The sequence below is a fragment of the Musca vetustissima genome, unplaced genomic scaffold (assembly GCF_032173495.1).
Source record: "Musca vetustissima isolate MV318-11 ecotype Yass unplaced genomic scaffold, APGP_CSIRO_Mvet_v1 utg1757, whole genome shotgun sequence".
In the NCBI taxonomy this organism is placed as follows: Eukaryota; Metazoa; Arthropoda; class Insecta; order Diptera; family Muscidae; genus Musca; species Musca vetustissima.
In genome coordinates this window covers 206-72,294 of record NW_026874182.1, presented here as the reverse complement: position 1 = coordinate 72,294, position 72,089 = coordinate 206, and the positions used below count along the sequence as shown (strand labels likewise).

General features: G+C 34.3%; 2 protein-coding genes across 2 annotated transcripts; one reads left to right on the top strand and one right to left on the bottom strand.

Moving 5' to 3' along the window:
- The first annotated feature begins 36,895 nt into the window (after positions 1–36,895).
- Positions 36,896–44,135, top strand: LOC133331477 (mucin-2). The gene is made up of 4 exons (XM_061539872.1): positions 36,896–36,970; positions 41,973–42,061; positions 42,129–42,879; positions 42,951–44,135. Exons 2-4 carry the CDS (start codon positions 41,973–41,975, stop codon positions 44,133–44,135), a joined length of 2,025 nt encoding a protein of 674 aa, XP_061395856.1. The 5' UTR covers positions 36,896–36,970.
- Positions 44,136–50,699: 6,564 nt separating this feature from the next.
- LOC133331466 (uncharacterized) lies at positions 50,700–51,216 on the bottom strand. The gene is made up of 3 exons (XM_061539862.1): positions 51,207–51,216; positions 50,907–51,131; positions 50,700–50,833 (listed from the first exon to the last, which is right to left on the bottom strand). The coding sequence occupies exons 1-3, from the start codon at positions 51,214–51,216 to the stop codon at positions 50,700–50,702; spliced, it is 369 nt and encodes a 122-aa protein (XP_061395846.1).
- Positions 51,217–72,089: the final 20,873 nt, after the last annotated feature.

The following is a 72,089-nucleotide window of genomic DNA, read 5'->3' as shown; positions in this document are numbered from 1 at the left end:
AGCTGTTGACCTTTAGTCCGTCAAGAATGCATAAATATCGCGAAATATTGCCTAGGCTCAGAATATAGACCCGCAAAAAGTTGGATTTTCGTGGTAGTTGTTTGGGGTATCATATAATCGACCCCGTCCGACAGCTCCGCTCACTGTTTATACCCTACACAACTATGTTGTCAGGGTATTATAGCTTTGCGCAGCCCCAAGAGTTTGTAACGCCGCGAAATATTGGTCCTAGGCCCACCTTTAAGTATACCGATCGTCATATCTCGACTAGCTGAGTCGATCTAGACATGTGTGCCGTCTGTCCATTATAATTTGTAAACACGATACAGGCCACAGTTATGGACCAATCTGCACGAAATTTTGCATGTAGGAAGGGTTCGGCTCAATGAAGACCCCTATTGTTTTTGGTAGAGATCGGTTAATAATTAGGGGATGAAATGGACCAAATACTTAATTTTTGTCGGTTTTTCTGGTCGCTCCAGAGGACGCAATTATGACCCAAACATCTCGAATTGTTACATGAAGAAGGGGATTGGGCCAAAGAATAAGCATGCCTGTTTTGAAAAAGATCGGTCAATATTTAGCGGGTCAAATGGACCCTGACTTTTTTGTGAAAAATTACAAAATTTGTATTCTACAGCGTATATATTTACTCCTGAAGGACATAGAGCCGAGAAGTTAATAGTTTACACAAGAGGAGTGATTGGTCTTTAAATTGATACCAATTATATTGTCGTATGTACACGGATATGGGAGCTATACGTAAATATTTAGAGGTACTTATTATATTATTTAATTATTAATTATATTATATTATTTAATAAACCATTACCACACTAGAGGGCGGAAATATAGCGCGGATCGCTTTGAAATGTTCCATGAGGTTCCAGTTATGGTCAAGAACAACGCCTATAATTTTCGTTGATGATCAGATACCCAGGCTCGGAATAAAAATCCGCAAAAAATAAAGTTCTCTGGTAGTTGTGTAGGGTATCATATGATCGGTCTGACCGACTATACTGCGCCGCTCACTGTTTTTATTTTATTGTTTGTGTTTTTAGGTCCCTCTAATAAAATGCTACTAAAATCCTCTAGGTTGGTCTGTTACCCACGTATTTTTCTTCACATTGTTTGTTTACACATTCGTAATTATTGGGAGGAAGAAGAAACAAAAATAAAACTCATATATTTCTGTGGTGTGTGCTTTATGCACGTGCATAATGCTCTACAACTACAACCATCACAATTCACAATGTGTCATGTGTATGAGTAATTTTCTTGGTTTTTTCTTCAAACTTGTTTTCGTTATATTTTTGATTTTTCTTTTATATTCTTTCATTCGTCTATTGTTTGCCTTATATTGCAGCAGCTACATATATCGTTACATAGATTGTATATCTTTCTATTTTTTTTGTTTGCATAGAACGCACTTTTCATTATGAGTGCAGTATGAGTGGCAAAACTATGCAAGTGTGTATGAAAATGTATATATGTGTGTCGTACTGCGTATCGATCCAAATAAACGTGGGGTCTATATAAAAATGAAAATGTTAATATAAATGAAGACTATTTTGCATATATAAAACAAAACTTGACATTTTATTGAATAGGCAGCAGAAGTGTGCGAATTATAGACCAAATTTACATAGCCACCTTTATACCCACATTTAATATTAATGATAGATTTTGGACAAAAAAAAAACTTCAATAATACCCCACTTTAAAATGCAATATGTGTTTGTACATATCCACGCAGACACACAAAAATATTGTTGGTGCATATTTATATGTTGTCTTAACAAATATACCTACATACGTTCGTTGAACTTTATTCATAGATGCAAACTTATACATACATATGGGCAATATTGCCAATTTTTTAATATTCCATTTTCAAAAAATCAGCGTTTTTGTTTTTGTGGCACATCAATTATTTTTGGTACACATATAGAGAAAAATTTTCTGACTCCGAAACCGTTCGCGATCAAATTTTTGGTTGATGCGCGCAAAAGTTATCGAGGTTTTAATTTTGGGTATAAGAAAAAAATCTTAAAATTACGCCGATTATTATATTGACCAAAAACGTTGATATATATCTTCCTCCATAAAATAAGAATATGAATATATTATAATAATCACGATAAAGTTGCACATATTCGCGAAATATGAGAAAAATAAAAAAAGATTTAGCAGATTACATCAATATTTTCATTATATTAATGACATACACACACCTAAAAATTAATTTAAAAATATCTACATAATCTAAACACCATGATGAATCAAATGATATCAAAATCACACAAGTCCATGTAGCGGTTTCTAAATCACAGCGACAACAAAACAAGATATTGAGGAAAAATATTTGTTTTAGGTTCGAAAAAATAATGTCATCATATTTATTTTTTTAAATGTATACAAGAAATTTCAGAAAAAAATGTTGGTGTTATTTTGCTATTTTACCCGAATTTCGCCGAAAAATTGGCATATATAATAATAATCACTTTTTGTGTATAAGTATACGCCTTGCGGATTATATCAAGACCCTTCCGATAAATCTTAGAATTCTATAAATAGGAATAAATCTTAAAATAAAATAATATTTTGAAATATACATTTTAAATTGCGTGTAAATCGCGTAATTCTCAAAATCATTTGATGCGCATGCGGTTTCCGGGAAGTACTGAAGTTTATCTTTCAATCCAAATATATTTTGCGAAATTTCATTTGACGGCTAAGATGTGCCGCACGTTACATTGAAGTACCCAAAAAATCGTAAAACGCGAATAATTTCCGAAATCTCCATATGCCATTAACGCGCATCCGATTTCGGTGTGCACCCTAAAAAAATACATCGATCTATACCGATTTCAATGTGGTCCATTAAGAACCATGGATGTGCCATCACGATCTATTTTTGAGATAAATTGCGTACATCTCTCTTTCGGCTGAAGTTTTTAAAGTTCTCTTTTCGAAAAAGATCAAAATCCGTATGAGGTCATTCATTGAAGCGGAAATGATCCACAGAAAACTCAAATAAATCCGCGATATTTTCAAAAACATTTTTTGCCAAATTTCGTGTTTTTGGAAGGCCAGTTCCCGCCGTTCTAGTAGATGGATTTTCACGAAGAAGATTTTATATCATCCGAAACGTAAAAAACTTTATTGATCGCGGGTACCCATATCATTCAGTTAACAGATCTAAAAATTTGGCCCGAAAAAAAGGTTTTTTAGAAATTTGATCGCACAAAATTCGCACCTTCGGATGAGTATTACTCTGAAGCTGTGCATACTACATACACAAAGTACATATCAAATTACGCAGATTCGCGACTACATTAATCTTATAATCGATTTTTAGAAATTCATGTTTGCGTATTAAAGCTAGAAGTAAAATTAAAAAAACACTCAAAATCGAGCTTCAAAATGTCAGCATCATTTAAAGGTAGATACAGTTAAAATTTTGAAAAATGATACAAAAAGGGCGTAGTCCACAGTTTGTTGGCTTTTAGTTTTACTTTGACACGAAGACCGTGCAATGAGTGGCTTAGTCACAAATCGATAGAGAACATAAAAAAACTGGTTCGCCTCAACCTGTTTTTACACATTTTTTTACATTAATGTAGACACAGCTTCCACCAAAATAAAGTTTGGAGTTCAATATCATGAACAGTTTGCAACGACAGATCAATTAACCAAAAACTATTCACTTTTTTTCATATACTTAAGTAGTTCCCGAGTTATAAGGGGGTGAACCTCCGCTTCAGCTATGTTAAAAAATTGGCAATATTGCCCATATATAAAATAATGTGTTAACAACAAGCATTCAAATATACACATGCATACGTATGTATGCAAATTCTGATCTAACTTAAATATTTTATGGTTAATTTACATGTCAAATTGTTGTTGTTATTATTTTTTTATTTTCTCATTTGTGTTTTTTTTTTATTTTATCATCTATACAATGGCTGTCATTTTAATAAACAATATGATATGACATTAACACCAGAATATTGTATTTTTTGTATGTGTGTTTTTTTTTTGCGAATAACAAAACAAAGTCCAATGGAAAAAAATAAATATTGCAAACAAAAATATGTTTTGTGTCTGGGTCTATGGATCTTGATAAACCGAAATATAAAAACACACGCTCATATATTTATTGGGTTTTCAATGAAAGGTATTTCGGAAATTTATCAATTGCCTAACATAAAATATACAACTCAATGTATATTGCAAACAAAGAGAAGAAACAAACCAAGAGGTATTTTTAAACTCTGAGAACCCGATAATTGGTAAATTAAAAATGCATAGCAAAAGTTTATGTTTAGACAGCAGTCGATTTTTACGAGTGCCCTTTTAAGTTTAGGATTAATGACAACTCAAGTACCGCCATCTACTTTCCAGATCGAGGAGTTTTCTATTGTCCTGTTACATCTATTTCTTACAATTATATTCATTAAAAATCATACAAAAACCAGTGAGCGGAGCAGTATAGTCGGACGGGGCCGACCATACGATACCCTACACAACTACCACGGAACTCAAATTTTCTGCGGATGTTTATTCCGAGCCTGGGCAATATTTCGTGATATTTGCACCCTCTTTCCCGATTAGAGGTAAACAGCACATCTTCCTCACACTGACATATTTTCCGAATATTACGAGTATTCAGTAGAGCTATTGTCCAGATTCCCTTCACAGTAAGTTGTGTTGTGATGTTCGGCTTTCGACTCGAAAATAACACAAAAAATTAAGTTTTCGGTCCACTTCATTCCAAAATTATTATCTGATCATCACCGAAAATTATTGGCGTTGTCCTTGACCATAACCGGAACCTCATGGAACATTTCAAAGCGATCAACGCTATAGTTCCGCTCTCGAGAGTGATAATGAGTTACTAAATAATATACGAATACGGAGATACCTGTAAATATTTAGGTGTAACTCCCACATTCGAGCACATACAACAATATAATTGGTCTTAATTTAAAGGTCAACCACTCCTCTTGGATATAATATCAACTTCTCGGGCATATGTCCTTCAGGGGTAAACATATACGCCATAGAATAAAAATTTTGTCATTTTTCACACAAAAGTCAGGGTCCATTTGACCCGCTAAATATTGACCGATCTCTATAAAAACAGACATGCTTATTCTTTGGCCCGATCCCCTTCTCCATGGAAAATTTCACGATGTTCGGGCCATTATTGCGGCCTCTGGAGCGACCAGAAAAACCGACAAAAATTTAGTATTTGGTCCATTTCATCCCCTAAATATTAACCGATCTTTTCCAAAAACAATAGGGGTCTTCATTGGCCAGAACCCAACCTACATGCAAAATTTCGTGAAGATTGGTCCATAACTGTGGCCTGTATCGTGTTTACAAATTATAATGGACAGACGGACGGACGGACGGACGGACGGACACACATGTCTAGATCGACTCAGCTAGTCGAGATATGACGATCGGTATACTTAAAGGTGGGTCTAGGACCAATATTTCGCGTCGTTACAAACTTTTGGGGCTGCACAAAGCTATAATACCCTGACAACATAGTTGTGTAGGGTATAAAAATCTTGTTCTGGCCTTGGTTAAGATTTTCTTTAGTCTGGAATATCAAACAACAAAATAGGTGCATACATACATAATGAAAGAAAAACAAATTACAAAACAATACACTTTACACATACATACTGTTTTTTTTTTTTTTTTTTTTTTTTTTTGGCCTGCTGACTGTCTGACTGGTTGCTCTTCCAAAGTACATTGTACCTTAATAACCACCACATTCGGTTAGGTGTTGTCTGTGGCGGCTGCCTCTTATACAGCTTTGTTGCATTGGCTGAAAAACAAGTTTTTCCCCAAAAGCAAAATAAAAGGAAAAAAGAAAAACAGTAAAACTACACACACATAACTTCAAATTGTATGCAAATATGTGCAAGTTGCTAAGAATGAAAAAAGGAAAGAAAATTTGGAAGATGTGTTGGGGTAAAATGGAAAGAAAACATATGTAAAAAAACACAAAAGAAAAAGGATTTATATTATAAAATTTAAATATATAAGTGTTTGTATATGTGTCCTATATTGCAGGGAATTTTCAAGGTGCTGTTAAATGATCTTTCTAGAAAATCTTAAACCTGGAAATCTTAAAAGAGGAATTACAGCCAACTTCTTTAAAGCAAATACGAGCCCGGTATAAATTATTTAAAAATCTACGCCCTGTGTAGAGACAAAAAATATATATTTAAAGAAACCTACAGAAAAAAATTATTTAAAAAATATACAACAACTTCCACGAAACTATAACTTTCTGTGGTTCTATATTCTGAGCTTGGGCAATATTTCGCGATATTTGCACCCTCATGACCGACTAGAGGTCAACAAATTTTACAAATATTAAGTACAGCCCTTCTAATCACTTGTTGAGATTCCCTTCACCGTGGGTTGTGTTGTGATGTTCGGCTTTCAATTTTGGCCTATAGATCGACTCGAAAAAAACACAAAAAATAAGTTTTCGGTCCACTTCACCCCATGGTACAATTATAAAAGGTAATAGCAAATCCCAGCTGATTTGATTCCAACGTAATACTAGTGTCAATATGAATTTGACAAATTATGTTCTTAAAAATCACCCAACAGGAAAATTGGGAACGCATACAATTTGAAATTGCTCTTTATTAATGTGCTCCCGTATTCAATTTACTCAATCTGCCTGCTGGGAAAGTTTGTGGAAGCAAATCTTTCTTGAAGGAATTACTCGCTATGCCAAGCATTGTCATATGTGTTACACATATATATGGCAATGGCTCAATTAAAGGAAAGATGTGGAAGCGATAGAAATATAAATTTGATAGATTTTCATTCATGTTTTTTCAATTTTTATTTTGAGGGTTCGAAAATATTCCATTTTCAAAATAAAAATAATTCGATGATAATTTGTTTGTTTTTTTACATTTTTCTGTCAAATGAGTTGACACTAGTAGAACTTACAACAACAAATTTCCCTGTGGTTGTTGTATCGTTTTTTGTACAACAACACTTGCTGTTACCTTTTATTATTATACCATGACTTCACCCCAAAATTATTATCTGATCATCACCGAAAATTATAGGCGTTGTCGGTGACCATAACTTGAGCCTCATGGAAAATTTCAAAGCGGTCAGCGTTATATTTACACCCTCTAGGGTGGTAATGGGTTACTAAATAATATATGAATACGTAAGCACCTGTAAATATTTATGTGTAAGTCCCGCATCCGAGTACATATGACAATATAATTGGTATCAATTTAAAGGTCAACCACTCCTCACGGATATACTATCAACTTCTCGGGTATATGTCCTTCAGTAGTAAATATATACGCTATAGACTACAAATTTTGTCATTTTTCACACAAAAATCAGGGTCAATTTGACCCGCTAAATATTGACCGATCTTTATTAAAACAGGCGTGCTAATTCTTTGGCCCAATCCCCTTCACCATGTAAAATTTCGCGATGTTTGGGCCATAATTGCGGTCTCTGCAGCGAACAGAAAAACGGACAGAAATTAAATATTTAGTCCATTTCATCCCCTAAATATTAACAGATCTTTACTAAAAACAATAGGGGTCTTCATTGGGCAGAACCCATCCTACCTGCAAAATTGCGTGAAGATTGGTCCATAACTGTGGCCTGTATCGTGTTTACAAATTATAATGGACAGACGGACGGACGGCACACATGTCTAGATCGACTCAGCTAGTCGAGATATGACGATCGGTATGCTTAAAGGTGGTTAGGTTATAAATATTTAAAAAATGTACGTCATATTTAGGCAAAAAAAAAAAAAAAAAAAACAAGTAAAAAATATTTAAAAAATTGTGTGGATCCCGAAAACAATTATTTGAAAAGTATGCGCCATGTAGAGTTATTTAAAAAATCTAAGCCTTTTGTAGAGTCCAAAAAAATTATTGGCAAAATGTATGCCTTATGTTGAGCCCGAAAAAATTATTTGCAAAATGTATGCCTTATGTTGAGCCCGAAAAAATTGTATGGCTTATGTAGAGCCCGAAAAAAAAATATTTAAAAATCTACCCCGAAAAATATTTATTTAAAAAATGTACGCCTTATGCAGAGCCGGAAAAAATTAATTGAAAAATCTGCGGCTTATATTAAGCCTGATAAAAATAAATTGAAAAATCTATGTCTTAAATAGAGCATCGAAAAAATATTTTAAAATCTATTATTTAAAAAAAAATCTAATTCTTATGTAGAACCCAAAAAACCCTATATGGAACAAAAAATAAATAAATAAAAAAATATTTAAGAAAACCACGCCCTATATGGAACTCAAAAAAAAAATATTTAAGAAAACCACGCCCTATATGGAACTCAAAATAATATTTAAGAAAACCACGCCCTATATGGAACTTAGAAAAATATTTAAGAAAACCATGCCCTATATTGAACTCAAAAAGAATATTTAAAAAACACCTTATATAGAGGCCGGAGTTCAGAAAAAAATATTTAAAAAAACCAAGCTTTTTTATATGGAGCTCGAAAAAAAAATATTTAAAAATCCACACACCCTGTACAGATCCCAGAAAGAAAACCATGCCCTATATGGAACTCAAAGAAAAATATTTCAGAAAACCACGCCCTATATGGAACTCAAAAAAAAATATTTAAGAAAACCACGCCCTATATGGAACTGAGAAAAATATTTAAGAACACCACGCCTTATATTGAACTCAAAAAGAAAGAATTTAAGAAACACGCCTTAATAGAGACCGGAGTTCTGAAAAATATATTAAAAAAAATATAAAAAAAAATAAAAAAATATGGAACTCAAAAAAAATATTTAAGAAAACCACGCCCTATATGGAACTGAGAAAAATATTTAAGAACACCACGCCTTATATTGAACTCAGAAAGAATATTTAAGAAACACGCCTTAATAGAGACCGGAGTTCTGAAAAAAATATTTAAAAAAAATCAACTTTTTTTATATGGAGCTCGAAAAAAATATTTAAAAATCCACACCCTGTACAGATGCCAGAAAGAAATTCTTTATATAGAGTCCAGAAAAAATATGTAAAAAATCGTAGGTTGTATGAGGACACCAGAAATAAATCTATATGCTTTTTTAATTTTTAAAGGTACTAAACAATTACAATTATTATTCTGTAATGAGTTTTTATCCTTCAACAAATTAAATTAGAGAAATTGATGTTGGAAAATGCGTAAGGACCTTTCAAAAAAGGGAAATGGGTAAGGGACTATATGAAAAAACAGGCACATAATTTACAGAATAATAGTGTCATTAGTTACGAAATCATTATCTTTATGTCACTCTCAAAATATATTTTAATTCAAGAATTATCTTCTGTTTATACCGATATCAAAAATCTAATATAAAAATATTTTTTTTTTTATATTTTTAAATTATTTAATCATGTCTCATCGTCTGTTAGATATCTTTTACAAATTGTGTCGTACCCATAAAGAGTCATGTGTTCGTGTACCGGCAACAGATCAATGGGGCTGTTACGTGCTGCATTTGAAGTTGTTCATAATAATGAAAACTATTAAAGCCACCCACTACTATCAATGGTAGTTAGAAATAGATATTGCCAAAAACAAATATTTGAAAAAATGTTATTTTACAACAACAAACTAATACAGTCATAGTGATTTTATTTTTGTTATCAAATTAGCTTTCTTTTCTTTTTCTTTTTCTGTTTCTTTTTTTTTTTTTTTTTGCAGACATCACGTTCAAGATCAAAGTCCATATATATGTAGAAAGTAACACGAGCAGAGTTTTATCTTTGCTGGTTATAAAGACTGAACTTCTCTCTATTTAGAAAACACGGGGTGTTTTATTGCTTTGTGAAATCTTAACTAAATAAGTTAAAAAAAAAAAACAGTGGCGGCGACCTGGTGGGATTTTCGGTTATTCATTTTAGATGTCTTATGAAATTTGCATAATGTTAGCCGCATTTTTTTTTTAAATCAGTTGTCTATAATGAATCCACCTTTGAAAGTGAGGCTTGTTGTTAAATTTTTTGATCGCAAATCTATTTATAGTTTGACCACTTGAAAAAACATAAAAACATACATATTTGTATATTATACAACGGTCTATCGCATATTCAATTTTTCGTCTCTTTTTTCTACCTCCAACCCATCAGTCATCAAAGGAAAATATCCATTCTTGTGATGATGCTGCTTCTGATGATTTGATTGTAGTTTTCCACTGTCTGGTTTCTTTCCTGTTGAAACATCAAAAGATGAAACACTGATGGTTATTTGTTTTTTCTTGAGGAATAATTCATGAATTGTTGATGGATTTGAGAATGACTAATGTTGGTAACAACAATTTCTGGTTATACCCTACACAACATAGCAAAATGAAAAAAAAAAACTAGTAAAAAGCTATGTTTGGTTTGGTCGGTTCCAAAATAATGACACCTAGGTTGAAAACTTGGGTAGAAAGATTCTCTACACAATGATAATATATATAGTTTATGGGGTATCCGGTGTATACTTCCGTGTATACTATTGCAAAAGGATTGACAAATTTAAAATACACTCGATGTTATGGAGTGGCATCTATCCATGTTTGTAAACCAAATTGCTTCACCAGCTACGCAACCACTCTCGGACATATACCAAATTCAGTGGATACTAACGGATTGAGTTTTGACATGATAAACTTAAAATTACGGTGTGTGCTATAATTGTAAACAACATTTTGCAGTGGTCTAATGCGCCCAACAAAATATTTGGTATGAATCATACAAGAACCACTTCCGCCTTATGTTTACCAAGAAATAACGCAATTCTGAACTACTGACCCAATTTTGGGGCTCTGCTGCTTTCAGTCAGACTGTGTGCGCGCGTGTGTGTATGTGTATTTTATGTCCTCATGTCGAATGTTGTTGTTATTATTGTCGGCAACCATAGACATAAGGAGACAATCGTATTTTATTGACTCTCTTCTATGTGTGTGTGTACATAATGGCTCTCTGAAATTTATTGAACCAAAAACCACAGCAACAACAACAAACAAACCGAAAGAGGGTCTCATAAATATTTGATACAAACGAATGAATACGAAAAAAACAGCTTTAAATAGAACTTCAGCAACCACCAAATGTGACTGTCTGCCAATGTGAACCAACATACATGCACACATACATATGTTTATAGGTAGGTAGGTGTATTTGACTGTCCTAACCACTCCTGAATGCTAATAGAAAACAAACAGCACACCAAAAAATTTGAGCACAAAATTACTTTGGAGAGCCGCCACAAGAAGGAGCACAAATTCATTTAATATGTTCTTCTTTGTTGTATGTTACGGTATTTCCTTGAACAACTCAATGGAATGTGCGAACAAAAGCTTTTGCTCAATAAAGGACTCTTCTTGAAAATACAAGACAAAACAGAGTGGCAAGAGAGTGGAACAAACACACAAAAACAAGTGGCCAAAATAATTTTATTGCTCTCTTATATATATATTGTGTGAGTGTGTGTGTAAATATTCTAATTTCTAAATGGAACACCTTCACAAAACCTTTGCACTTCCACTTATTTACTTGGGGAAAAATATCCTCGAAAACGTCAATGGCGTCCTCGAGAAAACAACAACAAAATAAATTTTGCTGATATTTGGGCCACTTAGGCCATGTATTAGACATTTTTATTTGGTAATAAAAGCACGGATATATAGACGCCAGACCGGAAGCAAAAAAGCTCCCATTCATACGCAAGAATGTATTTCTGGAGTTGCGTAAGCATAACAACGTTTATAGATGAAATTTCGCAATACAATTTAAAAATGAATAATTAGAATGCAAAGCTACGTAAATAAATTTTAGATATTTACAAAATAAATAGGTGTATATATATTAGAAAATGTTAGAAATTCGGATTTAATAGTTGACAATTAAATATCAGTTTGGGATGATAATGCCAACTATGATATTAGTTAGGAAGTAAGAACAAAAACTAAAAGGTAAACAGTACGGCGATATGATCAAAACGTGCTGCTAGGATTTATTTTAGAGCCAAAAATTGCACCCATCATGGTAAAGTATTTAAAACCAATTTCTAGGTTATTCTAACTCCACTACGTTGTGAAAAGTTTGTGTCAATTTTGTGTAGAATCGGACGACACCATTTACATTAAATCGGACGAAAATATATATGGGAGCTATATCTAAATCTGAACCGGTTTTCAGGAAACTTAACATACATCATTTTAGACTTAATTCATTACGCTATGCAAAATTTCGTGCAAATCGAAAGATATATAGGGACTTTGGTACTCCATTTACCTTAAATCGGACGAAAATATATATGGGAGCTATATCCAAATCTGGACCGATTTTCACGAAACTTAACACACATCATTCTAGACATACTTTAGTACGCTGTGCCAAATTTCGTGCAAATCGAAAGATATATAGGGACTTTGGTACACCATATACATTAAATCGGACGAAAATATATATGGGAGATATATTTAAATCTGGACCGATTTTCAGGAAACTTAACACACATCGTTCTAGAGCTAATTCATTACGCTTTGCCAAATTTCGTGCAAATCGAAAGATATATAGGGACTTTGGTACACCATTTACATAAAATCGAAGGAAAAAATATTAGGGGGCTATATCTAAATCTTGGCCGATTTTCAGGAAACTTAACATACATCATTCTAGAGCTAATTTAGTACACTGTGCCAAATTTCGTGCAAATCAAATAAAGATATCATTCAAAGATATATAGGGACTTTGGTACAAGATATACATTAAATCGGAAGGAAATATATTGGGAGCTATATCTAAATCTGGACCGATTTTCAAGAAACTTTACACACTTCATTCTACACCTAATTTAGTACGCTGTGCCAAATTTCGTGCAAATAGAATGATATATAGGGACTTTGGTACACCATTTTCATAAATTCGGACGAAAATATATATGGGAGCTATATTTAAATCTGATCCGATTTCAACGAAATTTAACACACAACGTTCTAGACTCAATTCAGTATGCTATGCCAAATTTTGTGCAAATCGAAAAATATATAGGGACTTTGGTACACCATTTTCATAAATTCGGACGAAAATATATATGGGAGCTATATTTAAATCTGATCAGATTTCAACGAAATTTAACACACATCGTTCTAGACTCAATTCAGTATGCTATGCCAAATTTCGTGCAAATCGAAAAATATATAGGGACTTTGGTACACTGTATATATTAAATCGGACGAAAATATATATGGGAGATATATTTAAATTTGGACCGATTTTCAGGAAACTTAACACACATCATTCTAGAGCTAATTCATTACGCTTTGCCAAATTTCGTGCAAATCGAAAGATATATAGGGACTTTGGTACACCATTTACATAAAATCGGACGAAAAGAATTCAGTAGGGTTCGAGCTTGGGCCAAACAAATGAACTGTGCCAAATTTCATTCAATTCGGATCATAAATGCGACCTGTACATTGTTCACAATTTAACATGGACAGACGGACGGACGGAGATGCATAGATCGTCTTAAAAAGTGATTCTATGCATATGGAGACTATATACCTCCCAAATATCGAAATTTTAGGAAGTTTGAATATTTTTTTTAACTGAAGTGGTTGTAATTTATTATTTAGGATGCTCTGTGAATAGCATTTAGAAAGTGAGCCTATTTTGGCATTGATATATCACAATTAATACTTTCTGTTATCATAAATATCTTCATATATATTGGAATGTCAAATTGTTCCTCCTGTTTGGTAAATAAGACCATCAAAATATCTAAAATGATGTGGTAATATTAAAATGTAGACCGATATATATTATTTTCAATATCAAAAATTCTAGGAGTAGATGCAATGATTCATCCTGAATTCAACAGACCGACGGACATGGCTAAATTGACATCAAATATTATTCAGATCAAGAATATATGCACCTGAAGGGGTCTCCGAGGAATATTTTGACAGAGATATTTAATGACATTATATTAACTGGCATTAATGTCTATCTTCTATATAATATTTATATATGCAAAATAATATAAAGTTAATTTATGAGTGTCATGAACATCTTATCGTTCTTTTTGTTTGTTTGTTTTAAACACCCCTTAGTAAAAATTCATTTACTTCGCCATTATCAAATTCTGCAATACCAAACATTTCGGTGCAAAGTCTTATGTTGTTGTTGTTGTCAATATTCAAAAAATATAAAAATGGAGATGTCATTAAAATCGTAGGAATTAATTTATGGAAGGTTTTTTGTATCTGTATTTTTTTTGATATTGATTGATTAAAAAACATAAATAATGACTAAGACAAATTAGTCATAATTATCATATAGACAAAAATGTATTTTTTTAAATCTACTTCGATATATAATTTATTAAAATGTAAGTCCTTGGATTATATCCGCCGTATCTTTTATTAAATTCTTCATATCCCATCAAATTATTTTAGATACATTTCTATGAAAATCATTTGTTTTTACTTATTTGTCAGACAGTTAGACTTGTCTTATCACACACACACACAAAGAAAATTGCAAATAAGAAAGTTTGAAATAAAAAAAAACAAAATACCCAAAAAATTTGTATATACATATAAATAATTTATAAATGTTGTTGTTGGATCAACGAACCGCAGGGGTATTTTGTGGTGTTTACTTTTTAAAGGAAACAGAAAATCGAAAAAAACGTAAACGTCTAGACATTATAGACTTAATTAATACCCAAAGAAAAAAAAACAATAACACATGCCAAGCCAAATAACGTGAACAGTGAATGAAACAAAATGATAATTTTGTTTTAATTTTTTTAGGTTGAATAGCCAGTCAATGGAAAAAAATATATATATACTTTCGAATTCGCTTATAACGACGGTCAAGGGTGCGACAAAAGCGGTATTCAAATAAGAGAGAATAAAATTTGTTGGGACTTTTGAATAATGTCGTTATCACCTCTATATCGTCATTACAGATCTCGCCTGAGGATAATAAAAGGGATAAATTCGGACAGACAAAAAATATTATAGCCATATAACAAGAGGTGGTTAACGATTGTTATTTTTAAAATAATTCCATGTTTTCGTCGCCTCATGACAAGACATTGAAGCTTTCAGAATCCATATGTTAGATGTTAGTAATGTCCATATGTGTGTCCTTTCTGTTGAAGTTAGGAAAGAGGTCGAAATATAAAATAGAACGTTAAACCTTGGACATATGTTGATATTACTCCAACATTCTGAAAATAGGTTTATTTTTTGACAAAGTTATCCTATAACGCATTTACCCAATTATAGGTTAATTATACCCTCAGCCTTATGGCTAATGAGGGTATATACACTTTGAAACGCTGAAAATGCGCCTCATCGGAATATTGGTTTTAGATTCCATGGTTCTTTGGACCAAATCCGATTCAGAAAATTTGGAGTCGATTCACGCGTGTCGATTCACGAAACTTTTGTACAACTTATTATCTTTACCAAGACTAAATTAAGTAGGAAGATAGAACCCATTGGTCTATTCCTTCTGTTACCTCCTCCACAGAGAATCAAAAATTTCAATATTTATAATTTCCATATCAGGTTAATAGAATGTCCGATTTGAACCAAACTTTGCACAACCTATTACCTCTACGAAGTCTAGATTAAGTCCGATGATCGGACCCATAGGTCCACTCCTTCTGGTGCCTCCCCCAAAAATGGTCAAAATTTTCAATATTTGTAAATCCAATATCAGGCGAATGGCATGTCCGATATGAACCAAACTTTGCACAACCCATTATCTTTACGAAGTCCAGATTAAGTTTGAAAATGGCACCCAGCAGTCCATTCATTCCGATATCTCCCTTACAAATGGTCAATATTTTCTAAAATTTAATCAACATTAAATCCAAAACATCTTTGCAAACCATAGGCTGTGGACATCACCGACTGACACCTTTTTACTTGTTTTACTACCAAAGTGATGGCAATTTCGGGTTTTTGGTGGCCATCTTGGTGGTCCTTGACCTTTTTCCAACCTATGGGGCTCTAGTAGTTTGGTTAAAATTTACCGCCCTTTATTATGTGTTTTTTTAATGGTAATATAACACTTTCTATTCGACGTGGCTGTAATCCATGCTACTTGATGGGTAATCAACTTCTGTAAAGAAAATTTAATATAAAGGTCCATGTTTTGAAATAGAATCCCACATTAAAATCTAGCCGTTTTTGGGTGTCCTGAAGGTAATAGCCGAATTTTTTAACCTGAGGTTTTTAATTTGGGTATTTATTAGAATATTTTTTTATTAATTATTTTTAAATTTATTTATTTTTTTTCGGAAAAATTTAAGAAAAATAATTTTTTTTTTTTTTTGAATTCAATTATTTTTAGCTGATGCAGTTGTTTTCCTTTAAAGTGATTTCCTTTTAAGACTCATTGCCAACATTATTCATCTTGTACGTATACGTTATTATGTTTACTACAATCGATATTAATCATACGTCAGTAGGTCAATAACCTTTATTAGTTTACATTTCTTCGAATTCTTGTTTCTTTTTTATAAAATAAAATAAAAATACAACAACAAAACCCTAGTGTACCAAGTGTCATGCATATGTCTCGAGACATACCCCATGCATCTACGCCATATGCTCGTAACTCCCCTAGTTGGCAAATACTTTGAATTCTGCTAGCCGTGCATAAAAAGCAGTGAGTTGTCTGCTGCCTTGCTTACGTTTTTTTTTAATTTGGTTTTGTTTTGTTATTGTGGTTGCTTATAATGTTAACGGCGATAGTGGTGATGGTGCGTTTAGTGCATTTGAAATGGTCATTGACTCATTGACACCGTTTGGTTCAGACCATAGTTGGGGGTTTTTCTTCTTCTTCTTCGTCTTCGTTGTCGTCGTTTACTGTTTCGTCGTAGCGGAGTTTCGTTTTTTCACCATAGCAGAAATGCAGTGTGTCTACACGCATTTTAAATGAATGAAAATATATAGTTGTTGCTATGCTGTTTGATAATCCTTTCAACAATGCAATTGCGTAGTGCAAGGAATGATAAAAGGAACTAAGAAGGAATGAGCTCTGTGTTATTCGCCAGTTAGAGGAAATTGCAAGCAGTAAGAAAATGCCCAAAGTCGGTGGGTATGAATATAAAATACATTACTCCACTTAGGCATAGGGAAGAGGCGCTGCTTGGAGTTTATATAATATTCATACCATACTTTAGCATCACCACTATGGGCCCAAGAGGTGCCCAAAAAATTAGTATTGTAATCTAGTAAAAGATATTCTTAAATATGATATAGTGATCTAAACTAAAATTGAATATAGACTCAATTTCCTTAAGAAAATGTGTAAAATTGAATGAAATTATACAGATGATACATCTATACGAGGATTACTAAATATATTTCCGATCTAATAATATAAATTCGGATATTTATTTTTGATAATGTTTGTATTGTTTTTTAAAGTATTCACCAGTATGATTTCCAGGTGTTGAAGAACATATTTTTTCCACTCCAATTGGACCTCCAGACATGGATTTTTGAATGCTTTAGATAGTGATATTATTCTGGCTACTAAAATCGTTTATCACGTATTGTTTTCACAATGTACGTAAATAAAAGAAGTAATTGAATTTCAAGTTAGGGCTGTACGGCCGATAAACTAGTAATTTTACATTTGTATCGTCCACAAAGACTTGGCAGACTTGACTATCCTAAGGTACTCATGTGGAATTTGCTACTATTTGTTCCGAAGTACTTCGACCACGAATAACCTTCTTTGTATTTGGATAGTTTTCGTTTAGCCATACGACCGATTAGTAATTCTTTGGTTTTTCTATTTTTCTCTAAATTTTTTTGCACCAGTCGAAAAGAGTCTTTTTTTTTAGCCATAGGGTAATTATGCGAGATACAAAGAGATCCAGTCTTTCCTAGGACAGGTTGTTAATGTAACATGGAATGTAAGCTTTTGAAAAAAAGAGATGGGATGCTTCTAGCTCACTGTATGGCCTTTACACATTATAAATTGTTCGATCTTTAAGACCTTCGTCTTTGAGAGAGTGTCAATCGAACGATTTAATTCTTTAAGCCAGTTTCTCACATTGCGATTGGATAGCTGATTTGTGCCTCATCACCTTATAAAGATTGAAGTTAAATGATGCCCTCGCGTCTACACATGAAACTTTTGTAAGCAACTTTGTTGAGTTCTTAGGAAGGAAGGTATGGAGAATGGAGGAGGAAATGAAATATAGAATTCAAAATAGAGTCGTGAAGAGCAGCAGTAAATTTGCATACAATATTTGCATGTGCACATTCCGAGAAAAATAATAGCAATAAGGTAATTCCATACGTTGTTCGTCAAACAATACTGAGTACGGTTTTGTTGAAAATTCCAATATCTATACTAATAAAATAGTAAAGTGATTGACTGACTGATTTAAAGATTCATCAACGCCCAGACGAAACGGCGGAAGCCACTATATTGAAATTTTGGGTGAGGGTCACTCTTGGTCCAAAGGTGACAGATAATGCTGGGTTTTTGGACATTTGTACTAGAACGGTACGAAAAGTACTAAATGTGATACCATTTGTATTCGGCGAACCGATAGAGCTAGAACTCTGAAATTTGGATTGGTGGTTGCTGATGGAGTGTAGGATAGGTGTAGCAAAGGGTTTTTGGAAATTCTAACTATAACTATCCGAAAAGTACTAAATTGTACTTAATTTGGTACAAATTCATAGCATGTGAATGGATAGATCTAAAAATTTGAAATGTGGAATGCGAATTAGGGTTGAGATGTAGAGTCTATTTAAGGAGATGATTTTGAAAGCGTGTACTCATTTGTACGAAAAGTACAATATGGTACTATATTTGGTACTAATTTAATCTATACTAATAAAAGAGTAATGTGATTGACTGACTGATTTAACGATTCATCAACGCCCAGACGAAACGGCTAAAGCTAGAATCTTTAAATTTTAGGTGAGTATCACGTTTGGTCCAAGTGTGACAGATAAGGCTGGGTTTTTGGAAATTCGTACTAGAACGGTATGAAAAGTACTAAAAATACTAAATATGGTATCATTTGTATTTGGCGAACCAGTAGAGCTAGAACTCTGAAATTTGGATTGAGGGTCACTGATGGAATGTAGAATAGATTTAGCAAAGGGCTTTTTGGAAATTCGAACTATAAGTATCCGAAAAGTACTAAATTTGGTACAATTTCGTAGCGTGTGAATGGGTTTTGGGTAAGAAGGGGGTTCTGGAAATTCGTACTAAATTGGGTACAATTTGAATTGTGGGTGAACTGATAGAGTTTGAATCCTGAAACTTGGATTTTGGATCACTGTGGGGGTATTGGTTTGGGGTAAGAAAGAGGTTCTGGAAATTCATACTACTTTGTACTAAATTTGGTACAATTTGAATTGTGGGTGAACTGATAAAGTTGGATTCTTGAAAATTGGATTTAGGGTGGCTGTGGAGGTTTTGGATTGGGGTATGTAGGAAGTTTTGGAAATTGGTACAACTATGTACTAAATTTGGTATAATTTGAATTGCGTTTGCACTAATAGAGTTGGAATCCTGAAACTTTGATTTAGGATGACTCTGGGGTTGTAAGATTGGGGTATGTAGGAAGTTTTGGAAATTGGTACAAGTATGTACTACATTTGGTATAATTTGAATTGCGGTTGCACTAATAGAGTTGGAATCCTGAAACATGGATTTAGAATGACTGTGGAAGTGTATGTTTGGGGTAGGAAGGAGGTTTTGGAAATAAGTACTACTGTGCACTAAATTTGGTACAATTTAAATTGTGGGTGAACCAATAGAGTTGAAATCCTGGAACTTTGATTTATGATCACTGTGGAAGTGTAGGATTGGGTATATAGGAAGTTTAGGAATTGGTACTACTGTGTACAAAATTTGGTGCAATTTGAATTGTGGATGAACCTATGACTTTGGAATCCTGAAACTTGGGTTTAGAATCACTGTCGGTGTGTTGGATTCGGGTAATTAGGAAGTTTTGGATATCCGTACTACTGTGTACTAAATATGGTACAATTTAAATTGTGGGTGAACCAATATAGTTGGAATCCTGAAATTTGAATTTGGAATCATTGTGGGGGTGTAGAATCGATATATGCATAAAATTCTGTTGGATGGTTGAACAGGGTACATATGGAAATAATGTGTGCTAAATGGAAAATTTGGATTTGGGTGAACCTTTAGAGCTCGAATCATGAAATTTAGTACAAAATGGAATTCAAATTTAATTTATGGTCGATATTAATGTGTGAATTGGTTTTTCTGACGTATGCAGTTTAAATATTTCCTACATTCGCTAACGAAGTTGCGGGCATATGCTAGTTTCCAATGGAAATGTTTTCCGTTTTAGTTTTTGATACAACTATTGGTTTTCTAGAAAAACTGGACTTAAACCACTTCCAAAATAAACGACTCAAATTATCGTATAATTTCTTCCGATTTCCTGTAAATAATGTAATGTACCAATAAAACCCCACGTCCTTGTAAATGTCTCGAAATTTGATAAATACTTCAGGCTATCATACATGTTTATATTAAACAACATATTTTCGATTATGTATAGTCTGATTTTGTTGCGCAAAAACTTTCCAAGACGAACGGGCAATGACAACAGACCTCGTCGATGCAGACAATAACAAAAACAACAAAAACGCCGCCTTAATATGCAAACATTTCGCCAATGCGCAAATGCTGTAATGTGGAATAAGAAAAGACATGGATGACGGCGGTGACCGACCGAACGACCGACCACAAGCAAATACTTAGCTCTAGGAAAATTATTAAAGCAAATGAAAACTGATCAAAGGCATCGACGGCAAAATACATGCATAGGTACATAGTATCAAACATAGTACGTCAGGAGGTAAATTATTATTATTTTTTTTTTTTTTTTTTGAAAAAAGAAGACAACGAAAAAAGAAAATATACTCGACTACTAATACTGACAATATACTATGTGTTGAGACACAATGTAAATAAACCATGAGAAAGTCCAAGTGGCTGCCGCCTCGATCATCGCCGACAGCGACAACAACTGCTCAACCAGCTGTAAATGAGTAGCCAGTTAGGGACTGGCATCCGACTGGGGTGGCCACATTTCACAGCATTTTAAAGGTGGTTAACAAATAGTTGAGACTATGGCCTTTATTGCATGACATTGTTGTGGTTGTTGTAGTCTCGTCAGTTTATATTTCTTTTGTTGTTGTTGTTGTTGTTTTAATGTCGCTTTTTGTTTATCGATTATTGTAACACGTAAGCATTTTGTTGTTTTCGTTCGTACGTCTCATTGCAGTTGCTATCGTTGACGTTGCAGTCGCCGTTAATGTGATTGAGGCCATTATTATTTTTTTTATTATATTATCGTTTTTTTTTAATTTTTTTGTTCTATCGTCTGCTTATCGCATTCGTCAAATGTGACGTTGTGTCTACAACTGATTACATTGTTGTTGTTTTTGCAATTCTTATTTTTTTATTTTATTCCTTTTTTAATTGTAGACATATCACTTGTGTGGGGAATTTGTTGTTGCCGTTGTTTTTTTTAACTGAATTTTATCGGGCAAGCAAAAACACAATACAAAAAAAATCAATATTAGTAAAAAGCAAATAAAAAACAAGAACTCAAAGTACATAAGGTGTTGTGTATGAAAAAATAAATGTGCAATGCCTTGAAATATTTAGTGGGGACCATGTACACAGTTAAATTTTATATCAAATTATCGATGAAATACTACTACTACTACCACTACATTAATACTATCACCAAACACCGTTGGAGATTGGTATTAAACATAAGATGAACTAATTTAGTGGTTGGTACTTTTTACCATCTCAATTTGCGCATTTTGAAGCATTTATCAAAATTTTCCAATCACTGTGATGTTGGAGCGTAATAGAGTAACAATTTACAATATAGGCATTCATTTCGAAATTCCTACAATAATTTTCGAAGCAATGTTTCTATAATATAGAATTCCTCTTCGGATAAAAAAATTCAATACTAGGCAATGTTAAATATAGGTTCATATTCTGGTATACCCAACCCCCACATAATGGTTCCGACTGAGTTTAGCTTTTTTTAAATTACCTTTTCAAAATTCAAACCATGTAACGGTTCATGGTATTTTCAAACAAAAATATATAAGCTCAATTTTAGTGTTTTATATTTTTATACACATTTTTCATACAAATGCCTGATCCAGAACTTGCAAAAATGTACACTTTTTTACTTCGTGAACAAATTTTCCATTATGATATCGAAATATTAAAAACCAATAAGGAAAGTAGTAATGTCGGACGGGGCCGACTATATGATACCCTTCACCACTTTGGTTAAATACAAGAGATGCTCATATGTACAATATCCTGAGGAAATGACGAAAGTAAATGTGTGGACTAAATAGATATTTGAACTAATTTAAAACAACATATACACATACAATTCTGAAAATCTTTGAAAACTTGCATGTTAATCGAACGGACTTGGGTTCTTTGGTGTACCATTTGTATGAAATCGAACACAATTATATCTATATCTGAATCTGAACTGATTTTCTCGAAACTTAAGACACACCATTCTAGACTCAATTCAGTACGCCATGCCAAATTTGGTGCAAATCGAATGATATACAGGGACTTTGGTGCACCATTTACATTAAATCGGGCGAAAATATATATGGGAGCTATATCTAAATCTGGCCCGATTTTTACGAAACTTAACACACATCATTCTAGACCTAATTCAGTACACTATGCCAAATTTCGTGCAAATCGAAATACATATATATATATATATATATATATATAAGGCCTTTGGTGCACCATTTACATTAAATCCCATTATATGGGAGCTGTATCTAAATCTGGACCGATTTTTACGAAACTTTGCACACATCTGACTAGGCTGAATTCAATACTCTGTGTCAAATATCGTGCAATTCGAAAGATATATATAGGGACTTTGGTGCACCATTTACATTAAATCGGTCGAAAATATATATGGGAGCTGAATCTAAATCTGGACCGATTTTTACGAAACTTTGCACACATCAGTCTAGGCTGAATTCAGTACGCTGTGCCAAATTTCGTGCAAATCGAAAGATATATAGGGACTTTGGTACACCATTTACCTTAAATCGGACGAAAATATATATGGGGGCTATATCTAAATCTGATCCGATTTTTCCCAATTTCAATAGGGTTCGTCCTTGGGCCAAATAAGTGACACAGATCTTGGAGGTTAATATAACTCTATAATATTGTATTTCACTTCGGATGAAAAGAAAACACCGCTAGGCAATGTTGAATATAGCTTCATATTCTGGCATACCCAACCCCTACATAAAAGCTCCGATTGAGACTAGGTATTTTAAATCACCTTATAACATTTTTGAAGCAAGTAATGAGTAATGGTATTTTCAAACAAGAATTTCGTATTTTATGTGTTTCAAGCACATGTATATTCTAGAACGTGCATGAATGTACAGTTTTCATTTTTCAATCGAAATGGCGTTAATTTTTCATTTCGAATTCTCAGGGTATTATATACCTGCTTACAGACAATTTGACATTAGCATTTTATGTAAAGATCCCGAACCATTTTCGATTCCTTGAAGCTTCTAAGCACATTTTCAAACGGGACAAAACACTTAGGGCTTGATTCGAATGTTACCATTTTCGTTTCTGGGAAATTTCTAGTTGAATTTTTAAATCTTATAGAACCACTCCAGCTCATTCTTGGCGGCATCTGACATTTTAATTGGTAAGTTGGACTCAGTACGATTTGACGTATTGTGTACGACCCAGTGTGACCCAGAACATTGATACTGAGGGTGAAGTGATGATGCACGATTGTCGTGAGGTACAGTCTTCGTTGAATATTTTTTCCAACAGCATACATTCGATATGACATGAATACCTATACGTAAATGAGGTTTCTTCTCGTTGGATTTCGAACAATTTGCGAATCGGAAAATGGTAGTTTAACCGCAGAGAAAGTAGTATAATCTGGAAAATACTCTGAAAAACAATAAAACCTTCTATTAGGCTAGAAATATATCCAATAGCCCTCGTGCAATCGAAATCAGATTATAATCAGTTTATGTTCGGCATAAAATTTCACCAAATAATATTTTTTATGGATTATATTATAAAACCCAAGGGCACACTGTTTGTCTTTTGTAATTTTTACTAGTTTATGATAGAATATATAAAAACATAGCAAATATATTAAACTTTGACCTTCAAATCCTGAGTAACTGCATGTAAGCTTTTCCCTCTCCACCACCATGTGATTCGATTTCACTTTTCATAGATCCCACCCATCTAAAATATCATCTAAATCACATTAACAATACATATGTTCCATTATCGGTTATCTGTGCTAAAAAATCGATTTGCAAGTGCATGATATTTACATCAATACATTATCGAAATCGTATTGTATCGTTTGCCAAATCGGCAGGTCAGCATAGCTATCATCCCGTCAGTTTAATCAAATGTTTTGCAACAATGTAACACATTCTTGCAAATCAAATCAAGATAAAACGAACAAAATACGAAATTGCAATTAATTTATTGTGTTGTTGTGTTTCGTTTTTTTAGATACGGCTTGAGTGAATTATTACATTAGTCGGTTGGCTAAATAGCACAATACACGTGTGTAGTATCTTTGCGCAAAAATAGAATTTAGTTTGCAGACATTTAAATTTATTTCCCTTTTTGTTTTGTTTTTGGTTTCTTCTTCGTCGTCTTATCGGGAAATTTGAAATGTAAATTTTGCAGGTTCTGCATACAACATTGTACATTGTTGTACATATATGTTTGTATGGGTGCATTAGTTCATATGTGTTGGTTTCATGTCTGCTTGATGTCTGGTAATACTATTGTGAGATTTATATTTAGCCAATTAATATTACAGTCCAACAATGCTATAATTAATTGCCGAATTGTTGTCATTATGATTTTCTAATTCGTCATAACAGATGTGGTAGAGAAATGGTTCCACTGTGCATGTGCAGTATTTGCATTGCATTGCAATAAGGGCAGTATTTCAATGAACCCTAAACACCCAAGTTTTGCATTTAAATTTGCAATAGTTTTATTAAATTTCATCATTATGAATTAAATCTATAGTCTGTTGAAATTTTATTTATTGCAATGTCATAAGCATAATGGCTATTATTCGGGGCAAGTAAAATTTTTTCGTCATGTGGATTTAAATAATGTGGGGAATATTATCTCACCGTCTGTAGATGATAATGTGGTACAATACGAAGGCTGCTATACGTATTTCTGCATTAATAATGAAAATGCTAAATTATTCCCCACTCCAATTGAGACACCTCGATGAAAATAGTTCACAATATATTTTCATGTTCGGAGATTAAATTGAATCATGAGGTGTGAAGTCAGGGCTTGTCAGCTGATGACCCATCAATTCCACATTTTGGAGGTCAAAAATACGCTGGTTCATCATGTCATGGTGTATAACGATTCGTCTTCTCTTTTTTCGAATTTCTCCGAAGATTTCCGTCAAAAAAATTGTGCCGTATCAATCAGAATTGAACGACGTCCTCTAGTCAAACGGAGGAGTATCCACAGAAACAGTATAGCAAAATAAAAAAGCTATCATTTGCTTTGAATATCAGGGCTTGCCAGCTGATGATCCATCAATTCCACATTTTGGAGGTCAAAAATACGCTGATTCATCATGCCATGGTGTATAACGATCAAAAAATTGTGTCGTATCAATCAGAATTGAATGACGTCCTCTAGCCAAACGGAGGAGTATCCACAGGAACAGTTTAGCAAAATAAACAAGCTATCATTTGCTTTGAATATTATTGCAAAACATATCCTCCTTCTACATCTTTTTTCGTTCTTATTTTATGGAACCTGAAACAAAATACAGTATATTATGAGAAACTTTCGGATTTGTTTGAAATATTAAACCTAAACGATATTAAAACCGGTGAGCGGAGCAGTATAGTCGGACGGGACCGACCATACGATACCCTACACAACTACTACGGAACTCTAACTTTCTGCTGGTGTTTATTCCGAGCCTGGACAACATTTCGTGACCTCTTGGCCCATTAGAGGTCAACAGCACCTTTCCCTTACACTGACATATTTTCCGAATATTACTAATATTCAGTCCTTCTAATTACTTGTCCATATTACCTTCACCGTGGATTGTGTTGTAATGTTCGCCTTTCAATTGTGGCCTATAGATCGACTCGAAAAAACACAAAAAAAGTTTTCACCTTCAAGGGCAAATATAAACGCCACAGAATAAAAATTTTGTAATTTTTCACACAAAAGTCAGGGTCCACTTGACCCGCTAAATATTGACCGATCTTTATCGAAACAGGCATGCTTATTCTTTAGCCCGATCCTCTTCTCCATTCGCGGTGTTTGGGCCATAATTGCGGCCTCTGGAGCGACCAGAAAATCAGACAAAAATAAAGTTTTTGGTCCATTTCATCCCCTAAATATTAACCGATATTTTCCAAAAACAATAGGGGTCTTCATTGGCCAGAACTCATTTTACATGCAAAATTTCGTAAAGATTGGTCCATAACTGTGGCCTGTATCGTGTTTACAAATTATAATGGACAGACGGACGGACACACATGTCTAGATCGACTAAGCTAGTCGAGATATGACGATCGGTATACTTAAAGGTGGGTTTAGGACCAATATTTCGCGGCGTTACAAACTTCTGGAGCTGCACAAAGCTATAATACCCTGACAACATAGTTGTGTAGGGTATAATTAACATACAGGAGCTTGATCCGGATGTCCAAATTTTTGATCCGGATTTTCATAAAAAACCGAATTTTGTACCGGTTTTAATCAACCGATTAAAAATCTATATTTTGATCATATTTAGTGATACTTAAAATTTTCCTTTTTTTGAGTATTTCTGAAATTTATTCAAACGAATTGACTTTAAATTGAGCCAAAAATAATGACAATCCATCTTGGTTCATCTCGATTCAGATTTAGATAAAACTCACATAAATATGTGATGCACAATCGGTATCCATATATTGCCCATTGATCCTAATAGTAATCCTTGATTATATTTTATTGAATTTAATCTTGAGATTTCTAATAAAATTTCAAGTTCAAGGTTGATACAAACAAAGACTGCAATACATTCAAATGAATACTACTCTGTTGCGAATTAGTGCCTACAATTTTTGAGATTGATTTCAATTAGAACTGAGTTATGACCACAATGACATTCTAAAAATTTCAAGTTCAATGTCAAATGTGATGATTTTTGTTTTTTTTTTTTTATTTGGAGAAATTTCCATTTTTGGGGGCAAACTCATACTGTGATATCCAGTGTTTTTGATCACCAGATTAACACCAGTAAATGACCAAACGATTGTCATCCAGCAATTACCTTGACATTAATTGAAAAGTCAGTGAACTCATAAAGTAAAAGAATTATGATTACACCCAAGATCGTCATGGGCTGGATGATGATACTAACAAAGGCGCAAACACATACACAACAAAATCATTTTAATTTTGTGGAATGAGGGAATTCAATTCAGGATTAAGAAACATTTTTTACTCAGACTTGGACGTTTTTGATTTTTTCTGTGCTCTTTACAAGATTTAAATTTAAAATACAATTTTGTGATAAATTATTTGTGTATAATATTTGTAACTTGATTTGTTTATACATCAAAACAATACTCATGTCGTTTTCTAGATTTAATTCACCTTAATCAAAACACCTGCAAATGGGGATTTTTTTTGCTTTTTTCTGATTATCACATTTAGCCAAGTCGAAATATTTACTCACGGTTTACATACATATGTATACACATATCGCCCACACATGACAACCATAAATGAGAAATAGATTTATAGAAAATTTGCGCCAAACAAATAAATAAAATGGTTGTGTGATGGCAGGTGACTTGACATGATTTTGCAATCTTTTTTATCCACTACTAGTCATTAGCATATCTTAGATTGAGTAAATATGGACAAAAATGAAATTCAAAATTTATCAAAAAAAAAAAAAAAAAAAATAAATAAATAAATAAAAAATAAATAATAATAATAATAAATAAAAATAAATAATTTTATTATTAACATTTGTGTATGTCTCGTGCAAATGTCAGCTGATAAATATAACGAAAACGGCAAATATACGAAGGTATACCGAGTATTAAACGAATATTTTCTTTAATGATTTGCTAATTTTTCTTTTTCTAATGGTCTACATTTTTAAAATCTATGGAGAATTTGTTATATATCCGATATTATAAATTAGTATTACTTACAGTATTTGGTAAATCCTTTAGCTTAAACCGAACGATAATATTTCTGGGAGTTATATTCAAATTTTGGTCAATTTGAACACTCCACACACCTTTCTAGTCTTCAATAGTTTGCCAGCCAATACACAATACCCTGCCAATAAAACAGATATTGGATCTTTGGTGCACAATTTTATATAGAGGCTATATCTAAATCTGAACTCATTTTAAGGAAGATTTTACACAAATCGTCATATCAGTCAGACATACCTTTGATGAGCTATTTACCTCAAGTCGAGCTAAAATATATAAATCCTAAATTAAAAAAATATCATTGCGAAAAAATTAGCAGAGTAGCAAGTCCGCTGTTTTACAATCCACACCATGATGTAAGCATTCAAAATAGATCGTGACCATCACAAAAATTGGGGTTTTATCCTCTGAGAAAAACGAAATACCAATTAACAGACAATTTGTTTGGAAAAATTCCCCTAGGACCTTAAACATACCTATAATGTAAACCAGTGAGCGGAGCAGTATAGTCGGACGGGGCCGACCATACGATACCCTACACAACTACCATGGTACTCCATCTTTTCGACAAACCGACAAAAATTTAGTATTTGGTCCATTTCATCCCCTAAATATTAATATCTTTACCAAAAACAATAGGGGTCTTCATTGGCCAGAAACCATCCTACGAGCAAAATTTAGTGAAGATTGGTCCATAACTGTGGCCTGTATCGTGTTTACAAATTATAATGGACAGACGGACGGATGGACACACATGCCTAGATCGACTCAGCTAGTCGAGATATGACGATCGGTATACTTGAAGGTGGGTCTAGGACCAATATTTCGCGGCGTTACAAACTCTTGGGGCTGCATAAAGCTATAATACCCTGACAACATAGTTGTGTAGGGTATAAAAGGGACCGGCCGAACTTTTTATAGCCTCCTCTGTGAGATGGACGAAATACCTGAAATATGGATGCTATGCCATACTAGAAATTCTACAGGTGGGTTAGGTGCAAACATAGACTTATATTTCAAAGCTATTTACACACCAAGGTCTGGAAATTAAAAAAAATACAACCAATTTCTAATGCCCCTCCCCACTTTTAGGCATGTTTTCAACAGAACTGTTTATAACTTTTTATTAAGAATTCTTAGAATTCATTAGCTAGAAAGCACCCTATAGCATAGACCTCTTATGCAGTTCACGACCGATTTAATGAATTTTGAATGCACTCCATGTGGTGGAGGGTATACATAGTTCGATTCGGAAGAACACAAAATGCCACATTGCAGACAATTCGGTGGAAACAATTGGCCAAACCCCCAAAATGTACAATATTATGTAGGAGTTATTCCAAAACGTAGAATGAAATTGGAGCATATGAGTTATGTCCTAATTAACCCAGCGCAGAAGTTATTTACCCAACAAGAAAAAATAACTCTTACATATTGGCTAGACAATAGCTTAGCGGTCTTATATAAACGAAATACCTTTATAGGTATTTGGATAATAGTTGACCTCTTGGTATTCAATAAAAACCATATCTTTAGGAAGTATGTAAAAAATTGGAGAACTATCTATATACACAAGCTCTTATCCGTCTATAGATAAAATAAGATTCATTGTCCTCCTACGGGCAATTTTTTCGGTCTTCTTTAGGAAATGAAGGAAGGAATAGCAGAACTCACAATTGTACATAGACTAAATGAGATTTTCAACAGGCTATGGAAACAATTTTCTACTTCTCTAGCGATAAAAAAGTTATCAAATTTAACCAGAATTTTATAGATATTATGTTATTCGGACAGTGGAAGACCCATAGTCGTTCAATAGAGAGTGAAATGGTTTTATAGACTTTAGAGACCACTATATTCGTTTAAGTTTTTGTTTTTACCATTGATTGGGCAACAGAAAGCCTCCTATTGTCAACATAAACCATATACATATGTGTTAATACAATAAAAGTCATATTTATGCAGTTTTTTTTTTGTCATGTTTGCATTGCCCTCAGCCAAATAGTTTGTTGGGTTCGCCCACTAGCAGCAGACACGTGTTGGAAAAATATATTTTAGAGACAATATATTTTAGAGACCTTGAAATTCTATGAGAGTGTAATGCATGTCAATTGAAACAATATTTAGCAAAGCTATTCATATTTCAAGTTGGAATAGCAACAACAACAACTACACTAAAAGTTCAATTTCTAATCTTAGTATTTTTTTTTATTCTGACTTATTGCAAATAATTACTATTAAGAGTCGGATGTTGTTGTTTGATAATAGGATTGAAATTACAAAAAAAAGTGCAATAACTTTGTTACATCATAGAGCTCAGATTCACATGCCGACGTCTAGTCGAAAGTAGGGGGTGTTCGCATGGTTAGTAATGTTGTAAATTAATAATTAAATTTAAAAAAAATTACAACTTAAAAAAAATTCAAAATATTGAATGACAATGTATTTAATTAAAATATTGACAAATATTGACAAAAAATTTAAAAAAAAAAACTGAGAAGAGGTATTCTCATATTTTTTTTTTTCAAATATTAACATTGATCTAGTCCATATATTTCCAATGTTTCCATTGTTTATCATTCGTCTAGCAAACGAATGCCAGACGAGAAATGTAAATAGAGCAAGACTTTTTTCAATGGAATTTTTTTTTTCTGAAGTTGTCAAGTGATAAGAGCAACGCCAACAAATTCAATGGTGTATGGGGAAAACCAATTAGTAACAATGATCAGACTTCCTAGATAAGGTAGAACATTTAATTAAATTAAAAAATAAAAACAAAAAAATGAAAACCTTAAAAAAAGTAAATATATAACTGCTCATAAATAAAGTGACGCAAGATTAGATGTTTATTTGTTGAGGTGGAAAGGTTTAGGGCAGGCTGTAGTACCACAGCAAATGATGAGTCAACAAACAACAAATACAATTGAAAGGCAGACATTTTTGTATTTTTTAAATTTTGACTTCTATTGCAAATAGAATAAGTAAAGACTTTAGCCAATAGATGGCATCGAGGTCTTTAGTAACAAATATAAAATCAATAAATAATATCCCCTACACATACATCCAGAAGTCGTCATCTTTGTGTATGGATGATCTAAAGCTCTTCTACTGATTACATCTCTTGTAACCAAGTATAGAAAATCTATACCTCTTCTATTAGCTATAGGAGATTTGTAGATCTTGTGTTAGCTAAGACGTCCTATAGATCTTCAATTGACTATAGAAGACTATATTATATATTAGCTACAGCAATTATACATTATGCCTAAAGTTCTTTTATTTGCTATAGACCCAAAAAAAAAAACCAGTAAGGAAAGTAGTAAAGTCGGACGGGGCCGACTATATGATACACTTCACCACTTTGCGTATATTCAACAGATGAATCTTAAGAGACGTTGAAGGACCATAAACACGAAAATGGATCCATAAACATGTTATTCTCCAACCTATACAAAATTTTTCATTTGGTCTACATTTGGACCGATTTTCAGGAAACTTAACACACATCATTCTAGGACAAATTCAGTACGCTGTACCAAAATTCGTGCAAATCGAAATATATATAGGGACTTTGGTACACCATTTACATTAAATCCGACGAAAATATATGTGGGAGCTATATCTGAATGTGGACCGATTTTCAGGAAACTTAACACACATCCGTCTAGACCTAATTTATTACGCTATGCCAAATTTCGTGCAAATCGAAAGATATATAGGGACTTTGGTGCACCATTTACCTAAAATCGGACGAAAATATATATGGGAGCTATATATAAATCTAAACCGATTTTCAGGAAACTTGACACACATCAGTCTAGACCTAATTCATTACGCTGTGCCAAATTTCGTGCAAATCAAAAAATATATAGGGACTTTGGTACACCATTTACCTAAAATCGGACGAAAATATATATGGGATCTATATCTAAATTTGGACCGATTTTTCCCAATTTCAATAGGGTTCGTCCTTGGGCCAAATAAATGACTTATGCCAAATTTCATCCAATTCGGATCATCCAATTTGTTTACAAATTAATATGGACAGACGGATGGACGGACGGACGGACAGACGGACATGCGTAAATCGACTCAGAAAGTGATTCTATGCATATTCTCAAAAGGAACCATGTGTCTATCTTGTTTCCTTTTGCCTGTTACAAACATATGCAGAAAATCATAATACCCTGTACCACAGTGTGGTGAAGGGTATAAAAAAATCACCCGAAACAAAGACCAGCCAAAACCAGAAACGAAAGTTGTTTGCGGAAGAAGCACTACATATCAAATGGCTCCCAGCTTTTTCGGTAATACTAGTAATGTGGCTGCTGATCCGGGTAATCAAAGTAGAACGGTCACTGATACGCAAAAATTTAATTGACTGAAGTTTTCGGTGAAAACCGAAAAATGACCAAGAGAATACGAATCATTGTGCGTCATAAGATTACGTCGGTCTAAAACCATCGCCTTTTTGACTATCAAAACTCGTAATAAGTCATACGTCATATAGTTGTGATTTGGCGCCCAATTAGTTATTTTTCCCCGTCTATCATCGTTATAGAGAATACATCAGTCGATAAACTATAGTTAATCAATAAATAGAATAACAATAATACCTTCTATATCCTATAGAGGAGCCACATTTTATCAGCGTAGCTAAAGGGTTTATAGACTTTATGCAAGAGTTATATGACTTCTAGAACTTTCTCAAAGCTATATACCAACGAAATATATGTTGTTTCTCATTTATAGAACATAGAGGAGCAAAAAAAATGTTTGCCGACAATTTTCCATTTAAGTCCAGGTTTCGATATATTCCCCAATGTGCAGGATGGACCTCATTGTAGATATTGGAAGGTCCTAGGCTCATTTTTCGAGTTTATAATACCGCGTTTTTGGTGGATATGTAATTAAAACAAAATGACACCCTGCCATTTTTATCGTGTTTTGACATATGCTCCATACAAAGATTCCGCTTCAGTTTAGGTATATGAGGCACGGTCGAACTTAACAACGTTCATGGTTGGTAAGGTCGTTTAGTGTCTGTAAAAGTCCTAGGGTTCATTAACTGTTCTTAGAAGATATAGAGGTTTTCTAATTTCGTTTTGTTTTCGTTTTTTTTTTTAAATACCATAATGCTGATAGGTTAGTGTAATAAAATGCCGCCACATATTGTAAAACTAGTACACCATACAAAACACTGAAACAAAAAAAAAAAACTTAAAACAACAAAAACAAAGTTTTGTGTGTTTTCGTTATAAATATATTGCGAACGTGTGTAACCATTGTAAAATTATATACTAATTTTGAAATATTAAATGGGGTGAGGAAACATATAATATTTTTAATTTTTTGCTTGGAACTTAGTAGTTGTACACCCGATGTAATTTAAAATTTTTTTTTTTAATTTTTTTGCAAATCATCATCTCAATAATACTAATTTATTATTTTTTAATGTATCAGCACAAATAGCTTTAATATAAAGTTAATTTCTTGATATCGACACCATTTTGAGTCACGCATGTTAGAACATTCGAACATTCATCCACCCATTGGCAAGAACAAAAATCCAATAGCAAAAAAATTCCATTGTGCTACTTTACGGTTTACCCACATTAATGTAGACATGTGTGCGCATTGGTTATGTCAGAAAAAAAATACGAAACAACAACAAAAACACATTCAGTCTAGACTAGATAGCAGACATTAAAAAAAAATTACACAAACAAATTTTACCCCGATAGTCAGACCACAAAAAAATCACAAAACAGAAACTAAATTAAAGCAAAGCCAAGCGAACACAAAAATTCTATCAGACAAACAAAAAATCCGGCAAGCAAGTGTGAAAACCTCAACAATAACCCGCCTCAGTTTTAAGCTACTTAACCCGTCATCTAGTGAACATGTCTTATATGTCTTATATTGACTAAATAGGTGTGTATGGAGTATATTAGTATTATGCTTCCAAATAGTAAAAAAAAATAACGAAAACTTTCAAATCATCATCATCGAAGTAGGTGGCGATGGCGACGGCGACAATTCTCTTAGTCAACAATCGATTGACACTCGCTTTTATTTTTTTGTTTTTCTTTCTGTGATAATTTCTGTTGCTACTTGGGAACAAAGTCCGCCATTAGATAGCAAACCATAGAGATTGTGTATTACTGTATATTATTTGTTGTTTTATTTGTGCTAGTTGTTATCAGCACAGCAAAATGAAAGAGAACAGCCACAAAACTATGTACATACTTATGTTTGTCTGGCAACTTTGTTTTGTGGGTGTTATAAGAGACGTCGTCTATTTAAGCTCTGCTAACTCTTTCGAAATTATACCAACAACAGCAAAAACGCACCAGACAAGGTTGTCTTCATCTTCGACGACGTTATCGTTTTCGAAAATTCTTGTCGTGGTATTTGTTTTCGAAACTAGACATATATATTTTCTATGTGTAATGCAAAAATTGTTTATGTTTGTCATGCTAGCTCTCTGTTTGTATTTCCTCACTCATAGTACATTTGAACTTCCATAAAAATCAACACATGAAAAAGATTTTTTAAATAAGTCTTTGCTTAGATAATGAGATGAAATAACAGGTGGTGCGAAGTTCCAAGGGTCAATTTACAAAAAAAAAAAAAAAAAAAAAACACAGTAAGGAAAGGACTGGGCCGACTATATGATACCCTTCACCATATTGGGTATATTCAACAAATGAATCCTAACAGACGTTGCACTTTTAAAGGACCAGTAAAATGAAATTGGATTGGATACGTCATTCTGCAAGCAATACTAATTTTCTCATTTGGTTAGATATAGAATATCTAATTCATATCTAAATCCGAACCGATTTTCAGGAAACTTACCACACATCATTCTAGATGTAATTCATTACGCTGTGCCAAATTTCGTGCAAATCGAAGCATATATAGGACACAATTTACCATAAATCGGACGAATATATATATGGAAGCTATATCTAAATCTGAACCGATTTTCAGGAAACTTAAAACACATTATTCTAGACTTAATTCATTATGCTGTGCCAAATTTCGTGCAAATCGAAAGATATATAGGGACTTTGGGGCACCATTTTCATTAAATCGGACGAAAATATATATAGGAGCTATATGTAAATCTGAACCGATTTTCAAGAAATTTAACACACATCATTCTAGATCTAAATCATTACGCTGTGCCAAATTTCATGCAAATCGAAAGATATATAGGGTCTTTGGTGCACCAATTACCTAAAATCGGGCGAAGCTATATATGGGAGCTATATCTAAATCTGAACCGATTTTCAGGAAACTTAACACACATCATTCTAGACCTAATTCATTACGATGTGAAAAATTTCGTGCAAATCGGGTGCACCATTTACATTAAATCGGACGAAAATATATATGCGAGCTATATCTAAATCTGAAACGATTTTCAGGAAACTTAACTTACTTCATTCTAGACCTAATTTATTACGCTGCGCCAAATTTCGTGCAAATCGGGAGATATATAGGGTCTTTGGTGCACCATTTACATTAAATCGGACGAATATATATATGGGAGCTATATATAAATCTGGACCGATTTTCAAGAAACTTAACACACATCATTCTAGACTTAATTCCGTAGGCTATACCAAATTTCGTGCAAATCGAAGGATATATAGGGACCGTTTACATTAAATCGGACGAAAATATATATGGGAGCTATATCTAAATCTGAACCGTTTTTTCCCAACTTCAATAGGGTTCGTCCTTGGGCCAAATAAGTGACCTGTGCCAAATTTCATCCAATTCGGATCATAAATGCGATATGTACTTTGTTTACAATTTAACATGGACAGACAGACGGACGGACATGCATAAATCGACTCAGAAAGTGATTCTATGCATATTCTCAAAAGGAACCATGTGTCTATCTCGTTTCCTTTTGCCTGTTACAAACATTAACATAATACATAATACCCTGTACCACAGTGTGGTGAAAAGTATAAAAATAGGGCGATTATTTTAACATAGAGCAATTTATAGCCATATCGCCTGGATAATAAGACTAGGTATGTAATCGTAAATATAAATCGATTATGACTGACTGACTTTCTATCGGAAACAGATTTCCGTTTAATTATTAAAATCTTCATTTTGTTTACATAATTCCCAATAGTCGTATCTTATCTAAACAAGACCTTGAAATTAAATTAAAACTTCATTTTTTATTTAACACAGAAAAAAAAATAATAATTAAATATTCTATTTTATTATCTTTCTAGGACTACTTAATAAAGACTATGATGCAGCTGTGAATTATTTCTAACAGCAGGACCACCACCAATAATACAAAGAATCTAAACGTGGTAGTTCGCCAACTTCAGGAATATCATATTTGGATGTTTCTTTATGTTTTCAAAAATCATCCGTATGCCGTTTGGGAAAATATAGTTTCAGCGGGCAAGCAGTGAAAAACAATAACAGTAACGAAGGATATCCATAGAACATAATAGTGCTCTGGCGTTAAATTATCAACCAGAGCCGGATAATTCTTACATCATTATAAATACTGAGCCGGAACATTCTGTATCCGTAAGTGTCAAAGATTTTTTTATGTCTTTTTTTAAATTTTGATGTTAAATGTTAAAATCGGTTCATATATATGGGAGCTATATGTACCATATATATTTTCGTACAACTTCCTGTTGTAGCATATAATCAAAATCTTTAAAGAGGTACATTGGTAACCATGTTAACCCTAGTAGCACCTCTTGAGTTTAACCAAAGTGATGAAGGTCCTCTTAAAAAAAAATGAAGAATGTACACTTTTAACCTTTTTCCTAGATATATTTTTTCCAAATGTTTATTTAATTTCATTTAAGAAAATTTACTCAACAATTTCTTGTAGCAGATTTTCTTTGTTAAAATTCCACAACGACAACAACAACAAAATATACAAAATCTTCCCTCTCTCAGGCATTTAGAATATGAAACAAACAATAACAATAAAAAAAATACCTAGCCAGACATGAAAACACCAAAGGGTCCCTAAAAATAACAACAACAACAACTAAAAAAGTCGGTATGATTTTGTAAAAGAAGAGGAGACAAAACAAAAAGCAATAGAATGTATATGTATATGTACATCAATGACGCAGCTAAATGTATTCAAAATGAGTGTGTGTGTGTGTGTGGCGTAGAGATGGGTGTAAATGCTGAAAGGCAATGAAGGACATCCTCATCAAGCTGCCGCTGCTGCTGCGACTACTCATGATGATCTCCTTGATGGTGACGAAACGTTTCCCAGTTGAAGGAAGGAAAACGTAAACTTACACGTGCCAGACAATGAACAACAACTACAACAAAAAATACGCTGTTTATGTCTTCATCTTGAGACTAAAGTCAACTCAATCATCACCACACAGCAGAGAGTAGGTTCCACCATTATGGGAGGGACAATTCGTTTGCCTTGCTACATTGTTTGTTGGTGTGAGCATTTTTATTCCATCTGTCTGGTATTTTGTGCTTTGCACATTTGCGATGCTGCTGGTTGTATGGTTTGTGTATATGTATGTGGGAGCGTATTGAAATTGTAGTTGGAGTATAGGGAACGAAAGTCCTTGAAGCTAAACATAGGCAGACTCTTAAATTGCTTTTATTGACTTTAAGCGGTGATGGAAAGGGGTCGCCTACAATGTAGAATAAATGAGTGCGATGTTTTTTTCTGTTTGTGTTCGCATTTCTTTGTCCTTGTCGTGTTTGTAGGCTGTTTGTGTGGGTGTCTCTGTCTGTGTGTGCGTGCGTGTGTATGTATTTATGTGTCTGCTGCCATAGTCAGCTAAATACTCCTGTCTACTTTTAGGCTCCTGTTTGTGAATTATGTAATATTTATTCTCATACAGAAAACAGCCCACGTACATGAAAGGGCACGCATACACACTTACACACAGCCAGGCAGGCAGGCTGGCATACCTAAATAGGAAACTTTGTTAAAATACTCTTACCCCCATAAGTCGCAAAGGCAAAAACATTTTCATATACCCCTGTATTTATGTTGAAATATTTTTGAAATACTTACAAAAAAGAAAAAAATGGCGTTGCCAGGAAATTGCAACGGCATTTACACGCGAGACAAATATTCTCGGAAATCTGTACAATAATGTTGATGATTTTCAATTATTTAATATCGAATTAAACTAGACTTTAATATTATTTTTAACAAATAGAATAGGGGAAATTAAATTTGTGGTGAAATATTTATTATCATATATTTTATTCCAAAACATAATAAAACAAGCAAAAAATGCGTGCGAAATTTAATGAACGTTGGGACCCTCACATGAGGGCTATGTCAAAACAGAGATCAAGACATTTTTCAACTTCTAATTTTCCTGTTCATAATTTTGTACTGCGTTTCTCACGGAGGCAAAGGAAGAAAGAAAGAACCAAGTTCGAAATCGAAAAGTTGGCAAGGGACATGGGACCATTATATGGGGGTCATGTTAAAAACCAGTAAGGAAAGTAGTAAAGTCGGATGGGGCCGACTATATGATACCCTTCACCACTATGGGTATATTAAACAGGACTATGAAATGAAATAAAATATGTGGTATTTATCTAAATGTGAATCTACCTAGATCTATCCATAAAGTATGTAAATCGACTTCAAACAAATATAAATAGGTCATCCGTTGGGCTATGTCTGTACTTCTAGAAAACGCAACTATATAATTTTATGCTCAATTTTGTACGATGTGCAAACTTTTATGTCAATCTGGCTAACATGAGGAGTTTGATGCCAAATTTACTTGAAATCGGGCGAAAATATATATGGTACGTCAAATACTTAAAATCAATCTATAATAAAAAGGTCTGAATCTATCTAAACCTGGACCGATATTCACGAAACTTGGCAGACATCATTCTAGACCTAAATTATTAGGCTGCACCAAATTTCGTGCAAATCGAAAGATATATAGGGACTTTGGGGCACCATTTACATGAAATCGGACGAAACTATATATGGGAGATATATCTAAATCAGGACCGATTTTCATAAAACTTGGCAGACATCATTCTAGGCTCAATTAAGTACGTTATGCCAAATTTCGTGCAAATCGAAGGATATATAGGGACTTTGGTGGACCATTTACATGTAATCGGACGAAACTATATATGGGAGCTATATCTAAACCTGGTCCGATTTTCTCGAAAGTTGACAGACATCATTCTAGGCTCAATAGTACGTTAGTTATGCCAAATTTCGTGCAAATCGAAAGATATGTAGGGACTTTGGGGCACTATTTACATGAAATCGGACGAAACTATATATGGGAGCTATATCTAAATCTGGACCGATTTTCTCGAAACTTGGCAGACATCACTCTAGGCTTAATTCAGTACGTTATGCCAAATTTCGTGCAAATCGAAAGATATATAGGGACTTTGGTGTACCATTTACATGAAATCGGACGAAACTATATATGGGAGCTATATCTAAATCTGGACCGATTTTCTCGAAAGTTGGCAGGCATCATTTTAGACCTAAATGATTAGGCTGTACCAAATTTCGGGCAATTCGAAAGATATATAGGGACCGTTTACATTAAATAGGTTAAATATATATATATGGGAGCTATATCTAAATCTGAACCGGTTTTTCCCAATTTCAATATGGTTCTTCCTTAGGCCGAATAAGTGACCTATGCCAAATGCACAAAGACATAATACCCTGTACCACAGTGTGGTGAAGGGTATAAAAAAAGACATGGACCAATCTTGCAAATCTTGAAAATAGAATGGCTCCAACGTTTAGGTCATATGGATATGCCAAAATGTATATACATATGTCGTCCTTATTTGTGCTTCCAATAATAATATTATATTTGTTACTAAATATGTTAATGTTAAAGAATTTATTTTCAGCCAATGTTGTAGACTCATGATTTTTTGTTTTTTTTTGTCAATAGCGAAATTTGTTGCATAGCATTTTCTAATGTCCCCCATAAACGACACTGGCAATTAAAAATACGATATATACATATGCATATATATATATATATATATATATGCAACACATATATACGACAGCGTGCTGAAGCAATACCCACATGAGAATTTGAATGGGAAGAGGTGTCCTTGTACGTATTCCCGTATAATTTTCAACAAAATTTTGAAACGATATTCCCCACCTTCGAACATAATATATATTTTTTGGAAAAAAAATTACGATGGGCATATTATTTTGATAATGGGGTCTGCGGTGAAAACTTCAACTCCTGAAAATATAATAAAAATCTGCGATTTAGTTAATTTAAAAAATATAAAAAAACATTTACAATTCCTCTGTTTTATGTTGCTTTCTGACATTCCAGCATGCCAGAGAGCTGACACCCCTTTCAGTGCAACATCTGCTTACCGGTGTTGTTTGGTTGTTTGTTGTTGTTATTTTTGTTGTTTTTACCACATTCATTTGCCTTGGCATAAAGCCAAAATAATATTCTATTTTTTGTTTAGTCAATAACAATTCGCACGAGATTTTTGTCCTAAAAATAAATCGTGGACCAAGCAACATCGCCAACAATAACAACAACAACAACGTTAACAGCAATAAATGTCTGCTAAAATAAAAACAATGCAATAGCGATTCGGTTGGTCGCTGTATGCAGCAACCCAACACAATTCACTATAGACTCTTGTCAGACGTAACGTCTCGACAGATTTATATATTTTACGTTTTCATTCTGTCTGTCTGTCTGTCTGTCTGTGTGTCTGACTGTCCGTGTGGTTTTGTATTATTTTTGTATTTTGTTCGTAACGACCGCATGCCAGTTGTGTTATTGGCTAAGTGCGCGCCAAGTGAAATATTTAAATTTCACCGAAATGAGAACGTGAAAATCTAGAGATCTTGTTTTGAATGTAATTCTTACTATGTATGTATGACCGTTTGTCCGACCAACTAACTGAACGACCATGTGGCAACATAGCCCCAACAAACAAAAAAATACCATAACGAAATAATCGGCTAGAAGTAAATAGAAGATATTTTTACGTTTGTACATTTTCGTGGTTCGTGGGGTTGTTGTAATGGAAAAATGTCCCCAAGTGTCTAGAATTTATGATTCTTTGGTATTCGTTGTTTTTATTGTTTTTGTTGTCTTTTTTTAGCAAAACTAAGAATTTCAGTTGTGGTTCTTAGTTAAAGGAAATATATTAATTTTTTTAGTAAGGTCTCTGAAAATATATTTTGCATATCCCTGCTTTAAAAGGGCCTAAAAAATAATTTAAAAAATCCTTGTTTGTTTGGATCCTGCAAAAATACATCTTTATGGAATCAAATTTTGTTTTGAAACCCTCTAAACATAATTTTGAAAAAATGAACTTTTATATTCAGCACTACTAAAATAATTATTAAAAACCCACTCTTAAAATGTTTACATAAAATATCCTAGCAAATATAAAGATCCTCTTAATAAGGAGTATTCCTAATTTATTTAATTTTTTATTTTTTTTTTCTATTTTTTTCAATATGTTTTTGTTTATAAAACAAACTATAATTAACATCTCATCTATATTTCTATATTTATATTTACAGATGCTATCGGTACAGACAGCCGGCTGTGCGGGAATGGAGCGGCTCGGCGTTCCGACCCGCACCACATTGAATAACCCACCAGACGATAGGTAAACAAATCATACACTTTCCTTACATTCATAATAAACATCTAATAATAGTTTCTATCTTGTTTAGGGGTCAATTTATTTGTAGAATGCACATAGATGCTGCCAGAGATCTGTTGGGTGTACGTAATAGTGATCCGGTGATTTGTGGCAGCAATACTAATAGCCGCCAGCCGCAAACTCACCAACAACAACAACAGCAGCAACAAAATAATCATAATCAACATTACAATAGCAGTGACCAGGCCCACCTCCAGCAGCAGCAGCACCAAAACCACCATCACAAACAACATCACCATCATCAACTTCTTGTTAGACATCGCACAGTGGGTCCAACAACACAAAGTCCAAAATCAGCATCACATCCTACCTCAGCCAGTGTTAATAGTGGCAACAATAGTATTAGCAACAACAACCTTACCAGCAACAATAGTAACAATTACAACAACAATTTATCGCCAATGACCAATAACACGGATGGTAACAGTGGCCTTAGCAAAGGAGCCATTCCAATTGTTTCCAGTGGCGGTAATACCGCCGGTCACACCAATGCCGCCGCTACCCCAAACCACAGTGCCAAGCTAAAGAAAATGTGTTGTGTGGGTGGTAATAGCAGTGATGGTGGCAGTACACTCTCAGCCTGTTGCAGTTCCATCGACTCACAGTGTTCCTTAAGTTCGCACAGTCATGATCATCATCAACACTATCAGCACCAGCTGCAGCAGCAGAGAACGCTGTGCTGTCCCCATCATGTTCCTTTGCCGGATAGCGAATGGATACCCACGGATCAGCGATTGGGGCAAATGCGTAGCAGTTATCAGGTAAGCGCTTATAAAATATTCCATATTTCGACATGATTTTGATTTGTTATTATTTCTGCTCTCCTCCATAGCACTCGGAACTAACACGCTCCTATATTAAACCACCACCCAATAAAACGGTTAAAGATGTTCCAGATCGTTCGTCGTACAACTTTTATTCCTCGGTAGCGCACTGTTCGAACTCCTCAGGTTTGCATTCCTTGACCTCATCCCAATCGTTGCCTCTTGGCAGTTCCACGGCGAGTATGGCCAGCAGTGGCAGTACCACCTCCAGCAGCAGCAGCAGTAGTGGTGGGGGTGGCGCTGTGCCGCAAACAAAATCAAAACCAAATGTGATTACAAAATTCTTCTATCGTAAGAGCTCACCGAAATCTCCCAGTAATGTGGCCACTTCCTCAACAGCTTCCCTGGCGTCGACAACGGGTTTTCCAACAAATACTATGTATTCATTACTGAACTCCTCCTCATCTTCTTCGTCGTCGGCAATGTCGTTGGGCTCTTCAAACTCTTCGCTATTGTCGTCGGTCAGTGGCAATACTTCGTCCACGATGTCTCTGAATTCCCAGACATCGGCCACAACACCTGCTTCGGCCCTGAAAATGGCCCCCTTGGCAACATTGCCCGTCTCAACGGCAGCCACCCTAAAAACAACACCCTGTGATTATGGTCCTACAATGCAACACAACTCAGGAACTACTGGCGTTAATAATATTTCCATAGGTCTGGTGCCTAGTACCCAATTACTGACCACCATTGGAGTATCACATCCCACAGCAACAATAACAACATTCCCACACACCAATGCCATGGAGCGTATACCCACACCACCCCTGTCGGTGACAGTGCCCATTAGCAATGCCTACCACCACCAACAGCAGCAGCAGCACCAACAACAACAAAGGCATCAACAACAACAGTTATTACTTGACTGTTTGGTGGGTGATTCCGTTTCCGTTTCCAGTACATTACAAACCATCAAAAGTAGTTCTTGTAGTCCAACTATAAGTGCCAACGCCTTCAACTCTAATTCCGATAGCAATGTCACTTCCAAAGATGACTCTGTCCAAATGGAATGTCAATCCGGCAATATAACACGCAACAACAGTAGCAGTAGCATGCAAAGTTTATCCTCAGCAGCGGTGACGGCAACACCGGTCGACTGCAATTGTCAACATCCCAATTGTAAATATTGTAGAAGCACCTGCAATACGACCTCTGCAGAGACTGCCTCCCAATCGACGTCATCAAACGCGTAGTAGAAGATAATTTAATAGCGCAGTTAAGCGAAAACAAGATTAAGCAAAGATATGTAACAGAACTTTAAAGGCAATATTAATGTTGGAAAAGTTGGGTCATTTGGAAAAGCAAAAACTTGTCAAGATATTTTTCGCTATGAGAATTATTTCGATATGAAAACACAATTGCAAATAGTAATTAAAATATGGCGTCCAACAAGGATCCATGAAATTGTGCACATTTAGGTAGTGGATTTTTTAAGGGTAACGTTATTTTTACAATGATGTTCCATTCTATTTATGATTTTTTAATTTGCAAATAGATTTTATAATAAAATCTAAATAATGTGGCGCCCAATTGCATTCATTCAGGCGTAAACGTGTAAATTGCTGACAATGTTATGAGTTTGATGATGATGATGATGAGTTTGGCAATGATATGAGTTGATGGAAATTAGCATAACGTCAGCATTTGAATAAAATAGGGTTATTATATACATGTGGGGTATCATAAATGTCCTTTGGAGCACATCAAGTTTTCTGTGAAGGTCTTAGCCTTTAAGCTACGGTCTTAGCCTTTAAGCTACTGTCGGCCGATTAAACCGCATTTTCACAGTTTCATAATATACAATACTTTGAGTTCATTGGTGATCGTTTGTCACGATACCCTAAATATGGTTGCCTTGCGAAAACTGCTCGCACGAAATGTTAATGTTAACAACATTTCAAACTTTCCAATGGCGCCAGAAATAAACATTAAAGATCTTTTAAATCATTTCTGAAAAAGTCTTCCCATGTGGTCCAAAATGAAATCCGTTTTAGCTTGGATAATCCGTTTTAGCTTGGATAACCTTCGTTGTTCATGTCCTAAACAGTCTTCCAATATGGGTCCGACAATTTGGTTCGAAATGTGTTAATGAATTCTGAAACAAAAGCTGTAAATTCAAAATCTCCTGTGGAGGAATAAAAACAAATTAACTTTCAAAATGGCGCCCAAAAGTTGTTCATCCAGGGGGGAATTTTTAAAAATGAGGGAATTTAATGCATTAGCATTCCATTTCGTAGTGTTTATCTATGTGTATTTTATATTGCCTTTAAAAATGGCGCCCAATTAAATCAGTACTGTTTTTATTAAGAATTTATAAAAAAAACAGTGAGCGGAGCAGTATAGTCGGACGGGGCCGACCATATGACTTCCTTCCACGAAAATGTAACTTTCTGTGATACTACATTCTGAGCTTGGGCAATACTTCGCGATATTTGCACCCTCTTGACGACTAGAGGTCAAAAAATATTATTATTACTAATATTCAGTACAGCCCTTATAATTAATTGTCCAGATTTAATTCACCGTGGGTTGTGTTGTAATGTTTTCGGTCCACTTCATCCCAAAATTATTATCTGATCATCACCGAAAATTATAGGCGTTGTCTTTGACCATACCTGGATCCTCATAGAAATTTTCAAAGCGATCCGCGCTTTATTTTCGCCCTCTAATGTGGTAATGGTTTACTAAATAATATATGAATACGTAAGAACCTGTAAATATTGAAGTGTAACTCCCACATCCGAGTACATACGGCAATGTAATTGGTATCAATTTAAAGGTCAACTACTCCTCTTGAACATACTATCAACTTCTCGGATCTAGGACCTTCAGGTGCAAATATATACCCCATAGAACACAATTTTTGTAATTTTTCACACAAAAGTCGGGGTCCATTTGACCCGCCAAATATTGAGCGATCTTTATTAAAACAGGCATGCTTATTCTTTGGCCCGATCCCCTTCTCCATGTAAAAAATCGCGAAGTTTGGGCCATAATTGCGGCCTCTAGAGCGACCAGAAAAACAGGCAAAAATTAAGTATTTGGTCCATTTCATACCCTAAATATTAACCGATCTTTACCAAAAATAATAGGGGTCTTCATTGACCAGAACCCATCCTACATGCAAAATTTCGTGAAGATTGGCCCATAACTGTGGCCTGTATCGTGTTTACAAATTATAATGGACAGACGGCACACATGTCTAGATCGACTCAGCTAGTCGAGATATGACGATTGGTACACCTAAAGGTGGGTCTAGGACCAATATTTCGCGGCGTTACAAACTTTGGGGCTGCACAAAGCTATAATACCCTGACAACATAGTTGTGTAGGGTATAAAAACTTTTATTGAAAAAGTTTTTAATTGACCGTACAATCAGTTACTAGGAATTCATGAAAAATTGTATAAATAATCCTAAAGTTGCAGAGAACAAGTCTTTTTGGAGATTTCTGGAAATAAATGATGTAATTACAATTCATTCTGGCCAAAGTGTTACGATTCATTCTGGCCAAAGGGTCAGAGTTTTCGCCGCATGAGCACATTTACAAGCAAAAAAAAACAGCTATTTGGTTTTCCACATTCACATAAATTCTCATCGGAAATTTCATCTATTGTCTTCTCTCACATTTAAGAGTTCACATTAAAGATCACAACGCTTTTCCAACATTAGCTCAAAGACTGTTAAGTAGATTAATGATAACTAAGAAGAAAAAAAACAGAAAACGATAAGTGTACACTAATTAATATTCTTAGAATTTAGACAATTGGATTAAACCAATAAAAAAATCAAGGAAGAAGCACTAAAACTCTAAACTATTGCAGAATATTGGCGAAAAAATGTTTAATAGAAAATCTAATGAAAATGTCCAACGTTTCGATTTTTTTCGACTATGATTTGATAGAATAAATTCTGATAGTAATATATTAAAAAAACATACAAATATAAATGTCTGTCTGTAAACATACAACTACATATATATAAATAAACCACATACACACACACACATATATATATATATATATATAAACACATATACTATACATACACACCACAACAATCATTTCCATTTGTAACTAATGTCGCTATTAACTATTTTATTTAATATTATTATAAATAAATATTAATTCAGTTAAATAACAGAAAACAAATACATTTGCATGTCGAAGTTATAAGTTCTTGTAAAAAAGGTGAAAACCCCCCTTTTTAAGTTGGTTATAAAGAAAGACATGTGTAAAAACATTTTGAAAATAATTTTGTATTGCCAGAGTTAGTTTCATTTTATTTTTGTTTTTTAGTGTAATTTTTCTCTTTTAGGCAAAATTTTCTTAAAACAAATCTAAGAACTTATTATATTAGTTACGATTTTTTTTATTTTTTACTAAATTAAAAAAAAAATAAAGTATATATTTATTTATTATAGTAAAATCCTAATGGCAATATTTGTAGTTTAAATTGATTTTTGTATTTATGTCATTATCACTATTTTTTATTTTTTTAATTTTATTTCCACAATTCAAATGGGTCCCTGGCAATACCAAAAAAATCAAAATCAAAAAGTATTTTTGTTGTAATTCTTTTTCATTTATATATTTTATAGTAAATAAAATAAATAATTTCAGATGCCAAAAACGCATTATTTAAGACAAATCACTGGTTTTTGTATTAATTATATAATTAATTAGTTTATATTTTATAAAAAAACAAACAAACCTAAAAAAACACCCATACATTTCTAAAATTATTATTCTTACTATTTTAGTTATTAATTATTAGATAATTAATAAAAGAAACAAAGACAACAATTGTTTAAAAAGCAAACACATTGATTCGTATATTTAATATATTTATCTTATTTACAAAATAAAAACGTTTTATTTTTATTTAATAAAATAATTCAATTATTATTATAAAAAAAAAACAATACAAATCACATACAATTTGTTTTTTTTTTTTTTATTTATTGGGGGCAATTTTAAGGTGTTGATAAAATATTTGAAATCTCAACTGAACCTCATTATGTCGATATCATCGGCGTAGGCGAGTAACATGTGTTGTTTGGTGTACAGAGCGCCATTTCTGTTCACTTTTGCCTTTTCCAGCAGGATGTTAAAAAGGTCACACGACAAACTATCGCCTTGTCTGAATCCTCATTCGGTATTAAAGGGCTCCGAGAGGTCCTTTCCGACTTTAACTGCTGATCTTGTGCCTGTTAAAGTTATCCTGCATAGCCGAATTAATTTAGCAAGAATCCCAAACGCAGACATGGCTTTATACACTTCTGAACGGATAGGGCTGTCGAATGCGGCTTTATAGTCGACGAATAGGTGGAATGTGTCGATGTGTTTTTCGTAAGTTTTTTTTTCCAGGATTTGGCGCAGAGTGAAAATCTGATCAATGGTGGATTTGCCAGGTCTGAATCCGCATTGGTATGGTCCAATAATGTCAATGACCATTGGCTTCAATCGTTCACACATCACACTGGATAGCACTTTATATGCGATGGGAAGGAGACTTATTCCTCCATAGTTGGCACATATCGTCTTGTCTCCTTTTTTGTGCACAGGACACAGAATGCTGAGGTTTCAATCATTGGGCATGCATTCTTCTAGTCAAATTGTACTAATCAGCTGGTGCATGCTCCTTACCAGCATCTGACCACCAGTCTTGAATAGTTCGGCTTGTAACCCATCGGCACCTGCTGCTTTATTATTCTTCTGCCGATTGATTGTTATTCTGACTTCATCTTGGCTAGGTGGTATACAGTCTACAGCGTCATCTATTATTGGTTCTGGGGTGTCCACTTCACTGCTACTATTTGATACCAGAAGTTTCTCAAAATGATCCTTGCAGATCCTCAGCACGCTGTCTGTATCTGTCACCAGGAGGATGTGCCTGCACCAAAGCCTTCGGTTTGGTGTTTTACCCGCTGGTAGAATTTTCGGACTTCAATCTGACCCCTGTACATATCGATTTGCTCACGCTCGCACTTTTCTTGCTCTTTCTTCTGAAAATACGTTTCTCCTCTCTCCTTTTCTCCCTGTAGTTCTCCATCGCATTTCGCGTTGTTACTGACCGCAGGGTTGCCATATACGCTGCGTTTTTAATATCAGTAGCATTACGACACTGCTGATGGTACCACGGATTTCTTGATGGTGGTCTTTGGTACCCAAGTGTTGCTTTTGCTGCAGTTTGTAGGGAGTGGGCAATTCTCTGCCATTGTGCTTCTATATTATTATCGGGACAAGGGGTGCTTTCGTTGGGTAAGTTGAGCGGAGTAGGCCTCGGCTATCTGTTGTGTTTGCAGCTTTTCGACGTCAAATTTCCGTGTTACATTAGATCGCACCTTTGCTGCTACATTAAGACGGGTGCGTACCTTGGCTGCCACAAGGTAATGGTCCGAATCGATATTCGCTCCCCGGATAGATCGAACGTCTAAAACACTGGATCGATTTGATTTCTCGTTGTTCGATCGGGAGAAATCCAAGTGGCCTTGTGTATATCGAGATGATTGAATCTGGTGCTGCTAACTACCATTTTTTTGCTGCCGCGAAGTCAATAAACCTCATGCCGTTGTCTGATGTTTCTTCATGGTGGGACCAAAGATATTTTCCCTTCCGATTTTCGCATTAAAATCTCCTAGCAGAATTTAAATGTCATGGCCAGGGCAACGGTCATATGCTGCTTCTAGGCGCTCGTAAAATATGTCTTTGGTCTGTTCATCTTTATCTTCGGTCGGAGCATGGGCGCAAATGAGACTGATGTATAAGAACTTCGCTTTTAAACGGATTATAGCAATTCGCTAATCTACTAAAGGTCTTTTATTCTCCTGTTAACCATAAATCCGCAGCCAAATTCATGTTTCGTTTCATGGCAGCTATAATACAGGGCGTAATCATCTGATTTACTTACACCAGTCCCTTTCAAACGCATTTCCTGTAAGGCAATAATATCGGCTTTGTACTTCTTGAGTACATTCGCCAAAGCGAACAATGCGTCTGTTCTGTACAACGTGCGCACATTCCAAGTGCAGATTCGCAGATCGTGGTCCTTTATACGTTTGCGGGGGTCATCAACATTAGGGGGGTTTGGTTTTTCTTTTCTTTGCTTTTTCATAGTGGGTTGGATTTTCCGAGAGTGGGCCACTAACCCGATGCCTCAACCCATTTTTTATAATTCTTATGGGTGAACTCGCGGCACATATTAGCTCACTATTTCATCAGTTGATCAGAGCCGTTGCTCTGCTCTATCATCCCCTACGCCACGCTCTCGCATGAATTAGTCTTTTAATTAAAAATTCGACTTATGACTCTTATAATTCTTATTCTCTGAAAGTCCGGGGAAAGTATTCTTGAATATCCTGCTTATTGCTCTGAATGTCCTTCGTAGAAAATTCTCTTCTATTTCTGGTTTATATATTCCTAAAATATAGATGTATTTTTGTTTACGTAAATGATAGAATCGTAAGTACTGGGAAAACTATTTGTGCCAGCCCTTGAAAATATATTCTGAAAACCATTCTTATATAGCTACGGCTGTCCTTGTAATTTGTTTTTCATACATAAACCAAACCTAAAGACTTTCTTCTTTCTTCTAAAAAGACAAAAAAAAAGTTCTTTAGTAGCACCATTTAAGTTCTGAACTCCTTCAAATGTTGTCAATCACATTAACCATTCCACAGTATTTTGTTTAATATTTTCTTCCATTTCTTGTGTGTATTTTATTTATTTAAAAAATTATTTTACAAAATTTCTATTTCTATCCAATAATTATTGCATTGTAAGGTGTATCTGTTATCCTTTCTCCGGGCATATCATAAATCGGTGATTTATATTTAATAGATTCCTCCCATTGTTTATATATCGGTTGCTTTGTGTGCCAGCCAACAAATGCTAAAAGAAATATAATTACAACAATTTATTAAATCTCTTTTCACTTCGGAGAAATGTATGAGTTTGATCTAACCATTAGATGTTTTTGGCAATTCCACATGTTCCAATTTGTTATCATCCACTTGCTGAAGGTTTTTAGCATCCTTCAAATATTTACTCTGTTCCTTTTGTAAGCATCTCAACAAATGCACGTCCGAATGAGGTCTACCACAGCGACAGCGTGCCAATAGTGAATTATACATGCCAGGGGAAAGAAAGTGCCCATCACCCTCTTTGGTGTATCTGTAGGGTTCCAAATCTGTAATAAAAGGTTTTCAATTTATGGACAAAATAAAAAAAAAAACTCTTTGTAAATCCATATGTTGTTCTGTACTCGAATACATTTTCAATCTCTCACCTGAAGTTTTTAATTGTTCTTTTATTTGTTGGCTTAAATTATTTGGATTGTACATGTCGTTCCATGGGGTTTCATTGTAAAATTTCAACCATTTTCTGGGATAATTACGACGAGCTTTAAACTCCATATCTATTTGTTCTTTACTAGAAAATATATATATTTTAAAAATTTACAATTTTATATATGTTTAAATTCAACACTTACACCTTGCCAACATATTTTTGAGGATCGGCTTGCATTTTGTTTAGCTTAAAATTTTTTGGTTACCTTTTACAACCTCTGCTCTATACTGGTATAAAAATTATTAATTTCTGACTTTGATGTGTTTACTATTTGGTTACCATGCAAAACATTTTCGAATGAATAGTTTCCATGGTATGTTTGGTCTATTCGTTGCCAATTGTATTTACATTCATTTAAAAATCCTTCTACATTGCAAAGCATAGACTGGTTTCCTGTAGACCAAAGTGCAAGTCGATAAGCGTGGATTTTAAAGAATCAATTTCAAAAGACTATCAGAGTCTCCAGCCTAATATTTTTATACCCTTCACCAAACTGTGGTACAGAGTATTATGTCTTTGTACATATGTTTGTAACAGGCAAAGGGAAACGAGATAAACACATGCTTCCTTTTGAGAATATGCATAGAATCATTTTTTAAGTCGATTTATGCATGTCCGTCCGTCCGTCTGTCTGTCGATGTTAAATTGTAAACAAAGTACAAAGTGCATAGGTCACTTATTTGGCCCAAGGACGAACCCTATTGAAATTGGGAAAAATCGGTTCAGATTTAGATATAGCTCCCATATATATTTTCGTCCGATTTAAGGTAAATGGTGCACAAAAGTCCCTAAATATCATTCGATTTGCACGAAATTTGGTAAAACGTACTGAATTGAGCCTAGAGTGATGTGTGCCAAGTTTCGTGAAAATCGGTCCAGATTTAGATGTAGCTCCCATATATAGTTTCGTCCGATTTCATGTAAATGTTGCACCAATGTCCCTATATATCTTTCGATTTGCACGAAATTTGGAACAGCGTACTGAATTGAACCTAGAATGATATGTGCCAAGTTTCGTGAAAATCGGTTCAGATTTAGATATAGCTCCCATATATATTTTCGTCCGATTTAAGGTAATTGGTGCACCAAAGTCCCTATATATCTTTCGATTTGCACGAAATTTGGCACAGCGTAATGAATTAGGTCTAGAATGATGTGTGTTAAGTTTCCTGAAAATCGGTTCAGATTTAGATATAGCTCCCATATATATTTTCGTCCGATTTAATGTAAATGGTCCACTAATGTCCCTATATATCTTTCGATTTACACGAAATTTGGCACAGCGTAATTAATTGGGCCTAGAATGATGTGCTCGATTTCATACAAATGGTACACCAAGGAACCCAAGTCCGTTCGATTAAGATGCAATTTTTCAAGGACTACAGAATTGTATGTTTATATGTTGTTTTACATTTAGTCCACACATTTAATTTCGTAATTTCTTCAGGATATTGTACATATGAGAATATCTTGTATTTACCCCAAGTGGTGAAGAATATCATATAGTCGGACTTTACTACATTCCTTACTGGTTTTATTTAAAAAATGATATTCAAAAAGGAGTACTCAGCAAGAGTGGAGTCTGCTCGATTTCGAGCGTATTTCACTGCCACTCTAAAACGAGCGAAGCACTTGCGCTCTTATTTGAGTGGCAGGGAAAATAGAGTATACTCGATTTATTTTTTCTACTCGCAGGAGTACTCCCGCTCGAATTCGAGCAAGTTTCACTCTTTACTCGATTTCGGAGCTCTAATTTCCGAACCATAAGCGTAGATTTTTAAAAGACTATTAGAGTGTAGATTTTTTCAAATAATATTGTTTAATAAGCGTGGATTGTTCAAAATGTTTCTGTAAACTTGGCAGAAATGGCAAAAACTTTTAATCAGCGCCATCTATTGATTTAATGATTCAAATAGCACACACCCGTTTTTCAAGCGTATAACGTCGAAAAGTATAACATTTAAATAAATGGTCGTAGCCCTACAAAACGGGTCTCATATGAAATAAATAAATCTAAAAAAATCCATGTTGCTGCCATGATGCTTTTCACTTTTCTGTTACCATGTCAAGTCCGTTAAACCACCTTGAACATGGTTGTAAAACATATATTCTGTCCTAAATAAATTCGTTTCGTGTGATTTGCATCTTTAACGTTACGCTTTCAAAAGTAATGAACAATCCCAGAAAATTCCGATTTTCTGTTAACATGGCCAAATAATCTTTAATAATCTCGAACAGTGTATGTTCTAAGTTATTAATATCCCTTGTATCATTACGCATTCAAAAGTTATATTTAAAAGTTATAAAATACCGATGGTTTTCTCTAAATTTGGCCGCACTGCAAAAATTTGTCGCCAGCGCCATCTTTCGAATGGGTAGATTCAAAAATCGATTATGCCAAATTAAAAAACTTATTTTTCCTATAACTTTTGACCTACTGTAGATCTTTAAATAGAATTGTTATCATGTGAAGGGTACAATTTAGTATTGAAATTTTCTATAATTTCCCTCGGCAATATTTGCGTTATAAGAATCGTTTGCTGGTCGTAGTAATGAAGATTACTTACACTTTCATATGACATCCATGTTTGTTCAAATGCGATTATCTGTTCAAAATGTATACGCTTGGAAGTTAAAAAAACTGATTTGCACGATTTGAATCATGCCCATTAATAGATGGCGCTGACGACGGGTTCATAAAAATTGTATACCTAATTTCTTTTTGCTATAACTTATTTTCGAATTTGCTGGTATTCAAATGAAAATGGTTTTATATGAAACTAGCATATGCCCGCAACTTCGTTAGCGAATGTAGGAAATATTTAAACATGTATTAACATATTATTTTATTTTCACAGCAAACTGCATATGTCAGAAAAAAAACAATCCACATATTATTATCGACTATAAATTACATTTGCGTACAATTTAGTACCAAATTTCATTATTCGAGCTCTAAAGGTTCGCCCAAATTCAAATTTTCATTTAGCACACATTATTTCCATAAGTACTCTCTTTAACCCTCCAACAAAACCTCATGCATACCTCGATCCTACACCACCACAATGATTCCAAATTCAAATTTCAGGATTCCAATACCATTGGTTCACCCACAATTCAAATTGTACCAAATTTAGTACACAGTAGTACCAATTTCTAAAACTTCCTACATACCCCAATCCTACACCTCCACAGTGATCCTAAATCAAAATTTCATGAATTCAACTCTACCGCTTCACCCACAATTTAAATTGTACCAAGTTTAGTACACAGTAGTACAAATTTCCAAAACCTCACTCCTACCCCAAACCTACACTCCAACAGTGATCCTAAATCCAAGTTTCAGGATTCCAACTCTATTGGTTCACCCACAATTTAATTTGTAGCAAATTTAGTACACAGTATTACGAATTTCTAAAACTCCCTACATAACCCATTCGTACACCCCACAGAGATCTTAAATCCAAGTTTTAGGATTTTAATTCTATCAGTTCACCCACAATTCAAATTGTACCAAATTTAATACACAGTAGTGCCAATTTCGAAAACTTCCTACATACCCCAATCCAACACCTCCACAATCATCCAAAATCAAAATTTCATGAATTCAACTGTACCGCTTCACCCACAATTTAAATTGTACCAAGTTTAGTACACAGTAGTACGAATTTCCAAAACTTCCTACTTAACCCAAACCAACACCTCAACAGTGATCCTAAATCTATGTTTCAGGATTCAAACTCTATCAGTTCACACACAATACAAATTGTACCAAATGTAGTAGTATTTAGTACGAATTTCTAAAATGTCCTACATATTTCAATCTTTTTCGTACACATAATAATTTGCATTCCAAATTTGAAGTTTTTACCTCAATCCATTCACATGCTACGAAATTGTACCAAATTTACTACATTTCAGTACTTTTGGATAGTTATAGTTCGAACTTCCATTAGATTTATAAAGTATGTAATATTAGATTCTGTGGGAGGTACAAGGGCAAATGGCCTGATCTGTTCCATCTTCGAAATTCATTTAAGTTAAAAATATTAGGTTGTGAAAAAATTTGGTTCAAATTACATAGTCCGTTCGCTTGATATTACAAAACTAATTATACCCTACACAACTATGTTGTCAGGGTATTATAGCTTTGTGCAGCCCCAAAAGTTTGTAACGCCGCGAAATATTAATCCTAGACCCACCTTTATGTATACCGATTGTCATATCTCGACTTACTGAGTCGATCTTGACATGTGTGTCCGTCCGTCCGTCTGTCTATTATAATTTGTAAACATGATACAGGCCACAGTTATGGATCAATCTTCACGAAATTTTGCATGTAGGATGGGTTCTGGCCAATGAAGACCCCTATTGTTTTTGGAAAAGATCGGTTAATATTTAGGGGATGAAATGGACCAAAAACTTTATTCTTGTCGGTTTTCTGGTCGCTCCAGAGGCCGCAATTATGGCCCAAACACCGCGATTTTTTGCATGGAGAAGGGGATTGGGCCAAAGAATAAGCATGCCTGTTGTGATAAAGATCGGTCAATATTTAGCGGGTCAAATGGACCCTGACTTTATGGTCAAGGACAACGCCTATAACTTTCGGTGATGATCAGATAATAATTTTGGGATGAAGTGGACCGAAAACTTAACATTTTTTTTGAGTCGATCAAAAAAAAGTAGGCCACAATTGAAAGCCCAACATCACTACAATCTGGACAAATATAGCCCTCGTCTACTGATTATTAATAATATATGTTGACCTTCAGTCAGGTTTCAAAAGGGTGGAAATAACGCAAAGTTAGATTTTCGTGGAAGCTGTGTAGGGTATTATATGGTCGGCCCCGTCCGACTATACTGCTCCGCTCACTGGTTTTCTAGTCGATCTATAGGCCATAATTATAAACCGAACATCACAACACAACCCACTGTCAAGGGAATCTGGACAAGTAATTAGAAGGACTGTGCTGAATATTAGTAATATTCGGAAAATATGTCCGTGTAAAGAAGAGCTGCTATTGACCTCAAATCGGGCAAGAGGGTGCAACTATCACGAAATTTTGTCAGACTCGGAATAAAAATGCGCAGAAAGTTAGATTTCCGTGATAGTTGTGTAGGGTATCGTATGGTCGGCCCCGTCCGACTATACTGCTCGGCTCACTGGTTTAAAACAAAATGTTGACAGTATTGAGTGGGAGGTACCAGTAGGATTGGGCCAATATTCCCCATATTCGAACTTGATTTAGATTTGGACGAAATATTACGATGTGCAAAGTTTGTATGAAATATGTTACTTCGCTCGTCGTTTGTATAAACCAGAAAGCGGAGGGATGGACGGGTAAATCGATTCCAAATTGGCTGAAACGTTTTTGGCCCAAAAAAGCATTGGGTCTGAAACCAATATTCCGATGAGGTACATTTTTGCTGTAGCAAAGCGAACGGAATTTCCAATTTCATCGAAGTTTTCTACATCGTAATATGTTTACACTACATAAGTCATAATCTATTCTGGTAACTCCCCACAAAGGGTCAACACTTTTGAAACCTGTAAATTTATTTTTAAGCGAATCGAACATGCTATTAAGGGGACCCCATTCTCGGTGTCAAAAATGAGGGGGGTTCCCTTAAGGGGCCCCCCCCTTTCTCGGTGTCAAAAAATTAATTCGAATCTACTCCAATTCTAGAATGTTCCTACAAAATTTCAAGTGAAAATCTCAAGAACTCTTGAAGATATAGCCGATTTATTGTGTCACCATCAAGTGACGGCTAAAGGGTTTCTCAAACTTTAAACGGGTTTTTCTCAAAACGAATGACGGGCACGATAACTCAAAAACTAATAATCCAATCGGTTTCAAATTTTGACACGTTGCTCTGGGAGTGTGTAGCTCTCGTATGAACTAGGATTAAGCCAATCGGTGAAGATCTTCCTTATTTTTTAACTTAGTTTGTGGTAAAAAATAGGCGATTTTCCAAAAAAAAAATTTCATAGTTCCGCCATTTTGTTAATTGTTGTGCGAAGTCAATAATCCTAGTTCATACGAGAGCCAGATATGTACTCTTTCTAACACCGTTGGAATTTTCGGATTCCGATGTTCCAGTGAGGAGTTATCATGCCCGCCATCGAAAATATGGACTTTTCTTTGAACCCAAAAAACGACAACAAAACAACAATAACAAATTTTGGTAAATTATTTTTCTTCGTTTCCAAATCTTCAAATATATATGTGCCAAGTTACAAACCTTAACAAGCATTGGTATTCATTTACCAGCCCATTTAAAATCTTAAAAATAAAAAATCGAGAATGGGGGGGTGGGGGTTCCCTTAAATAATTGCACAAATAATTTGCACAAAGTAATATTTTACCAAGCCTACCCTGAACATTCATTCTAAATTAAGTAACCATAACTATTTTATTGCTGTGTACTACTGTAAATACTTTGCTTGTGTTGGATAATAGCAACTCTACGAACAGAGATACATTAAAAACATGATTTCTCCCTAGCAATGTTTACCTATTTGGGGCGAGAGAAAATGTGTCGGGAATAAAGATAGCCAAGAACATTAAACAAAATATTCATGACTAAACCGGTAATTCGAAAGCATGCTCTCCGACAGAGATCAAAGCTAATACATTCTAGTGGATACAGACGCTGTTGAGGTCGTAGTAGCGTTCTAAATGCATTGAGATAGATACACATCGTTTGGTGATCGCATCAACAAAAGCCATGAAATTTTACACTTTCCAATGGGCAAAAGTTATAAATTTAAGAGTACTGAAATGTAAGATTTTTTTAAGAAATATATTTATGAAGATAATAATTTGTGAAACTTCCTATTTTTTTTTTAATTTCAAAATATTGTTAGTCTTTGTTGTGGCTTATATTTTCCAACTGCCTGTTGCTGCTCAACCACAGTCGGGATTTCGTTCCGCTGCTACTCGCTTTGATCGTTTTCGTTCAGCTCCAAGTGCCATTGTGGTTCGACAGCTGCTTCAACCGGGTGAAGAGTTAATTTTCAGCAACAGCGAAAGTCCGAACAGCTTAGACGGTTTTACCCAAGCACCACCAACAACAGTTTTGGTCAACAATAGACCCGTAATTCCAACACTTCCACCATTTTTACCACGACAAACAACACCATCACCACAATTTCTGGAATGTTTTCAACGATGTCCCACAACGTCGGAATACAATCCCGTTTGTGCCAGCAATCGTCAAATATATGGCAATGAACAGAAATTCAATTGTGCCAAATTCTGTGGAGCTAGTAAGTAAAACGAAAATCGAATTATTATTAAAAAATATTTATTAATCATCAAGGGGGAGTGGAGGGAAGGTTAGACATTGATTGAGGCAGAAATGTGATTAATTATTGATTATATTTGTGTTAATCAGATGTGTCGTCATTTTGCACAATCGATCGTGAGTCGATAGGTAGTTTATGTCTAAAGTCTAAAACGAATTCGCGATGTCTGCTGCCGATAATTCTTCTCATATTGGAAAGTACAGATAATTGTACAGACATGAGTTTTATGCTTGTAGATTATGGTTGAAGGTATTTGTACATTGTTAAATTCGAATCACTCTCTGAATAACCAAGGACGAACCCTATTAAATTGGAAAAAATCGGTTCAGATTTAGATATAGCTCCCATATATATTTTCGTCCGATTTAATATAAATGGTGTACCAAAGTCCCTATATATCCTTCGATTTGCACGAAATTTGGCACAGCGTAATTAATTAGGTCTGGAATGATTTGTGTTAAGTTTCCTGAAAATCGGTCCAGATTTACATATAGCACCCATATATATTTTCGTCCGATATAGCACCCATATATGATTTGCATGAAATTTGGCACATCGTAATGAGTTAGGTCTAAAATTATGTGTGCTAAGTTTTGTAAAAATCGGTTCAGATTTAGATATAGCTGACATATATATTTTCATCCGAATTAATGTAAATGGTGCACTAAAGACTATATATTCTTCGATTTGCACGAAATTTGGCATAGCGTACTGAATTAAGTCTAGAATGATGTGTGCTAAGTTTCGTGGAAATCCGTTCAGATTTAAATATAGCTCCCATATATATACATATATATATATATATATATATATTTGTCCGATTTAAGGAAAATGGTGCACCAAAGTCCGTAAATATCTTTCGATTTGCACGAAATTTGGCACAGCGTACTGAATTAAGAGTAGAATGATATGTGTTAAGTTTCGTGAAAATCGGTTCAGATTTAGATATAGCTCCCATATATATTTTCGTCCGACAAAAGGTTAATGGTGCACGAAAGTCCCTATATATCTCTCGATTTGCACGAAATTTGGCACAGCATACTGAATTGAGTCTAGAATGATGTGTGCTATGTTTCGTAAAAATCGGTTCAGATTTAGATATAGATGCCATATATATTTTCGTCCGATTTAATGTAAATGGTACACCAAAGACCCTATATATTCTTCGATTTGCACGAAATTTGGCATAGTGTACTGAATTGAGTCTAGAATGATGTGTGCTAAGATTCGTGAAGATATTTTTGTCTGATTTTACATAAATGGTGCACCAAACTCCTAATGGGTGTCCGATTAACACGAAATTTTGAACAAAGTATCAAATTAAGACTTGAATGACGTTATTAGGTTTTATTGAAATTCATGCAGATGCAGCCATAGCTTCCATATATATTTCGAAGGGATGTCTGATTGAAATTAAATTTTTAAGAGTTCGACGTACCGAATAGCGTACATCAATTTTGCTATAAATTGTTTTCCATAAATTTGTCCCATGGTACCCAGACGATTCTAAATCTGGCCGAATGAACCTAAATTTATCATAGGTTGTAGAAAGACATAAGTATGTTCCTTCGAGGGAACATTGACATACAATTGTAAGGATACATATGTACAATATACCTAAAGTGGTGAAAGGTATCATAAGTCGGGCCAGCCCGACTTTCCTACTTTTCTTACCGGTTTTTATATGCGACATTTGTATTGAGAAAAAATAAAAATATAAAATATTTTCAGAAAAAATGGAAAATATGAATTAAAAGTAAATAAATATGGGTTCATACTATACTCAGGAGAAAGAGAATTATTTAACATTATGCGTGAATCGCATATATGTTAAAATATTGGTGTAAAACAAGAAACAAAAAGTTTGGAAAAATAAACTCTGATGACATGAATTAAGAATAGTGTTGCATGAACGGGTTAATTCATGTACGCAATTGTGAGAGCGAACAACGTTATTCGAGTGCCCGTCAGAACATGGCATTAGCCGCATTTATCTCACGAAATTTGATTTGAATTGGAATACCAGAATCATGACGAATAAGAACTTCATTGCAGAAAAAATTCAATATATTTTCTTAGCCCAATTTACCAAACTGCGTGTTTACTATTTTCATTTTCTCAAAGCAAAGCCGAGGCGTATTATGGAGGTATAAACACTTTGAGGCGCAAAATGTGCCTCATCGAAATTTGTTGGTTGGTGCGTACGACAACCTCGAAGGGAGTAAGCGATTTCATACAAAATTTGTTTCTCCAAAGTTAGCTTTCGTTCGAAGAGGAGGAATATCGATCCACTACTTTAGGTACCTCCCACAAAAATTTGTCAAAATTCTGCGAAATTCTACTATACGATTTGAACATTTCGAATTTTGGCATAACCGATTTATGGTAAATAATTTTTTCCAGGAATTATGGGGGAATATACTTTATGGAGTATCCGTTACAAGGGTAAATGACTGATTTAATACACACTCCACTTTATGGTGGATTTATATCGGTTTAGATTTAGTCATCCTGACTTACTTTTATATTTATAACATATTTTTTTATTTATTTGCACTATTATTTTTTAAATTTACTTTCAGATATTGTAATCGTTCGAAAAGGAGCCTGTGCAGATCTCACCAGACCACCAAATACATAACATGTCATATTAAAACAAAAACAATTTCCTCATACTACAATGAATACTTTTAGTACATATATTATTATATGTATCTAGCATAGGCCCTCTACGTTGTTAGTGAATCTTTTTATTATTAAAAAAATAAACATTCATTTAGCTACACAATATACTTTTGGATTACAGTCGACTACGCTTTATTGTAAGTCGCTTAACTGAAAAATATCGGATAGGTGAAATTGATTTCCTGCACCATTACATTTTAGGTTATTCGCTCACAATTTACACCGCATAAGTGAAACTTCGCATAACTGAAAATATCGGATAACTGAACTAGCTTTTGTAGTCAAATATTGCAATTTCCTTTCAAATCACTCCGTATTACTGAAAATCGTGAGAATGAAGTATAATGACAGAATATTTTGCATTGAGGAATACACATCTTCAAAGCACACCCTAACATATCTACAATTAATGATTGTTCCGATTTTTTTTTGAAAAATTCTAATCTTTTTTTTTAATATTATGTACAAACGAAATTGCGAAAAGCATTGTTTTTCAAAGAAAAAGCCTTGTACCCAAATTCTATATCCGCCCGTACGGCGGAATATACAATATACAAAGAGTTGAAAATTGTTGTACTCTAAATTTACATTTATATTTTTTACCATTCACTGTGGTACAATATTTAGTACAATTTTCCAAAAAATATTTATGCGTATCGTTTATTTGTAATAGTTAAGCTACAAACAATTTCAGATTTTAATCTCTAACTTTTCCATTATATATATTTGGAAATTCGAACTAGAAGGGTACAAAAAGTACTAAAATGTACCAAATATGGTACCAATTGTATTAGGAGAACGGGAAGAGCTAGAATTCTGAAATTTGGCATTAGGATCACTGATGGAAAGTTTGAAAGATGTACAAAAGTTTTTTGTACAACCTTTAAGTGTACTAAAAGTACTAAACTTTACTAAAATAAGTTGTAATAGTATACATATTGAGCATAGCTAGAATCTTGAAATTTTTTATGGAATACAGGTTGGGAAGTGGTTTTGATGTATGGAAATGGTTTAAGAAATTCGTACTTGTGTATATAAAAAGTACGTATGTGTACGAAAAGTACTAAATGGGAATTAAAATTACTGTTGGATTTTAGGATTGGTGTAGTTTAGGAAATTCTTAGTTATTGGTACGAAAAGTACTAAATGACACTAAATTTAGTACAATGTGGATTTTGCTTGAATTAATAGAGCTGAAACCCTGAAATTTGGAATTAAGATTTTGTTGAAGATTGAGCTATGGAGAATCTATGGAAATTCGTATTTATGTGTACGAACACTACTAAACGACCCTAGATTTAGTACAATATGGGTAAACGGAGAAAGCTGGAAACCTAAAATTTTGAATAATGATTGATTTTGGAATATAGAATTGAGATATGGAAGAATAGTACTTATGTGTACTAAATGGTACTATATTTGGTACAACTTGATCATGTGTGAACGGATAGAGCTGGGCTCCAGAATTTTGGAATTAAAATTACTGTTGGAGTGTATGATTGGCGTAGTTTAGGAAAATCTTAATATATAAACAAATATTATTAAATGGTACTAAATAATTTACAAATTGTTTTTACGTGAACGGTATTAAGTTTAGTAAAATTTAGACTTAAATGAGGGATAGAGATGGAAAACTTCTATTTGAAAATAAAATTACTGTTAGAGTACAGAGTGTTGGAAATTCGAACTCATAAGTACTAAATAAAAAAAGTAATAACTTGTACTAAATTTGGAAACATTTTGATGTTGGTGAATGGATAGAGCTGGAATCCTTAAATGTGGACTTAAGGTTATTATTGGAGTGCATGACTGAGGTTGTTTTGGAAATTCGTATTTATGGGTACAAAAAATTGTACAATTTGTAATTTGGTGAACGGATAGAACTCGAATCCTGAAAGTTGCAACTTAGGCTACTGTGTAAGTGTATGATCGATACAGGTTTGGCATATGGATACGAAAAGCAGAGAATGGCACCAAATCTGATTTTTTTGGTGAACAGACATAGCTGAAATTTTTAAATTTAGACTTACAATTACTATTTGAAAGCAGATTTGGAATATTGAGATACGTTTGGAATATGGGTACGAAAAGTACAGAATGATACCAAATCTGGTACAATTTGGTTTTTAATAGACAGACAGAGCTGGAATTCTTAAATTTGGACATACGATTACTATGTGTAAGCAGGATTGAGGCACTTTGGAAATTTGTACTTATGAGTACGGAAAGTACTAAATTTAGTACAATTTGGACTTTGGTGGAATTAAGATTACTGTTCGAGAGTATTGAGTGTAGTTTTAGAAATTATTACTTTTGGAACAGTTTGGATTTGGAACAGTTTGGATTTGGTTGAATCCTGAGATTTGGAAATTAGATTACTCTTGAAGTTTAGTATCAAGCTATGGAGACAACTTTGGAAACTCTAATTTACTAAATTTAGATTTGGGTAACGGAGAGAACTGGAAACCTAGAATTTGGAATGTGGGCCACTGACGGAGAGTTAGAAAGAAGTACAAACGGATTTTTGGTACTAAATTTAGCGGTGGTAGTATGGAGGTAGTCTTGAAAATGTGTACTTATGTATTCGAAAAGTGTTAAATGGAACTAAATGTGTAACCTGTACGTTCATTTATAATTGGATTTTTGATCTATTTTTAATCTGTGTAATGAAAATAAGAAAGAGATTGCGGAAAATAGTATCAATAGTACTAAATGGTAATAAACATGATATTATATGTAGGAATAGAGGTGGAAATCAGAACTACAGTACAATAAATTATACAGTATTCACGACTTCCATAGGTTTTTTTGTATTCCCTTTCCGCATACGAAGTAGCGGGCATTTTGCTAGTAATTTAATATTTTGTACCATTTTAGTACTAATTTCAAAAATATATTACTCTATAGCATAGTATTTGTAATAGTTAAATCTATGTACCGCGCTTTCTATTTCTTCCCGTTACATTATATTATAGTATTTAGTTCTAATATCAAAAGAATTATGCATATCTTTCTATTTACAATAGAAATTTAGTATGTAATTTCTGATTTCTATTTCTACAAGTTACATTTTATTTTATTATTTAGTACTTTTTATAACCACTTCAGTACTAATTTTCAAAAAAAAAATGTTATGCATAGTGCTTTATTTGTAATAATTAAAGCTATATTCGAAGTTTCACATTTAGACATTTAATAACGTTTTAATATATTCTAGTACTAATTAAAAAATTTTAATTTTTTGCCCATCATTCTATTTGTAATAGCTTAAGTTTCATACCAAGTTTCAGATATCTATCCCTACCTGTTTCATCGTAGTACTTATTTTAAATTTATTTCCAAAATTTGTTGTATTTTGTATTAGTTTAAGCTACATACTAAGTTTCAGATATGCACATCTACCTATTCCATTGAAATATAATGTTTAGTACTTTTTAGTACATCTAAGTACTATATTCCAAAATTTTTTCATACATTCAAGTTCGCTCGTCATAGACAAAGCTACGTACCAAACTTCAGACTTTCGTGTCTAACCATTCATGCGCAATTCAGTTTTTAGAACTTTTTAGTACCTTTAGTACGAATATATATATATATATATATATATATATACTAGCATATGCCCGCAACTTCGTTAGCGAATGTAGGAAATATTTAAAAATGTATTAACATATTATTTTATTTTCAGAGAAAACTGCATATGTAAAAAAAGAAACAATCCAAACATTAATATCGACAATAAATTAAATTTGAGTACCATTTACTTCCAAATTTCATGATGCGAGCTCTTAATGTTCACCCAAATCCAAATTTTCCATTTAGCACACATTATTTCCATAAGTACCCTCCTCAACCATCTAACTAAACTACCTGCATACCCCAAACCTACACCCCGACAGTGATTCTAAATCCAAGTTTCAGGATTCCAACTCTATCGGTTCACTCATAATTTAAATTGTACCAAATTTAGTATCATTTAGCACCCATTAGTAGTATTAAACTGAATCTTGACCCCAATCCCACATCCCAATCCTAAACTCCGACTGTAATTTTAATTTCAAATTCCAGGATTCCAGCTCGATTTGTATCTCCAAATTAAATTTGTACCAAATATAGTACTTTTCGTACAAATGAGTATGCGTTTTTAAAACCATCTCCTTAAATGGACTCTACTTCTCAACCTTAATTCACACTCCAAATTTCAAGTTTTTAATTCTATCCGTTCACATGCTAGTGACCTCACCCAAAATTTCAAGATTCTAGCTTCAGCCGTTTCGTCTGGGCGTTGATGAATCGTTAAATCAGTCAGCCAGTCAATCACTTTACTCTTTTATTAGGGTCGGCTGTTTATTTCGAATACTATTTGGTTCATGAGTGGGGCAAGTATGATATACAAATGGTATGACGGATAACCATCTACTTTCGGATTTCGTCTCTGATTATCATCAGGAAATTCCTATTGATTTACTTTGTCAATTGAAAATATGTTTTGCTTCCCTCACATTTGATAATTTGGTATATTTTCAGTTCGACGTTATTCCTGTGGTGCGTGATTGTTTATGTACTCAAAAAATCAAATGTTAGTTTTCTTTTCATATTCGCTACCTCTCCCCATCCCCATTATTGTTTGGCTTGATATTTCGCCATTGATGAAATAATTAAAATATAACAAAACACTTGAAAAAGATTGTATAGAAAAAAGTACACAATTCTGAAAACAAAAGTAAACTAATAAATAATGCTGATGATGGTGAAGATGATTATAATTATCAAGATGATGAACATCATCATCATCATCACATTCTTCTGTCATATGGCAAGTGATAAGAATTTCAATGGCGAGTCAACAATTCAAAGAAAATAAAATAATTTTTAAGATCAGTTTAAGTTTAGAAGTGTGTGCTGAAAGTTCGATTACGAGTTTCAAGAAAACGAAATAGAAAATATGACGAAGCTCTGTGGAAAAGGTAATTATTGGGAAAAGCATATATTTCAGTGTCAATTTTATGGGATTCCAAATGGTAGCCCCTTCGGTTGAAAAGTGCACCAATGTTCATTACAATACCTATACCCGGCAGTGAACTTTATATTGGGCTGGACTGATATGGATAGTATGTGCGCTTGAAAAATATATCTGAAAAACTCAACATTCCGAAAATTAAGGATTCCATTTTATCAGGTATACATGACAACGTGGAGAGAGGCAATGTCCGTGCAGAATTTCTAAGCTCTATCTTAAATATTGTGATCTCTATCGTGATTTCAATAGACAGAGGAATTGTATTCTCTGTCGAGCTTCTACTGAAAAACTCACTTTTTAGCATATTATGGTTCGGAGGCGTCGATATATATATATATATATATATATTTGTTCGGGACAAATGCGAATATTTCGAGGCGTTACAAAAGCAAATAACAAATTTAAATTTACCTCAAATTCAGATTAAAATCCAAAATTAATATTTTTCTTTGTTTTTCTATTTAGCCACAGTTTGCGTCCTGTTTCTGATGTATGCCATATCGGTGATACCGCCAACAGCCAGTTATGTATCACATCACAGACCAAATAATACCTATGCTTCCGGTTATAGGCCTGCCAACAATTCTTATTCACCTAACAACAATAATTGGCTAGCGTCGGGATATAAACCCGCCAATAATTCCAATCAATGGAATAATTCGTACAATAATCAAAATCAATGGACCCAGTCGGGATACCGGCCTGTTAACAACACCAACAGTTACAACCAAGGATATCCAGCCAATTATAAACCAGCCAATAATTTGGTTCCATTTAATAATCACTGGAATCAAACAGGATATAGGTCATACAATAATACACGCTATCACAGATCAGTTCCGGTCTACAGGCCCCCTCAATATCAAGGACATGTTCAAAATGGTAACAATTATTCGCATAATTATTATCAGTCAAACACTAGACCCGTTGGTATACCCCATAACAATAATCCAACGAACTATTATCCCACACAACATGTTGCAAATGGTCAACAGACTAAAAATTCTACATATTTCCAGCCATCAATGCCAACTAATCATGGAAGTAATTCCCATATTTATCCTTCGTTGCCAAATAATGGAGCAGTAAGACCTCAGCAACCAAATTACCCTCACACACCTGGCAATGGACAAACAAATAATTTATATCCAAAGTTACCCAATTCGTATCCAAATGCACCACAGCCACCGGTGTACCACCAGCAACAACAACCTCAAGGTCCAATAACTCCCCCTAACACTCCGGTCTCACCAAATCATCCTAACAATGGTGCAGCCATAACCCAGGGCCCTCAAAATTGGCATTCTTCTGGATTGGCAGCTTTAAGTTATTCTCAAGTTCCAAATAATCAGGCAAATTCAAATATTGGCCATAAAGGAAATCAAAGAAAATATTAGTAGAATTTTGTTTTGGCAACTCAATTTAGCATCTACGCGAAAATTATAAATTTTATTTGGAATAAATTTGTTAAATCATTAATTTTAATGTTAATTATTATATATTTAAAACATTTCTGCTGGATATTGTTCGCTCACATATTATTGTGTTATATGTGGATGATATGTCAAATCTCGGACAGCAATTGACACCTTTTCTGCGAAACGTTTTTAACTCACCAAGAACCCGAATGTGGCTATAATTTAATATATGGCCACATCGATTCGAAACTATACCTGGGATCATCTGAATACCAACAAGTAGAAACATCGTTAAGTTCGGCCAGTCCGAAATTCTCATTATGAAGGAATGGTTGTGTTAAGTTAATTTAAAATATTAAGTTCGAATGATACCTGACCATTTTGTGTGGGAGGAATCAGAGGGAGTGGACAATTCATTCGCTTAGAATTGCATTTTGAAACGTTGAAATTAGGAGGAATGCGCCAATATGTTCCATCTTCCAACAATATATATGCTTGGTTGGCCAATGTTTAGTTTAAATCGCGTAACAGTACAACATTAATTTGAAAAAGAATTTGACCAATATTCCCCAAAGTATGGGCGACATCAGTTACTCCCTTCGAGAGTTAATCGAATCCGAATTATTTGAAACGGTTTTGTTAAAAAGAAATATGGACTCTAAAACCAATATTTCTATGAAACACATTTGGTTACGAATATAGAAAAACAAACTCGCACTGCACTGTCATCTAGTGAGCAATAGTAGAACTAAATACAACAAACACAGGGTGATTCGTGGCATGCCCAATATAATTATATACTTTTGTGACATATAGATGTCGCGTATGCTGAGGAAATTTTCTTGGCTATTTTTTGTCAAATACACCACCATAAGATAGGTGCCAGAAAATACCCGCAAACTTGGGTCATTGTTAATAATTTTTGGTACGGACATGATATCCCCAAAATACCAAAGTACAGCCAACGGGGGCTACATCAAAACATGGACAGATGTATCCCAGCAATGTTTGTGCATGCTCTATCATAAATATTGCGATCTCTATCGCGATTTGAACTGACGAACAAGTCTAAACCGGCATAGACTTTTATACCGATCAATTATTTCGGAATAACAAAATGCACCACAAAAAAAAAGAAATACATTTTCAATTTGGTTCGATGGTTGGCCATTTTCGGGCCATTTTAATGCTAATAATTTAGGAGCATTCCACTTTAGTTTTCAATGTTGGTTAGAAAATCTGATTTTGGTCGTCCATGTTCTGACGGGCATCCGAACAACGTAGTTCGCTCTCAGAATTACATACATGAATTAACCCGTTCATACAATACTATTCATAAATCATGTCATCAGAGTTTTTTATTTCAAACTTTTTGTTTCTTGTTTTAAACCAAAAATGTAACATATTTTAGTGAATTACATTGGGATTTAAATAGAAAAAATAATTCTCTTTCTCCTGACTATAGTATGAACTCATACCTATTTACTAAATTTTTTCTGAAAATGTTGTTGTTTTTAATACATTTTTTATATTTTCTCAATTCAAATGTCACATATAAACATTTGGAGAATTTTTTGTTTGAGTTGCCCCACATTGGTTTCTTGTTTTGTACGTTAATTAGAACCAAGGGGAAATAAATGCATATTACATTATGTAGATAACAAAATTTACATCCTGCTCCATATATAAAAACTATACAATTTTTATACCCTTGACCACACTGTGGTACAGGGTATTATGTCTTTGTGCACATGTTTGTAACAGGCAAAAATAATCGAGGTAGACCCCTGGTTCCTTTTGAGAATATGCATAGAATCACTTTCTGAGTCGATTTATGCATGTCCGTCCATGTATTTTTGTTAACAAAGTACAGGTCGCATTTATGATCCGATTTGGATGCAATTTGGCACAGGTCACTTAAGTGCCCCAAGGACGAACCCTATTGAAATTGGAGAAAATCGGTTCAGATTTAGATATAGCTCCCATATATATTTTCTTCCGATTTTAACTTATTGACGCATCAAACTCCCAATTGTGGTCCGATTGAGACAAAATTTTGCACAGATTATTGAATTAGGTCTAGATAGTTATGTAACGACCAAAAGTCGTTAATACTTGTTTTTGGTCACATCGACATTTAATTTCCTATCACGAAAATGAAATTTTGTTGTATTATTATTTTATTTAAAATGTATGAATGAAATGAAATTATTTAAGTTAAATTAAAAAAAAAGGAATGTAATTTAAGTTTAATATAATGTAAACGTGTATTACTTAATTTAATTTTAACGGTCGGAAGGCCTCCTACCGATAACATCATAAACTAGGCATATAGTAATTGGAACCCCTGGCGGCCACGGTCCACACTAAAAAAATGATTACTGCGATGAAAAGCAAATACGCCGGCAGGGTAGTGTTCAGCCCGCCACCAACAAGTATAAAAGGAGGAGCGTTGGTGATAATCGAGGCAGTCGTCTGTTGAAGATTGCTGAGTCAAGTGGGGTTGTAAAACGAGCCCTCGGCTACCAGTAAAATAGATAAGTAGTCGTCGCTGTCGGATCGAGTGGGGTTGAAAAACGTGCCCTCGGTTATCAGTGGCAATAGCCGCGTAGTAGTCACTGTCTGATCGAGTGGGGTTGAAAAACGTGCCCTCGGTTACCAGTGGCAATAGCCGCGTAGTAGTCACTGTCTGATCGAGTGGGGTTGAAAAACGTGCCCTCGGTTACCAGTGCACGTAACTGCAGCCTCGTCGAGTGGGGTTGAAAACGAGCCCTCGACCGTCGCTGTCAGCGGGCCGCACTGTGTCCACTGCCATCAACCTTCGAGTAACGTCGCTGTCATCGGGCCGCAATGTGTCCACTGCCGCCAACCTTCAATGTGCCGTTACTATCATCGGGCTATCCTGTACCCGCTGTCGCCAACTCAGTCTCCGTTCCATCTTCACCGTGATTAACCGATCTCCTAATTGAACCTCTGACGCCGTTCCTTCGCATGGCCCAAAACGTCTTCTACTACACGTATCAGAACTTCGCTCCGTGGACTACTCATCCTCAGATCCAGATAATATGATTAAGAACGATATGTGGTCATTGTTGTGTGTGATGTTAATTTTAAGGAATAAAGATTTTTATAACGTTTTTAAAAATATCTAAAGTGCGTATTTTCTCTCTCTTAAAAATCCCACAAACGAAAATAAATTCTTGTGACGACCCTGGCCCCCGCTGAACCTATCCCAGCTTCAAAGTGGTAAACACGTCGTCACAATGGCGCCCGAGCAGGGACACTAAGAGAGAGAAATAAAGATACAACGTACAAAAAAAAAAATAAATAAATAAATAAATCAAAAAAAAAAAAAATCAAAGAGAAATCTACGAACTAATTAAGTGAAGTGCAAAAAAAAAAAAGAGAAAAAAATGTTACGAGTATCTTGGGCTTACACGTTAAGGCAAGAAGACCTAATCGCCTATCTCACGGAATTTCAACTCGATTCCACAGGAAAAGTGGACGACCTTCGTAAACGGTGGGCGAGATTCTTGAATAAAGATCATGAAGAAGTTATATTGACGCGACTATTGGAACTACAGAGAAAACATGAAAACGCAGATACATTAGCAAATGCACGATCGCCATCGAAGCTGACGGTCAGCACAGACGGCACAATGCTAGTATCACCAGTGAAAGTAGAAGCCACAAATTTTCCAGCACCGACTACTTTGAAATTACCCAACACAGAATCAAGTGTACCAGCTACAAACCAGATGCAGGTCCCAAGAGTAGAATCCAGACATCCTTCAACGGGCAAGTCCAAAATGGAACCAACTAGCCAACAAATTCAACAACCACAGCAAATCCTGGATCAAATTCATAAGTGGAACATTAGATTCGACAAAGGCAAGGATCCGATCGAATTTGTGGAACGAGTGGAAGAACTTGCGATGATGTACAACGTCGACTTGCACCCATTAATAAATGTGATGCCAGAATTACTACGAGACAAAGCCCTGATCTGGCTAAGAAACAATAATAGTCATTGGAAGACTTGGAATGCCTTCAAAAGAGATTTTTTAAATTTCTTTCTGCCGCCTAGGTATTTCGAGAAATTGGATGATGAAATACGGAAAAGGGTTCAAAGGCCCAAAGAAGCATTCAAAGAGTATGTCCTGGAAATTCAGAATCTAATGCAACATGCCGAAATGACACAGGAGGAAAAATTAGAACGCATATTTAGAAATTCCCAACCAGAATATCAATGGTATATTCGACGCAAAGATTTCACATCACTAGCAGAATTGATTAAACTAACTGACGACCTGGAAAGTATTCCGAATCTAGGACGGTACGAACAACGGTACCAACCAAATCCGT

Coding starts and splice junctions, on each gene's coding strand:
- LOC133331466 (XM_061539862.1), bottom strand. Junction 50,834..50,906: donor ATTGCCAAAAACATCTAATG/GTTAGATCAAAC, acceptor TATTTCTTTTAG/CATTTGTTGGCTGGCACACA.
- LOC133331477 (XM_061539872.1), top strand. CDS start 41,973: ATGCTATCGGTACAGACAGCCGGCTGTGCGGGAATGGAGCGGCTCGGC. Junction 42,062..42,128: donor AATAACCCACCAGACGATAG/GTAAACAAATCA, acceptor TATCTTGTTTAG/GGGTCAATTTATTTGTAGAA. Junction 42,880..42,950: donor AAATGCGTAGCAGTTATCAG/GTAAGCGCTTAT, acceptor TCTCCTCCATAG/CACTCGGAACTAACACGCTC.